The sequence below is a fragment of the Pinus tabuliformis genome, chromosome 8 (genome assembly GCF_031772625.1).
Source record: "Pinus tabuliformis cultivar Carrire ecotype Pingquan chromosome 8, CPIR1, whole genome shotgun sequence".
NCBI classification, from domain to species: Eukaryota; Viridiplantae; Streptophyta; class Pinopsida; order Pinales; family Pinaceae; genus Pinus; species Pinus tabuliformis.
The window spans coordinates 1,511,012,307-1,511,084,395 of record NC_142294.1 but is presented as its reverse complement, the minus strand read 5'-3'; the positions used below and the strand labels follow the sequence as shown (position 1 = coordinate 1,511,084,395).

Below are 72,089 nucleotides of genomic sequence, written 5' to 3'. Positions count from 1 at the left end.
TTTCTTTAGGTTTGGGTATCGGTAATGAGACAAACGAAGTACCGGGGTTAACGGAAATATGTGTATCCGTGGAGGAGACCCATTCACATTTCTTTGTGAAACGTTGATTTCATCACCTTACCTGGTGAATATTTCTTTAAAGAAAGGTAAAAGTATACCCAGTTTTATTAAAAAAAAAAGTAGTTCCAGTTGACTTTGGAACCCTTTTTAGCGAGAAAAACATTGGTTGTCCCATTCTGTAGCTACAGAGTTCTATCAATTATTTCTTTTCCAGCTATGATTGTTGTCATTAACATTATCCACCGAGTGCTTTTTAAACTAAAGCATGTACCTCAAATCTCTCAGGACGGCGAAATAAATTTAAAAGAATTGTCATATTACATACATTTTTATTCATAACCTCAGAAAAAAACATCATATTTGGATGACTCCATTGTCGATCTGTGAGAATTTGATTTTTCCCCGCTCGATAACAAACCCTTCTTAAACTAAAACATGTACCTCAAATCTTTCAGGATGGCTAAATAACTTTAAAAAAACTATCATGTTTCAGATCACTATATACGTTTTTATCCATAACCTTTTTATTCATAACCTCCGAAACAAAACAAAATAAATCGTATTTGAATGACTCCTTTCTCGATCCGTGAGAATTTGATTTTTCCCCGATCCATGATAAACTAAAGCATGTAACTCAAATCTTCCACGATGGCTAAATAACTTTAAAAAAATTGTCATCTCTCAGATCACTGCATACTAACCGAAAAAAATCATATTTGAATGACTCCATTCTCGATCCGTGAGAACTCGATTTTTCACCGCTAACCCTTCTTTTGCGAAGTCATCGGCTAACTGATTGTGTTTCAGATCATTACATACTAACCAAAAAAGAATCATATTTGAATGACTCCATTCTCGATCCGTGAGAACTGGATTTTTCACCGCTCTATGATAAACCCTTTTTTTTGCGAAGTCATCGGCTAACTGATTGTGTTCTCTATATAGGTGAGAGAAAGAGATTCACTTGAATGCCATGATCATCAACATGATCTTGATATTTGATCTTTTCATCAAATTGGATGCTCCTCTGAAGATATGATTTCTTCTATTTTGGACCACTTGCTGCAAAAGCTGACTCCCACACAACCAGGAGCTCTTCTCCATTATTAATACCAACTCCACTATACCTTTTGAAGACTATCCCATTACCAATACCCAAATTTAAAGACAACTCTGCACTGCAATCTTAATCAATAAGTTTGGGGTTGGTAATGGTAATTGTTAATCTTTTTCGTCAAAGTTTAAATAGAGTGGAAATGGACTGAAGAATTTTTAAATCCATTTGAAAGATGAGATGGATTCAATATTTAATAATGATTATAATTATTGGTCTATATCCATTTTAATTCTGGGTCTACCAAGGGCATAGAGGGATCAAATATTATTGGTCTATATCCATTTTAATTCTGGGTCTACCAAGGGCATAGAGGGATCAAATATCTTCATCCATTGGAAAGAGATTTGATGAGTGTGGCCCTTGGTTGATCGAGAGTAAGATGGATCTAGATTGGTTTAATTTCACCCTTTAAACCATTAATAATACCATATTAACCTAGCTTTTATTATTATTTTAATTTTAATTTTGTAGTAAAAATATTATGAGTTGGTGTTATTTTTATTTTTAGGGTTTTATATTGATCTTTAACTTTAGATCTATCAAGGGTTAAAAGGATCATATTCTTTTTCACTTTAAAAGAGGTTTTGAGCCCTTAATAGATATAAATATTAATTTAATATTTTTACTTGAATAATAGAAATAAAATATTAAAGAATCTCAAGTGATATCTTATTTTTTTAATGTCTTATAGACCATATTAGTTTTATTGGACATTAATCACCATCTTCATTTATTTTTACTCCTTTACTTTTATTTTATTTTTATGTAATTTGACCTAACCAAATTTTTGTTTTGGTTGAGCTCGGCAGGAAGCCGTCCTTAATGATCACAAATATACAAATATTTTGTGGACATAGTTATTTTGGACCATAAACCACATAGAAAAATCATATCAACCCTACTGAGCTAGACAATACCTCTCCCCACAATTAATGACTATTAAAATAATAAAAATTAACGTTGAAAAACAATGTAGTTGGTCGGTGCCATTTTATGGTGGTGACTTCACGATTAATGACTATTAAAATAATAAAAATTAACGTTGAAAAACAATGTAGTTGGTCGGTGCCATTTTATGGTGGTGACTTCACGAGTTACATTGGCCAAGAAACACAAATTTTGCATTGTTATTAAACCAAAAAAAAATTGAGGCCTAAAACTAAAACAAATTCTATATGCTATTTTTTTACAAAGTCTTTTACAAATTTTCCAATTTCCCACTTGAACATTTAGCATTTATGTTCAAGACACACGGTAATAATGTGGATTTAAATAACTAGACTAGATCTATTTTAATTCTTGACCTACGGAGATGAGGGTGATCAAATTTCTATAGATACAAAAATATTTTAAATTGGAAAGTGATTTAATCCCATGCTTAGTGGATCATGAGTTAAGATAGATTTAAGTTGGTTTGGTTATTGATTATAGTTAGCTTTAATTCTATATCATTTGACTGAGTCAAAATATGTTTTATTGATAGTTATCATTATTATTTTATTTTATTTTATTTTTGTTTTTGTTTTTATTTTCATTTTATTTTAAGGAAATCAAAATGTTTATAGGACATTACAATACATTACAGTGTATCTATCATACTAAGCTAGAAAGCACATCCCATCACAAAAAAAACTTTTTTGAGAAGGATAAGGTCTAATAAATCTATTCAATTTTTATTAGTTTTTAAAAAATATATATATATATATATATTATTATTATTATTATTATTATTATTATAAAATTTTATGTATTAATTTATTATTTTAAATATATTTGTATTTATGTCTAGGTGGTCTTAGATATGTTAAAGCACTCCTTGATGTGAAGTCACCCCTTCGGTGATATATTAGACGTGATGAAGATGTAGTATTGTCAAGCTTTTTTATATATATATATATATCTTATTTATATTTTTGTTTGCTAGGTTATGTGAATCACTGGATTGTTAACACACCTAGCTTGTGACTTGAGTAGTGGTCACTGAGGGCGACCTCTAAGCCAGTGACCATGTCTAGGCCAAATCAATCCTTAACATGGTTAGTTTTTTTATCATTTCGAACACATGACCTTTTCACCACATAGTACCCTAAGGGACATGTTGTCAACATTTGATATAGGCGGTAAAGGAAATTTTTAATATATTATTATGATGGTATTAGTTATTAATTTTTAATAAAATTAATGTTGTGTTAATACGTAGAGCTTGGGCGTAAATCACATAAAGAGAGACATTTGTCGACGCATTTCGAACCAACAAGTGTGGCTCATCAGGACAAGATGAAGAAACAGATCCAACTTTGCATGTTAAATAGTCTGAGCAGGGCCTGCAGGGCCTCCAACAACTATCTAGATCAACGGCTAGTTTTGACTAAGGGACAGTCAAAAAGACAAATTGATTATTTAGAGGAAGATAGTTAATGACCATACCTATAAATATATAATTATATAGAAGAAATAATATTAGAAGGGGTTTACACTATTAATTAGTTAGAAATGTATAATTTAATAATTAAAAATTTTATTAAATGGGAATTAGTTATATAGGAGACCTAACTTTTATATACCTAAGGTAAATGTAAGTTGATAGTTAAATAAAATAAGCAATTAAATAAATAATAATAATATATGTTAGTAGATAAATAAATAGATTAAATATATATAAATAATAAAAAACATAAATAAAATGATAATAATACTAATATATATTCGTTAATATATAAATTGTAAAATAACAACAATAACAATATATAAAAATTAGCTACGAGAAAATAGATAATAATAATAATAATATTAATTCGTTAATAAATAAATTAAAATATATAATAATCATAATATATAAATTGGTTACCAAAGAAATAGTAAAATACATAAAAATGATATATTCGTTAATAACTATATAAAATAATAACAATATATAAAGATTAGTTATTATATATTTTAATTTATTTATTTAATTGCTTATTTTATTTAACTATCAACTTACATTTACCTTAGGTATATAAAAGTTAGGTCTCCTATATAACTAATTCCCATTTAATAAAAATTTTAATTATTAAATTATACATTTCTAACTAATTAATAGTGTAAACCCCTTCTAATATTATTTCTTCTATATAATTATATATTTATAGGTATGGTCATTAACTATCTTCCTCTAAATAATCAATTTGTCTTTTTGACTGTCCCTTAGTCAAAACTAGTCGTTGATCTAGATAGTTGTTGGAGGCCCTGCTCAGACTATTTAACATGCAAAGCTGGATCTGTTTCTTCAACTTGTCCTGACGATGAGCCACACTTGCTGGTTCGAAACGCGTCGACAAATGTCTCTCTTTATGTGATTTACGCCGAAGCTCTACGTATTAATATTATGGATCACAGAAGTCTCAATTCAACTAATGTTGTGTTATTACATTATTAATCTCATAATATAGTTTTGACCAACATTATGATTCCTTGTTATTTGAAAATGCACATTTAAATGCATAAATGGATTAAACAACCTAAAAAGTCGTATAACACTCCAAATTTACCTATTAAATAATTTAAACATATAATTATTGAAAATATTTAGCAAATTTATGGAAAATTTGACCCCAAAATTGAGTAGTAAAAATGCTTAAGAAGGGACAATTTAGTCTGTTTATTAGACTAACTAAGCTATTAAATTTTAAGAAAAATAAGAAACAATTTAATTTATTTTAAAATTTAATTATTAGGTTTAAAAAAATTAAATGAAGTGTTGTTAAAACATTATAATTGATAACTTTAACCACTAAGAAGGCTACCATTTTAACACAATTTAAAATTAAGATTTAATATTGATTTTCTCTCCACACTAATTTAATTTAAAATAATCTTAGTTTTTTAAATCGACATTAATAATTTTAATGAATATTTTAGTTATGTTTTATTATTTAATTTTTTAAAGAAATACAATTTACCTTTAAATTTAAATAAACAATATTTTTAATATTATCCTAGTTTGTCGCAAGTGGGAAACTCAATTTAGCTTTAAGATTATATAAGTTAATAAAAGTGTTTCAATTTACATGACATTTTACCAAAATTCTCTAAAGATGTTGCATCCAAAACTTCATAACCATATAAAATGATACAAATAATGAGTCTCAAAGAAGAGTTTCCTTTTCTTCCATAGTCAAATGTCTGCATATATTCAAATTGTTTCAATGCAAAGTAAACTTTCCTCCGTACATTTATCCTTTTCTTAGTGATATATTTCTAGTTAATCTTATGATCTACATTAACTTTTGATATTTGTATCATGTCGCTTCCTCTAAAGTCTTGTTATGATTTAGAAAATTTAAATAAATACTTATAAGATGTATCGACCAAAAAAATTTGAAATTAAAAATATAACCCTATCAAAGAATTGTATTCAAATTATTTACAAGTGGGCCACTGTATCAACTCTAGGTACATATATATTTACGCAATATTTGATTGGTGGCATAGTTAATTATCACTTCAATACAACAATTCAGTTTATTAACTATTCTATGCGTTGTTCAAGTCAGAAAAGACATCAAATTGGTTGATCATTGGTATACACAGTCTTTCTTTTATGCTCGTGAAGTTGACCCCGATCTGACCTTCATCTGGGTGCAACTTGGATGAAATTCAATGGCTCTTTAGGGTGGTTATTTAAATTGTATTACCCTTACATTGTCACATTGTTATAGGTCATACTCCTTCATTAACAATTGTAATTCACCTACAGGGGTCCCAACATTTGGTTTTTTCAACTTCTAATGGATTATATGATAGTCATGCTACCAATGCTAATGGCATGGCTCACCACCACCTTCATGTCAAATCCCTTAACAGTTGTCACCTCTGCAATAAATTTGACATGTCCTTGTAATGCATTGACAATGGTTGCTGTAAAATTTATCTGATATGGTGAATGAACTGACACTGTCAGACATTCATCCCACCATGCTATAGTTTTTACTATTTAAACAACTGGCGAAATATTAATTGTCAAGGGTTAGGGTATTGATTGAACGATTCAGATTTGGGCCAAGAGGTTAGGGTAATCGCCTCCATGCCAAAGCCATTGGCGGCATTCTCACATTGCTCGATTACCAAAGCGTCTGTACAACCATCTCTTAAGGTTCCATTTACAGGTTAACTATTCACAAAAATGTTTGTTTGTTGGTTTTCTATAGGTTTTCTGCAAGGCACCAAAGTTGCCACGAGGTCATTGATGGGATTTTCTATTGCTTGCAACAGACCATGTGCGAGGGTTGTGTTCAGTCTTTGGAAAATGATAAAATTTCCATTGTGGCACCATGCACACATAGGTAAAGTATTTCACCGTCTTTGGTAGGAATTCATAAGATTTTCAGTGGCTAAGGTTACCCTATTTTCAATATTACAGGGTTTATGCTAACCATACTTTTTTTTTCTACCAGTCTCCTTCTCTTGGAGAAAAATCTCTGCCTATTCCCCTAGGTATGTCATTAATCAAACCATAGTACATATTTCATTGGTTTATTGTTCATGAAATTGTAACTCTTAAATTTTATTATGGCTGCAGGTGAAATCGCTCGACTCTTGTTAGGGTTTGTTTACTTCCTAATTGGAATTGTTTGGTGACTGACTTTGGGGTTCTTCTTGGTATAGTTTTTTCATGATCTCTTGAACCCAAAATATACTTTCCTCTTATGCATGGCCATAAATCCCTATCTGTGGAATATTATATATATGTTTTTTTTCTTCAGTTCTTCTTAGAGATACCAAGAGGTTAACTCTCTTCAAATACTCGAAAGATTTTTTATGAAGATTTTTGTTTATATATGTATTTAACAGTCTGATGGTAATTCAGATTCACATTGTTGACACCTTGTGAATTGTCATATATATATTTTGTGATATTAACAAGACTTGTTACTCTAGCTCAGTTCTGTCATGGAATGGTTTTATGTTTAATGGATTTTGATAGTTGTTTCTAATTGATACAAAGTAATGTTTAATTTCTTCACTATATAGTTCTTCGAAAAGTGGATGAATAATGTTTTTAGGCCTATGCATTTATTGGCTTTATCTATTTACTGTCTACAATGCTTAAATAAAAATAGGGTTTTTTGAGGCTGAAAATTTATTTCCTGTCATTACTCTTTTCTTTACACTTACATATATGAAAGTTGAGTTTATTGGTAAGGTTATTTTGGTAAGATTTATTTCAATACCCACATAGATTATGGATTTTGTTTCTCGACAAAGCTTAATCCCGATTCTGTCTTGACTGATACACAACCAAACTTGATCACCAACTTGGAAGCTATGCTCCATCCGATGCTTGTCATGCCTTGCCTTGTACTTGGCTTGGCTTTTTTCCAGCTATTCCTACACTGGCTAGTGAATTTCTTGGATCTGTTCAATGAACTTGGTTGCTTTGTGTAGATCGCTATGTCCATGAACTGCTATGTCTTTTCCAAAGACAAAATCCAAGGGAGACCTTGGTATAAAAGCAAAACAAATCTCAAAATGAGATCTTTGCATAGAAGAATGCTTCGCGCGATTGTAAGCATGTTGCACATAACATAAATGTTCATCCCAAAACTCGGGATGCTTGCTGCAATAACCCCTGACCAACTGGATCGTTGTTCTGTTAACCACTTCTGTTTGGCCATCTATTTGTGGATGAAAGGCTGTGCTCTTCTTCAGTCTGGTGTCCATCAATTCCCACAAACTTGACCAAAACTTCCCAACAAATTTGTAGTCTCGATCAAATACTATGGAAGTGGGTAACCCAAAATGCACCCAGACATGCTAAAAGAACAACTCCGTTGTTTGTTCAGCCGTAATCTGCTTGTTACAAGGTATTAAAATACACATTTTGCTGAACGTGTCCATAATAACATATAAATATTCATGACCTTTCCTAGATTTAGGTAATCCCCAACAAAGTCCATGGAAACACTTTCCCAAGGATGAGAAGGAACTGGTAGTGGGATGTACAAGCCTAGTTTTCTATTGCTGGGCTTGCTTTTAGCACACATGGTACACCCTTTAATATATCTAGAAAGTATTTCATGCATTTTTGGCCAAGAGCAGAATCTTTGCATCTGTGCAACTATTTTGCTCACACCAAAATGACCTGATATCAAAGAAGTATGTGCTTCCCAAGTTATGTTAACTCTTTCAGTTTTTGGAATGCATAGCTTTCCCAAATGATACAAGAGTTGGTCCTTACCATAATAATCCAATTCTTCTACTTTTTTTCCATGACATAAAGTTGCATATACATCTTTAAAATCTATATCTTGAGCATATTGTTCAACGTAGCTTTCATGCATTTCCCAGTTATGCTTAAGTATAGTAGATGCATTTATGATTGGTCTAGACAACATATCTACAAATTTATTGTGTATTCCATTCTTATATATGATGACTAGATGAAACTACTACAGGAAACCCATCCACCTATAGTGTCTTGATTGCTTCAATTTAGTTTGTGCGTGAAAATACTAAAGTGGATGATGATCAGTATGTATAACTATTTCTTTTCCCATTAAGTAATGTTTCCACTTTTTTACACTCTGTACTAATGCATACAATTCTTTATCATATGTGGGATAATTAACTAATGTAGAATTAAATGTCTTAGAATGGTAGCATATGGGTTTACCATGTTGCATCAACACTGGTCCCATGGAAAAGTCACTGGCATCTGTTTCGATCTCAAATGGTCTTTGAAGATCTGCTAATGCTAGTACTGGTGTTGTACTAATTTTTCTTTCAAGGTGTCAAAGATTTTCTGTTGTTTGCCTCCCCACTGAAACACCCTGTTCAATCCTCTTAAAGCATGTAAGGGAGTTGCAATTAAGGAAAAGTTAGCAATAAACTTTCTCCAATACTATGCTGCTCCTAGGAAGCTTCTAACTTTTGTAGCAGAATTGGGTTGAGGCCATTTTACAATGACTTCAACCTTAGAGGGATCTATCTTCAATTCACCACCCCCTACAATATGACCCAAATAATTCAAAGATATTTTTCAAAATTCACACTTTGATAATTTAACATAGAGATTTTCTTTTTTCAAAACATCTAGAGTCTGTTTTACATGCTTATAATGTTCTTCCCATGTTTTACTGAAAACAAGAATGTCATCCAAATAAACAATTACAAAATCATCAATAAAAGGTCGGAGTACATCATTCATAACTCTCATGAAAGTGGCAGGATCAGTAATCAAGCCAAAAGGCATAACTAACCATTCATACAACCCTTGCTTTGTTTTGAAAGTAGACTTCCATGCATCTTGCTCTGCTACTCTGACCGGATGGTAACCAGTACACAAGTCCAACTTGGAAAAGTAAATAGATTAATTCAAATGATTCAATAGATCATCAAAGTGAGGAAGGGGATAACGATTCTTGATCGCTATTTTATTCAGTGCTTTGTAATCAATGCACATCCTCCATGAACCATCTTTCTTCCTAACCAACATGATTGGAGATCTGCATGGTGATGTGCTTGGTCTTACGAACCCTTTCTTGAACAACTCCTGTACCTGCTTCTTGATCTTTACATTCTCTAAAGCAGATAATATGTACATTTCGATGTTAGGCAATGGAGCATCTTGCTGCAAATGAATATCATGTACAATTTCCATTTTGGGTGGCAGACCTTTAGGTTCTTGGAATAAGATATCATATTCTGAAACATCATTTTCTAAATTAGCTTTCCGTTTAGCATCAAAACCCTCAAATACATTGGTTTTATCGGGTTTCTTTTCCTTTACAACCATCAGTAAAAATTGCTTGCATGAGTTTACAATTATTTTCATCTGCCTTTAGTTTATGAGATTATAATTATTCTTGAGTTGATGAGCTCTTACAATATATCCTATTCCATCTTTAACGAGATGATACTTATTTTTAGCTCTATAGAAAATGGATTTTCTATCATACAAGTAAGGACATCCTAAAACAATTCCACATATATCCAAGGGAACAATATCTAACTCAACCTCATCTACAAATGCTGACCCAAAAGAAAACCTAAGTTTACATTATCTAGTCACTTGTAGCTTTTCTTTATCACATACCCAACCTAATGGATACGACTTCTTGTGAGGTGTGGTTAGTAATCCCAACTTCTTTACAATTGCTTTAGAAATTAAGTTTACTTGTGAGCCACTATCAAAGAAAGTATCAATCTTTTGATGCTTGGAAATAACTCTAATATGAAAAAGTTGATGTCTTTTCCTCTCATTTCCTTCATTATCAATAGTTTGTGCAGAATTACTAGTAGATGCTTCAGAATTTTTATCTTTTATACTTGTAGCTACGATTGTTGTTTCATCACCTGAGTTTGAATCCAAATCCTTCTATATAGAAGTAGCAACCTTCTTCTTCTTGCCATCGAACTTCTTAGGTTTCAGCTCTAGATGCAAAAACCAACAACGTTCATCATCATGTCCATCCTTCTTGCAGTGAGTGCATGAAGGTTTGGCCTTTTGTATAGCATTTGCCTTCCTCTCTTTCCGTTTCCACTTCGTCTTTTACTTGTTCTTGCTTGCAGTGGGTTTTGATCATCCCCCAATCTCTAGGTTCACATTCTTGCCTCTAGCCTCTAGATGTGTAGCCTGAATAGATACCTCATCTATGCTAGTAGGGTCAAAACAGTTGAAAAATGTGCAACAAGAAATGTTAAATTTAGAATGTGCTAAAAATAGACCTACTAAAAATAGCGTGTCTAAAAATAGTAGTTTGGCCAGTGTGGTCATTAGCCACCTTGGGTGAGACGCGAAACTGCTAAAAATAGAATCTTATAAAAATAGCATTTCTGGGACCCTTCCTATTTATAGCAGTCCCTAGTCTATCTATAGGAAGTAAAATTAATTTTGGTCTTAACAGCGGTTGGAGATGTTAATCAATTAATTCAGTTCAGTTAATTAGTTAAGGAAATGCGAATTTGAAGTATTTGTGAGCATGCACATGAGTTGTCCCACTGATTGAGGAACTTATGCTTAATTTCTTCCACTGATTGAGGGAATATGTATCAGTTCTATAATGAGAGAATCAGTTGAATTAGTTCTAACGAGTCAAGTTCAGTTAGATTATTTTAACAAGTTGTAAAAATAATAAAATATAGTTTGTTAATACTTGCATGCATGTGACAACTATTATTTTAGATTACTAAGGATTCACTCATGGATAAATGTTGCATGTTAGTTATGTCAAAGACCCAGTTGAGATTAGATGTGGGACAATGTACTATCAGATGCTTGACTATTTATAGTATGTAGTTTTTGCATGATTGAGGAACTAGTGTCCTAAAATATTGCGTAGTTGGACCATAGGTTGACTTGGTACGTTTGGAATTTATTGCATATGTTTTTGCTATTATTTCCTAAGCAAACTGCATAAGGAAATAGGGATTGGACCACAGGTAAAGCCTTTATATATATGGCTTGGTTGGTTCATGAGACATATCTTCATATCTTCATAGTTCATTAAGAACTGAATAGCTTGAGAGCTAATTCTTTTTGTATTGTGAAGAGGATTTCCACTTGATTGATAATACATAGTTAGGGTTTTATGATGGTGCTTTCCCCTAGATATATCTTGTGTTATGTGTGACTATTTCTCTTGATCAATTATGCATGTTTCTACTTGATGTTTCTCATGAATTCGATTATGCTTCCGCTTAATGTTTTGTAGAAGTAGATCATGTGTTTTGCTTTAGTAAATTACATTACTAGTTTGATCTATAGGTGAAATTTTCTACATGGTATCAGAGATAGCTGATTTGTAGAAACATTTCTACATGGTATCGGAGCATAGGTGAACAAGCAAGAACAATATACTAGCAGGAGAAATTCAAAGTTTATTATTCGAGATATAGATCTCAAGTTCCTATCACATCTATTTCATCGATGGTGTTCTATGGTTTGAGGCTTGAGTATGCCCTTGATGGTAGCTCAAACTATATAGCTTGGAAGGATCACATGGAGGCAGTTTTGGAAGATAATGGCCTTAAGGATTTCATTGATGAGGAAATTCCTAAACCTTCTGACAAGACTGAGCAGGTGGAATGGAGGAAGTGTGTGGCTAGAGCTAGGAGAATTCTCTTGGAGGGAGTGCGAGATCACATTGTTTTGAGCCTCCATGGGAAGGAGACTCTGTATGCAATGTGGAAAACATTGAAATATTTATATCAGAATAACAGTGATCAGACGAAGCTGGCACTGAAGGAAAAACTTTGAAAGATCAAGTGTTAAAGTGATGAGACAATCTCTATGTATCTGACCAAGCTCATCACATGCAGGGATGAGCTTGCAAGTATAGGGGTCGTGAAATTGGATGAGGATATGGCCAGTCTAGCACTTCTTGGCCTTCCTAAGAGCTGGAATAGCTACCAGGACTCCGTGAATGGAAGGGAGAAATTGCTAGATTGGGAATGACTATGGTCGGATTTCATGCAAGAGGATATCAGACGGAGCACCAGAGATAGTTCTTCATCCATGCATGATGAGGAGAACTATGCCTTAGCGAGTAAGGGGAAGAAGGGGAAGGAGAAGGTTTCTCTTTCCGAATCCAGTTATTCCAATGATGGGAAGAAGGTTGACAAATCGAAAGTGCAATGGTTTCATTGTCATGAGGTGGTCCATTATGGTGCAAATTGTCCACGGAGGAAATCCAAGAAGGGATCTGGGGAAGGATCCAAAGGCGAGGCACTTGCTTCACAATTTGAGTTGGATTTCACACTCTTTGCATGCATGGCTTCATCCATGATGGGAAGTGGTTGGTTTCTTGACAGTGGAGCTTATTTCCACATGACCGGCGACAAGAGTTTGTTGAATAGTTTGGAGGAGAAAGATCTCCAGATACTCATAGCAATGGGTAATGATGAGCAATATAGTGTCTCAAGTGTAGGCACGGTTATTTTTCAGTGGGAGCATGGAGCTTGCCTTACCTTCACTGATGTTAAGTATGTACTAGGACTGAAGAGAAACTTGGTGTCGATCATGATGCTGGAAGATAGAGGCTATGATGTAGTCTTCAGTAAGGGAAATGTTTTCCTTAGACACATCATCACTAGACAGGTGAAGCAGATTGGTTCATGGGTCAAGAACATGTATGCTCTTGAGTTTCAAGATGCATGCAAAGCCTTGAGCAGTAAGGCAACAGATGGAGACTTGGTGGTTGAGAGGGAGGGTAGAGACATCTATTCATGTAGATACCTCCAGTAGGGGGAACTTCGAGCCAGTTGGCCTGAGGGATCACATGCAACTATACCTCCAGGTAGGAGGTGGGGCGATATAGAGTGATCATCCCATGGAGAAGGGGCGGGAACCTTGAGGTTCCCAACCTCTTGGATGAGACCTTGCTATGGGAGCCCTGATGAGGAGTAGCAGGAACTGACTGATTGGGTAGAGACAGATGTGGATGGAGTGACAGAGAGAGCGATAGTGCAAGGAATCCCAGGACAGCGCATATCTAGTAGGCTGCAGCAATGCGAGAGGCACAAGTGCTTTGCAAAGTGCCAGGTGGCATAAAGAGGTGTGCAATGGTGCGAGATGTATGGATATGTTGCAGTAGTGAAGATGTTAGAGATGGAGCACTTGTTAGCACCAGGTAGAGCTTCAGCATCAGAGTATGTTCCTAGCCCAACAGAGTGGTCAGTTGGGAGTGTTTTTGTTCCAAGTGTTGTTGGATCAAGTAGACCGGGTAAATGTGTTTCATGCAGAACATTCTAGAGTTACAGGATCGGGTTTGATAGAAAGAATTTCTTGTTGAAAGGGAGTTTTGAAAAATGTGAAGCAAGAAATATGAAATTTAGAATGTGCTAAAAATAGACCTGCTAAAAATAGCATGTCTAAAAATAGCAATTTGGCTAGTGAGGTCATTAGCCACCTTGGGTGAGAGGTGAAACTGCTAAAAATAAAATCTTCTAAAAATAGCATTTCTGGGTCCCTTCCTATTTATAGCAGTCCCTAGTCTATCTATAGGAAGTAAAATTAATTTTGGTCTTAACAGCAGTTGAAAATATTAATTAATTAAATCAGTTGAGTTAATTAGTTAAGGAAATTCGAATTTGAAGTCTTTGTGAGCATGCACATGAGTTGTCCCACTAATTGAGGAATTTATCCTTAATTTCCTCCACGGATTGAGGGAATAAGTATCAGTTCTATAATGAGAGAATCAATTTACTTAGTTCTAACTAGTCAATTCCAGTTAGATTATTTTAACAAGTTGTTAAAATAATAAAATATAGTTTGTTAATGCTTGCATGCATGTGACAACTATTATTTTAGATAACTGAGGATTCACTCATGGACAACTGTTACATGTCAATTCTATCAGAGACCTAGTTGAGATCAAATGTGGGATAGTGTACTATCAGATGTCTCACTATTTATAGTAAGTAGTTTTTGCATGATTGAGGAACTATTGTCCTCAAAGATTGTGTAAATGGACCATAGGTTGACTTGGTATGTTTGGAATTAATTGCATATGCTTTTGCTATTATTTCCTAAGAAAACTGCACAAGGAAATAGGGATTGGACCATAGGTAAAGCCTTTATATATAGGGCTTGGTTGGTTCATGAGATATATCTTCATATCTTCATAGTTCATTGAGAACTGAATAGCTTGAGAGCTAATTCTTTTTGTATTTTTAAAAGGATTTCCACTTGATTGATAATACATGGTTGGGGTTCTATGTTGGTTCTTTCCCCTGGATATATCTTGTGTTATGTGTGATTATTTCTCTTGATGAGTTATGCATGTTTCTACTTGATGTTGCTCATGAATTCGATTATGCTTCCACTTAATGTTTTGTAGAAGTATATCATGTGTTTTGCTTTAGTACATTGCATTACTAGTTTGATCTACAGGTGAAATTTTCTACATGGTATCCGAGCTAGCTGATTTGTAGAAAAAATTCTACATAAACATGAGAATGGTGTGCCTCAAATAGTTCTATAGACCACCTATATACTTCAACAATTTTTCAGGTGAGTTTAAAGGAATACCTAGAATTAAAGCTATTTTTCTAAATTCCTGGGTATAGCTTTGTACACTTTGCCCTTTTAAATGGCGAAGAGTTTTCCAACTCATCATATCTTGCTGCATATAAGTTAGTGGATAGAACTATTTTTTAATGGCAGAAAAAAATTCACTAGAGACAAAAAGAATTTTACCATGCTTCTTCAAGTGAGCTTGTGTCCTAACTTCCCACCATACCAAGGAAATTCCTCCAAGGCGTAGTCTGGCCAGCTAAATTTTACTCATGTCTGAATCAATATTCTACACCCTGCAATACACATCAATTTGTCTAATCCAGTTATCTAGCTTCTCTTCATTTAATTCTCCATCATATATTGGCAAATCAAATTTAACATCTAATTTAGTCAAAGATGTTTTCTTCTTTTATTTTCAGCGCTATCAAGAGGTGTTGTTAGAGGAGGCTCTTTTCCTTTCCCTTTGCCTTCAGAATGGCCATCTAGAAGAGATTCCTCTGTCCCTTTGTTTTGTTTGGAGGTTGAAGAATCTTCACATCGACCTTTCTTAAATTCATAATACATCTCTTCTACCATGGCTCTCATGGTCATGAAACTATCCATGAACTGAGAGTCTGATTCCAAGGGATTTTCTTCTGCCATTTTCCTCCTCCTAATTTGAACTTTGACCTAGTTAGCATTCAACAATACAGCACAAGATTCTCTAACCTTAGAAACCTACTGCTCTGATACCACTTGATCTGATAATAAGATCTAAGAAAATTATTAAGGTATTACAAACTCATGTGCATGGATTTGCCTATGTTATTTTATGCAATGGATCGTTAAGATTGCGAAATACACATACAATGAAGCAGTAAAGAAGCATAATAGACAACACACATAAACACAACGAATTTAATAATGAGTTCACCCAATACTCCTGGGCTACATCTCCTGGTCCAGCGTTCAGTGGTGACTTCTCTATTATGTCTTTAGATAGATTTTTACAACAGTATGAACTCAATTTGAGACTCAACACACAACGGATACAACAACAAGAGTTTGCTTGGACCTATCAAGCCTCTTTGAGTACACAGACTCTCTCAATCACTCTCTGTCTTTGTCTTTGCTCTCTGTCTTGGCACTGCCTGTAGTACTGCTTGCTTCTGTTTGTTCTCTATCTGTGGCTTTAAAGCCAATTTGTGCTACCTGTTCATTTCTCCTTCTTGACATTTTGTCTCCCAACCTCTGTTTGCTCGAATCCCTCTTCTATCGTTACACAATCATTGCATAATGCATTAAGGGGAGGTGGCCACCTATTCTACAACGTAAGAGTGCCTCAGGCCTTTAGAACCCATGAAATAGTTTCTTTTTGTTAACATAGAGAAATGTATTCGAAACTGTGAAAGTCCACTACAACACAGTCTTTCAGACTTCAAAATTCCTTAAATCCAGTCTATTCTCCTATCAGGTCCATCCTCAATCGCCATCACAAGTCGCTTCGGCCTTGTTCCAAGGTTTCCCTTTGCATTTTGGAAATATGTAAAAACACTAAAAATGACATAAAAATGGCTTCCTCCAAACTTGAAACTATATACATGTTCATTTCCAAACCCCTTCAAGTCTGGGTTTCTTTGCATCGACGTTGTTTCTTTCTATTTTGTTAAATAGCAAAATATGCAAAAATACATTAAAAAATGCCTTTCCGTGGATCTCAAATCTTATGCAACAATTTTTATATAGCCATCGGGTCCGGCTAATCGCATCGCACATATACATGCCTATAAGTCCCACTCCATTGTGTTTATCTGATTGCGATATCGCGATGCGATTAATTGCAATCGCATATCGCTCATGCCCCAGGCCATTGTAAGAGCTATTTGTATTTTCCAATAGCTATCCAGCGATGCAAGGTGGGCCGTCGATCCGTGTGCTTGATCGACCATCCCTGTTGACCCTGTCGATCGCTATCGCAACATTTGTATAGTCTCCGCCGATATCTGTCAATTTCCACTACCGATTGCGATTCGCCAATCAGATCTGGACAGTTGATCGGTCAAATTTGATGGCTACTGTGCATTCCCTGTTCAAGCCTCCACTACTCTGTTTTTCAACATTTTCCTTGTTTATTTGGCTCCCGATAGCATTTTCTATTTTTTTTTTAAGTTTTGATTATGCGATACTTTAGAGGATTTTTGAAGACATAGAGAGTAAATTGATCCATTTTGGATCACGTAAGCTATAGTTTAATATGAACCATGTGTGCATAGGTAACCTTAATAAATGAAATATATATTAGCGTCAGCACAATTTCCATCATATGTTGTTCTGCATATAACCTTTTTTTCGTTAAAATAAGCATATTCGTATAACCTAATCATGAGAAGTTAAGTATCTAGAGAATCATACTATATATGTTATTTTCATATTTAATTCTAGAAAACTCTTTATTTTTCTATAACTTGATTTCTCCCTTTGCATATTTTTTGCCTCCTTCCATCTATTATAATTACACATGTGATAATAGTTTGTCTCACTAGCTCGAATATATCAACATATTCTTTTTTATTCCAAGACAATATCAAATTGTTGGAGTCCCAGATTGTTAATTTAACAATACCAGAATTAAAGAATCTATATAATCAAGTGAATAGGTACAGGCATAGGGAAATTCACTGTACTCTGGATTTAATCTAGCTAGCTCACAAATAGAAACGCTTGTTTACTTTAAAGATACTATTATATAATTTAGAGTCTACAACTTCTATACTAAATAACTAGAGTATCTAATTTGTCCCACTACTTTAACAATTTTCCCTTTCATGCATGCAGGCATTTACTTTTGTGTATAGTTTTTTTTTTCTTTCCATATACTTATTTTCTGATATGAACTACGTTGATAAAAAAAATTCCTTACTTACAATTTCCCATGGCAAGGATTATCTTCCACTTATATAGTTATAGTTTGGTACCCAGTTAACTATAAATTTTAAAAGAATAGATAAACCCTACACACAAAGATATAATATGTATAGACAAATCACATATATGCTACATTTCCTCAAATATATCATTACATATCATAAATGATTCATGATTCAATATATAAGTTACACAAAATTCCATCTAAGTGTATTTGTTGCTTGGGAAATGTTTAGGAACGAAGCCTGTTCCACCCAACTATGAACTGCCTCTTCCAGTTGCCCTCGAGTTAAGATCTTCTTTCTCTCTCGAATACACTCTGCATTTTTATTCTTAGGTGGTTCCTTTTTATAGATTTTCTTCAAAACAGCTTTTAGCAGCGTCCTACTTTAAGGTCTCACGACATTTTTTCCTAGGGCTTTTTGTTTTAGTTTTTCTGAACAAAGATACTTTTCATTTTAATTTAAAGCACATTTTTATCTCTCGTAGTTCTTTATTCCATGCCACTTAGTATTTATCTCCAACTAAGTGATTAAAATAATCGTTCTCTCCCATTATGTTAATTTAATTTCTTTTATTTTTCTCCCATGGAATTTTAGGAGACTTTTAGGGAAGGTCTGTCATGTGGACTTGACCACCACAACTTTTTCTAAGTTGGAAAGAAGTCTTCTACACTCTAGTGCTCTTTCTTGAATATTTCAATAAATTTATTTATTAGCTCAATGCAATTACATCATGAAACGATTCCCGTTATGGCTTCCTTCAGCATTAAATCCAATAATATTTCAATGTCTAAAAATAGTAACTACCTAAAAAAACATAATCATAGGGGCGTTACAGTGGAAGCGAGCTATCACCGAGGTTAAAGTGAAATGGAAGCACTTTAGCCCAAAGGAAGCTATCTGGGAGGATGATTGATTTATGCATGAAGCATATCCCAACTTGCATCATAGGCTAGAAAACACCAAGGACAATGCCTCACTCAAGGGGGAGGGAGATGTAATACCCTTCGGTAAATGTGATAATCTTGGGTTACTCTATTTTACTATGGTTGTGATAAAGTAGACTTGAATTGAACGAATTATGAATGTGATTGTGAATGCTTAAATTTAATTGCAAAAGTATTCTTTTATTTATTATTTTATTTTTGCTAAGGTTCAATTAGAAGTTATGGGGAAAGTGATGTAAAAGTAAATTTAATATTCATAAATAGTTGAACACAGTTATGGGCTGAAGCAGTTTCCTTCCCAACCTCTCTCCCTGGAGACAAATGCCTCAGAGAAGCAGAAAAGAGTATACCAATAGTGTATGACGGACCTGAGGTATTCTGAGAGGAAGAATATTGCTATAGAAATGAACCTATGAAAGGACACTATAGAGGGAGGTATGACATTGCGAAGTATTTAGTTGCAAAGTTGATTGCCCACTGGAACTTATTTTGAGTAATCCTAGATTGAAGTTGGTTGAGACCAGGTGGTCTTGGGATAAACCTGTTAAGGTTTCGAATATGAAACTCTTTTGAATATGACATTTTCTCAAGGTGAGTACCAACGGTGCTAATGGTTCTCATATGTTGGGAGGAACATTTCTTTCCCTGTGGAGTTGTGGCTAAATGTAGCAAGGAAAAACATGTAAGTTTCAAAGAACTTGTTTTTATGTAATAGTATGGAGCTATTCTTCTAAAGCAGATATTTGTATGTGTGAAAGGCTACAAATTGTGTTGTATGTTTTCTTTTATTTTATATGTCATCTCAGCAAGAGACTGTGGATTGAAATGTAAGGTAAGGATATTTGTAATTTGGTTTTGTTGTGGGATTTCTTAAAGGAACGTGGTAGCAGTTTGTATGAAGCCTCAAAGAATGTGACAATAGATTCTTGCTCTAATGTAAATGAGAAAACTAAGGCATATGATGGGGTCTAAAGTAGTACCTAGGCCAAGCAAGGTCACCAAAAACCCATGGACAATCCTATAGACTTCCTAGATAGCAAGGAAATAAAAGAATTAGAGAAGAAACAATGAAAACAAATTAAGAATTGCTAGTCCCTTTTCTTTAATATTCCAACAAATGGGAGAGAGTAAAAATAGATAAGAAAAAAATATTTATACACATCACACTAAAAGGTACACAAAGAAGAATAAAATGTCAAATCCAAATTTGAAATAGTTTGAAAAAAATAAAAATGAATAATATGAGTATTTTGACCTATTCTTATTTTTATAATCAAATAAAATTCCATTCAACACATATTTTATTGAATTACTAGTACTCAAGACCAAGTCCCAATCTTCTTTTAGTAATTGGAAGAACCCAAAAGAAATAAAAATAATGTCATTGCTACATCCATTGGAATAGAAACCAAACTTACACAACCACCCTATAGATAAATATGGTCATCAAAGGGTTTGCAGACTACGGCCATAGTTAAATACAAAATAGAACAATAAAATGTGTAATGATTAAATAAGCGAATGAGGGTTTTGTGTTAGCCTCGCTCTCTTAAAAATCAATAATAAATCAAGTTATTAAATTAAATAGATAAAATCACAAGAATTCCTCAAATCAAGGATTCTAGTTTTGGATGAGAGATTCTCTCCAACTAGCTCTCCTAAATTAGTGTGTAAGTTGAGAAAATGCCTTAACAAAGTGAGTCTAAGATAGATGCACTATCTTAAGACCACTTGCTTATGTATTTAAATGTATTATTAAATTATTTGAATAAGAGAGAATTACATGAGCATGAAAGACCACATGATGGCTCTCGGCCTTTTCCGCTAGTTTAATTTTTGTGTGTTAATTTGCTGTGCATATGGTTATATGGCTTTGTGATTTCTCTTCATGTGGTATCAAAGCCTGGTTGAAAGTGGCATGAGACCAATCAAGCTGTTGAGGGAGTTGTTGAGGGAGTAATGGCAGGAAAATACATCTATTTGTGCATCGATTGCCTTCAATAATATGAAATCAAAGCAGTGGAAGGTCTGCTAAAAAAAATATCGGTGAATTAGTTTCAGTTTGAGGGAAAGAAAGATTTTAAGTGTTATTTTGATTGCTTTGATGGCTATTTAATGAGAGTTGTGTGTATATGATCCCTTGAGGATTATTCATTTGGAGAGGGCTGAATCAGCGGATTTACTAGCACTTCGATTTACCAACACTTGAGTGCAGAGAAAATCTACCATTTCTGGAGGTCTGAGTTAATTTGTTGAATTGAGACCATTTCTGGTCTTCAAAACTGCTTATCGATTTATTTTACTGTCTTCTGAATTGATCAAAACCTGAAGAAGACACCTTCAACAGAGTAGAATTTGTGGTTACTCCTAAAATCTTGCTTCGATGTGATCCATTTTTTCAACTTGCTTCTGGATGATATGGAAGCAGCAGCTTCAATAGAAATTTAATGCAAACGGCTGAATCTAGCAAATGTTCATCTTGACCATCACTTGCAAGAACATAAAATAGAGTTGTTGCTGCTAGAGCTGTAGGAGGGTCATCAGTAGAAAGAGCTACAATAGCATCAATCACCAGTTTGGCCATCCCTTGAGTTCTGAGGAGGCGCCTCTACTACGTAGTACTAAAAATCAAAAGCAGAGAAACAAGGCTTGCACGCTGAATCCTCAGGGGTTGTCCCGGCTTTAAACCGTCCAAGGAAAAATTGGCTTCGTCTACGTGCTTCATCATCTCACAGAAATCCTGGGCCTCCATGAGAGTGGAAGTGTAGAGACCAATTGGGGGTTTCGTCCTCTGCTTGGGTTCCCATGAGGTGGAATCATTTGACGAAGACCCTAAGGAGAATCCCGATAACACCAATGCTGAATCGCCTGATCTCGGTTGGGTTAATGAGCTGGTCAAGTAGTAAAATTAACATAATCTTCAAGTTTTTTTTTGGTGTATCTGTAGAAAACCATATCTGTATAGTTTGGGGGATTAGGGCTAGGTGGAAATTTACCCCTTGATCATTAAGTAGTCTATGCTTTACAATTTATTTTTGGGGATTTTGGACCTATTTGAGACAACCAATTCTTTATCCGACAAGAAAAATGTATGCAGCTATAGCTTCTTGATTTTTTTTGGTTTTTATATATACAGCTCGTGAAAGGATTAAAGGATTGTTTTTGCATGCAGTAAACAATTTTGACAACAATATATGTATTTTTGTGGGGGTCTAATCTGGGAGACCCAGGTTTGGTTCTCTACTTCTTCAAACAAATTTCAAGTAGTAACAACAGCTTCAGCTAGCTTGCATGGTGTAAACCATTGAACAGTAACAATAGAGTGGTATAACGTCATTGCAAGTATATATATAACTCTACATTTTATTGGAGTGATAATATTGTGGAGTAATAAGTGCCTTCGGAAGGAGTGATTGGTAATATGGAATGATGAGTGATTTTTTTTAAAAGGGCAGCTTATTGTAGAAATCCAAAAATAGTATTTTATTTTGAGGTAGCTTAAATTCATTTCAAAGTCAAAGTAAAAGTTAAATTGTAATTGAGAAGTCCCAATGACAAGTGAGAAAAGTGAGGGTTGATGTGAAAGAGAGGTAAAACAGATATTAAAGTTAACTTTGACACTAGAGCTTGGCATTATCATTATTTTAGAGTTAGTTTTTTAAGACAATTTGACGCCAAGGAGTTCTTAGTCTATGCTTGAGATGCCTCACTGAAGACATTGTCATGATGATGTATCTTGAAGGTTAATAAAAACATCTCTTTTTTTGGTGATCATATTCTAGATTTTCCTGAAATTGAATAAGGGTATCATAAACAATGTAAACTTTGAAATGGGAACTATAAACTCAAAACGGGAACTCTGGCCAAAAAACCCTGAAAAAACATCAAAAACAGTGCTAAATGTGAAAAGTGTTGATGCTGGAATAACACCTTTTCTTTTCTTGGGTAAATTTTCAACATGTTTTAAAGATGGCGGTGAAAACCAATTTTTTGCGCAAAAATTATCCAAAAAACACCCTCAAAATGAAAAGGGTTTATTCTGGAAGAAGACTTTTTTTTTCAAAAGTTAAATTTCAACATCTCGAAATAATGGCATGAAATATTTTATCATGACCCCGAAAAAACATTAAATTTAAAAAAATAATGAAAACATAAAATTAAAAAAAAAATAAAAAAAATTAAAACAATGAAAAAACACAAAAAAATAAAAACCAAAAAAACAAAACATAGATTAAAATATCTTTTAAAAGAAAAATATAAAACAAAAAAAAAAAAATGAAAAAAAAAATCAATCATAAAATGTAAAAAGAACGAAATTAATGATAAGAACTAAAAAACTAAAAAAAAAAAAAATTATAAACAATTAAATAGTAAAAAAAATATTTTAAAAAAATGGGGAAAAAAATGAGTAATCTTGTAAACCAAAAAAAATTGGCAAAATAATATCTATATATATATATGGAGAAAAAAAAAAAAAAACATTTAAAAGAAACAAAAAATTAAGTGGGTGAAAATAGAAAAATAAAAAAAAAAATTAAAACAAGAAAACAAAAAAATTAAAAATTAAAATTAAAAACAAACTAAATTTCGAAAAAAAATTAGAAAGTTAAAAAAAAAAATTAAAAGCTACTAAAATTGAGATAAAAATGTTGATTACTTAAAAAGCAAATATAAAAATATATATAAAAGACAAAAATTAAAAAACAAAAAATGTTAAAAAAATTATCTCACAAACCATAAAAGAATTTGGAAGCCTAAAAAACAAAATTATAATATATATATATATATATATATATATATATATATATATATATATATAAAGTAAGTAAAAATAGAGAAATTAAAAAAAACATTAGAAAAAAAGAAAAAATATATATATATAAAGTAAGTAAAAATAGAGAAATTAAAAAAAACATTAGAAAAAAAGAAAAAAAAAAATTAAAAACAAACTAGTTAAAAAGAAAAAAAATAGAAATTAATGAAAGAAATTTAAAAACTAATAAAATTAATTTTAAAAAAAAAAAAAAAAAAAAAAAATCAAATTATAAAAAAAAAAAAAAAAACAAAAAAAAAAGTGTATTTTTTATTAAAAAAAAATGTAATTAATTTTTATTAAACATAGATATTTTGTTTAAAAAGAAATCAATTTTTTTTTTTAAACGTTTTTTATTATTAAAAACAAATTTTACTTTTATTTCTATTTTTTATTTAAAAATAAAATTATTCAACATCTTTTATATTTAAAAAAAAATAAACCTATATTTTATATTTAAAAAAAAAAAAAAAATTAAACAATGTTTAAAAAATAAACAAAAATGAATTTTTTTTTTTTTTTTAACAATTATTTTTTTAAACCATTTTTTTTTGTTATAATTAAGAATAGTTTTTTTTTAAACCATTTTAATTTTTTTTATTTAAAATTTTAAAAATTATTAAAAAAAAATTAAAAATTTTAGAAATGAAATCGGTTTTTTTTTTTTTAAATTAAAAATTTTAAATTTTAAAAATTTTAAATTTTAAAAATTAAATAAAATTTTAAAAATTAAAAATTTTAAAAAATTAATATCGTTTTTTTTTTTATTTTTTAAATTAAAAATTTTAAAATTTAAAATTTTAAAAATTAAATGTTTTTTTTACTAATTAAAAAAAAAAAAATTGGCGCCCCCGACCGCCCGTGGTTGCGCTGTGGGGGGCGGAGGGCGCAGGCCCCTCCGCCCCCGGCAGCGCCACCACGGGCGACCGAGGGGTGGGCCCTATAATTATTAATGTATATGTTTGATATCAATAAAAATTAAGTTACATTCTTTTTAATTTTCTTAGGCATCCCATCTTGCTTAAAAAATGTTGTTCCAAGAATTAAAGGTACAAGAGTTAGGTCTCCTTAATCTTGGTCATGGGATGAGGTAGGGGAAACAAATCCATGGCCCATCTAAAAACACTTGCAAAATATTTTGTTAGAAGCAAAAAGAACAAAGTAAATTTTTTTGAGAGATATAGATCATTAGCATCAACAACACTTTAATAATCATTTTAAAAACAAAGGAATGAGGAATTGGTAATGCTATAAATTGAACCAATAAAAACAATATTCTCATTATTATAATCATAATTTTAGATTTTATGATGCTAACAAAGTTAATTTTCTGCTAGTTCATATCATAACTTAATCAAGAATAAAGGTGTCACAAAATTTGACCGCTCTTAATAAAACTTTTATTTCCTAACATAATCCTTTAATAATTTTATGTGAAATAAAGACCTATACATAATCTTTACAAATACATGGACCAAATATATATAAACTGGTGGATTATTTAGAGATAGACCAAACATCTATAAACTCATAGATTATTTAGAAATTTATATTCATTCTTAATGTTTTTTTTTCCATTATTTATTTTCTGAGTGGAAATGCTATAAATCAAGCATTAAGTGATTAACAAATGGATCCACATGCTGAAATAATCACAGTATTAAATAGCAAAACTCTAATCATATCTTGAATTTTAATAAGAAAATACATAACATCATAAATATAACAAGGAAATACATAACATCATAAATACAATATGATAAACTATAAATCGAGATGTTATGTAATGGAAGGCCAAATTTGTGTTGGTTCAAAAACAAATATAATAAAGTAGCATTATGGTGTCTATCAAGTTTAAAAACATAAATAAAATTTCAGAACATAAAGTATGTAAACTAAATGAGATGTTATTTTCTATATTAACAAAATTAATAATATTCATTTATAATTGATAATATTCCTAATATATATAATATTCATTTATAATCGATAATATTCTTAATATATATAATATTCATTTATAATCGATAATATTCTTAATATATATAATATTCATTTATAATCGATAATATTCTTAATATATATAATATTCATTTATAATCGATAATATTCTTAATATATAAATTTGAGTTTTAACAGAAAAAGGTGTAAAATAATTTATTTATTTTAATATTTTATTAAATAAGACATCAGAACAATATCATCAATATTGCAAAAAAATACAATAGTCACATCGAGGAAGAAATATATATATATATATCCACCAACTCGACATGGTTTATTTATTTAACATAGCTATATGACTAATTTAATATTATAAAAAAAATACAATGCATCATGGCACTGAAGGAATAGATATGTACCCACCACCTCGACATGATTTTAATTTTCAGAGCCCAATAGTAGTTGATATCAGATTCGGCCTTCTTGGTTCCGAACGCAAAAAGGCCATTCGACTCGTTTGTAAGACAGTTTTGTTTTCTATTATCAAAGTCCTCACATTTCAAGAAATATTAAAACTTTTCACTATGAGTTCGAATATCGGCGAATCATGGTACCGTGGCAGTGCAGATTAATGGGAACCAACCATAACCAACTCGGCTTTGGAGTTACAGGTTACAGAATATTTCTATGAGTTGTGGCCTAGACGGGCCGAGGATGAAGAGGATTCCCGTCTGCAAGTAGAGGAAAGGAGATGTTGTTATCGAAGGAACGGATGCGCGCGGTCTATCTTCTGGAGTTTCAAGAATTTAACGGGAATTTAGGATTTCTTTCCAAATGCATTATAGTTTTTCACATGGTTTTTTTTTTGCTGGAGCAGTTCTGAGGTCTACATGATCTTGCCCAGGAGACCGGTAAGACCAACCTCTCCCCATAGTCTTGCCACAAGACCCGTAAGAACCAACCTCCCCGCCTAACTCTTCAGTTAACCATGTTATCAATAAAACACCGGAAATAATATCAAGAGCCGAAAATGGAGGCGATGTGCTGGATTCCCAGAATCGAGGGCCCGCCCCCCGGCCGCCCGTGGTGGCGCTGCCGGGGGCGGAGGGCCTGCGCGCAGGCCCCTCCACCCCGGGCAGCGCCACCACGGGCGGCCAGGGGCGCCAATTTTTTATTTTAATTAATAAAAAAAAACATTTAATTTAAAAAATTTAAAATTTTAAAATTTTTAATTTTAAAAAAATAAAAAAAAAACGATATTAATTTTTTAAAATTTTGTTTAATTTTTAAAATTTTAAATTTTTTAAATTTTAATTTTTTTAAATTTTTAATTTAAAAAAAAAAGTGATTTCATTTTTAAAATTTTTATTTTTGTGAATACTTTTGAAAATTTTAAATTAAAAAAAAATTTAAATGGTTTAAAAAAAAAAAACTATTCTTGATTAAAAAAAATGGTTTAAAAAAAATTAATGGTTAAAAAAGAAAATTAATTTTCATTTTTTTTATTTAAAAACATTGTTTAAAAAAAAGTTTAATGTAAATTTTTTTCTTAAATATAAAATATAGGTTTTTTTTTTTTTTTTAAATATAAAAGATTGGTTGGATAATTTTATTTTTCAATAAAAAATAGAAATAAAAGTAAAATTTGTTTTTAATAATAAAAAAGATTGTTTAAAAAAAAAAATTGATTTTTTTTAAACAAAATATCTATGTTTAATAAGAAATAATTACATTTTATTTTTTTTTAATAAAAAATACACATTTTTCTGGATTTTTTTTTTTATAATTTGAATTTTTTTTTTTTAATATTAATTTTATTAGTTTTTAAGTTTTTTTCATTAATTTCTATTTTTTTTTAAACTAGTTTGTTTTTAATTTTTTTTTCCTGGTTTTTTCTAATGTTTTTTTTTTTATTTCTCTATTTTTACTTACTTAATATATATATATATATATATATATATATATATATATATTTTAATTTTTTGTTTTTTTCGTTTTCCAAATCCTTTTATGGTTTGTGAGATAATTTTTTTAACATTTTTTTTTCAAATATTAATTTTACTATTTTTATAATTTTTTTTATTAATTTTTTTTTTTTTAATTAGTTTTTTTTTTTTTTTTTCCCTAGTTTTTGCTCGTGTTTTTTTTTTCCCTCAATCTTTACTGACTTATATATATCTATATTAATTATTTTTTTTTATTTCCAAATTGTTTTATGGTTTATAAGATATTTTTTTTAACATTTTTTATTTTTTATTTTTGTCTTTTTTTATATATAATTTTTATTTGTTTTTTTAGAGAGAATTATTTCATTTGGATTGAAAATTTAATTAACGATGTATAAATATGTAAAATATCGAAAATGAAAAATATCGACCTTCTTCTTCAAATATGCAAATCAATAAAAACCTCACTACAAAAAAAATAAAAATAAAATTAAAAACAAAAAACTATGAAGAGGAAGACCACTTCCAAAATTATTAAATTTACAAAATAATTATTTACATTTCGTACATTAGAAAAGTTAAAGTCAAGAAAACAGGCTTTTTAAAAAAAGGGTCTGATGCAGAATAACCACTTTTTTAAATCGGCATGAAAATCACTATCATTCTAAAACGCAATTTACATAACAAGAATTTAAAAAAATTAAAGTGGCAAAAACTATGCTCTAAAAAAAACATGTGTGTTATGCATCACCCCTTTTCAAAATCGGGTCACTTTTTTGCTATCTCTACAAAACGGGTAACAGTATCAGTTCCTGTTTCAAAGTTTACATTGTTCATAGGTACACTCTGTGTCGTGAATGTGTTTACATGGTTTGTGTCGCATTCATTAAATGCTTTCTTTGTCATCCGTTTACACAAACTAAATGGACATAAGAAACGCTCAAGTATAAGCATGCTCGATCAAGCTCCTGAAATCAACACTCTTGTAATCAATTAAGTTCATAAGCACAAAGCGTCACATCATCGACTTGATAAAAGCTACTACAATATTTCACAACAGCTAAATCACACCATCAAGTTAAGGATGCTACACACTCAAGCATTTCAAAGTACAATCGCCATCAACATTTTTAACACTTTCTGTATCACTTGTAATGTTTTAACTGAATTGTCCGGGTGCATTTTCGATTGTAACAGACACCCACATTTGATCTATTAAAGTGCATCATTAAGTCAAGTCAATTGTTACTTGAACATTGAATTTATCATTTGTCATTTTGGTGCATTTTCGACAATGTTCGACACCCATCATTTTTCAGCACATTCAGTGCATCCCTAAGTGCAGTAATCACCCAAGAGTTCAAGACAATAGGTGTTTAAAGCAAGTACAACAATCATCAACAAGTAAGCATGTCATTAAAAACAATCAAACAAATAAGTATTTCAAGTCAAAATAATCAAGCAAGTGAGCGTGTTCATAAAATAATCAAGCAAGCAATCATCATCAAATGAGCATGACTTCTAATCTTCAAGTAAGCATAAAAAAAAGCATGTGTCTACAGCAAGTGCATTAGGATCAAGTGAGCATGTTAAGTAACCAAATCAAGTGCAACAGTTTAATGCACAACAAGTGAGCATGTGTAAAGTTCATCACAACATTCATAAAGTTCCTTTCAATCAAAGTGATCATCATCAAGCCATTTTCAAGTAAACAATTCAAGCAAGTGATTAAAGCATCAACAATCAACAAAAAATACAAGCGAGCCTGACATTTCAGTGATCAACTCAAGTGCACAATTTTCAAGCACAACTTCTACACCAAGCAAGCATGACTTCAAAGTAAGCAAGGCAACATGGTGACACACATTCAGTTGTACCAAATTATTAACAATTTAATATTATCATCAGTCGGTGACATGGTGCACATCAGCAAAACCACTCTTGCTAACATTCAAGTGCATATTCAACATGCACATGAAACGATTGAGTTCCTTCAACTAGAGTTGCAACTATAGAGATACGAGTTGCAAGAGAAGTGTGTTGCTTCCAAGTCTTTGACCAATCCAGAGACAGCTGATTATTCGATTTCATTCATCCAACCAGCTTGAAGTGTTGAAGTTGTTTGAGTTCAACTTTCTTCCAAACCCATCATCAAGCCATGTGAAGAAATTCAAAGTAATCGAAATCAACGCAGATTAGGATATGACAAAGATGAAAACAACTTGCATATCCTCGATTATTCAAAGCTCATTCAGTTCTTCAGTGCTAGATTCCTTGAACATATCACCTCAGCAAGTTCTCCACAACTTGCAGACAGACATCAATGCACACAAACTAAAAGTTCAAAAAAATAGAAATGCATGCAAACTCAAGTTGCAGACAACCAAAATGTTCTCATTGTCAAAGAACCAGTCATCTGGAAGATTAGTGTTTTGATCTCCATCCTTGTAGCCATTGTGGCAAGTCCAATCATATATTAGAGAAATGCTGCAACCAACGACAGTCAGCCAGATTGAAGGTAAATTATTCATGGATTGATCCGTGGGAATGGTCATCCACAGCCAGAATATTGTACAAGTTTTAAAATCGGATTCACTCACACATATTGTAGCCAATAGTCAAATGAAGATGGTACTCTCATGTCCTTGAATGGGGGAGTACACTAGTGAAACACTCCTTCACCTACAAGGGGGAGTTTAGATGTATTTTGTAGAAGATTGCCTCTCCTTTTAGTTGAAAAAGGGGGGAAAATGTCAATGAGTTTGACAAGTGGTTGTTAGCCTGAAAGTCTCAACAACATCAGCGAAGCAACCAGTGGGCATCTTCATCAACCAATGGGCTAACATCATCAGTAAATACGCCCGTCGGCGTTCATCAAACTGTGTCAATGGACACTGGATGTTGTTTTCAAGCAAAGGATAGTTGGATCCTTTTGCAGCTTGACACGTGATGGAGTTGTCAAGCGACATTCGAAGATGAATCAAACATGTAGCTGATTCATGTTCTCTTCATATTTGAGTTTCTTTTCAAAATCCAGCTTTGGCGGTTTTTTAGGCAAATTATTTTTGATGATCAACCTGAGAACATGGAAGATGGTTCCTTGTTCATTTTGGATTTATCATTGAGGAGGGGAATGTGAGCCTCACTCTCTTAAAAATCAATAATAAATCCAATTATTAAATTAAATAAATAAAATCATGAGAATTCCTTAAACCGAGGATTCTAGTTTTGGATGAGAGATTCCCTCCTACTAGCTCTCCTAAATTAGTATGTAAGTTGAGAAAATGTCTCAACCAAGTGCGTCTAAGATAGACGCACTATATTAAGACCACTTTCTCATGTATTTAGATGTATTATTTAATTTTTGTTTGTTAATTTGTTGTGCATATGGTTATATGGCTTTGTGATTCTTCTTCATTTTGCCTCAAAGGCATATGTTGAACACTCACACTAGTTGAAACTCTCAAAATTAAAATACATAGTATAACAACAAACGACAATTAGGAAATTCTCTTAAGTGGAAGTTTGAAATATCTTAACCAAGATTGAATAACAAGAAAAATAGATAAATACATGTATCAATTGCTATGCCAAATAGTAACTCCAACAAACCTTTTCAATGTTTGTTACCATTAGTAAACCAACAAGGGTATGGGGTCTTAGGAAAAAAAAAAGAGAACCCATAAGGAAAAGGACATAGTAACACACCTACAAGATGGCTCTCTTCTCTTCTAGGATTGCGCCTATGATGTAATAAAAATAATAACATGTGGAGGAACGATGATTGTAATGGTTACCCCATGTATAAGAGTGTAACAAATAAACTAATACCAGTGAAAAAAAAAGTAAGGAGACCATAAGAACTTACCATCTAGGCTCGAAACCTGACAAAGTCCACCTCGATGACCAAAATGTGAATAGTAAAAATAGGAACTCATAGCTGAGAAGCCTAGAGATCCTAAAATCCTAGATCCGATAACTTATTTTAATTGAGTGTTGGGAGTCAGTCAAGAGACCAACCAGGGATCGTTAACCAACGGAATCCCATAATACAGTCTAAGTTGAAAGTCCGGAAGCTGGAAGTCTGAAATCTTGGAATCTCGAAATCATGTAATTTATTCTAATTAGCATGAGGACTAAGGAACTGAGACTATCAAGTGATGATGAAGGAAATATTTTTTTTTGTTTCCCTAGATCTGTTAAGTGATAGGAATGAGTCTGGTGGATCATACCCGGAATTTTGGAATCCTGTAACGAATTTTAGCTTCATTTTAAAAAAGTTCCAGGGACTCGAGGTCGTGAGATTTGAGCAAAACAAAGACAACACTTGAAAGAAGTTTTGTGCATACTTCCTTTATAATTCTCTCTCTCTATTTAAGCTTCTACTACAAATTTACTAGTGATTCAGTCCCGTTGGTTTAAGGGAGCGCCTAAAAAAATAAAATGAAACCAACTCCTAGAGGGGACGATTTAAGAAAATCTCTATTGAGGTTTGCATCAAGTGGTATTAGAGCAGACCTTCCATCTACTTTAGGAACAAGAGAAGAAATCATGCTACGCAGCGTTGAGATATGCATTGGATGAGGCGTAAGAAGACAATCATAGAGACTAGTTGCTAACAAAGAGGTATTTCCAACGACGCAATGGTTGGAGGAGAGAATGGAAGCAATGGAGAGTGGTCAACATAGAGAACCACAAGATGGAGATGAGAGTGCGAGGAGGAGGAGGAAGTAGAAGAACCAATAGAGGCTAAGGTTCTGATGGCATTCTTGGATTTTGTCATGAAACGAAAACTCGATTTATCCTCTTATACAGGTAGTATGAATCCAGAGGAGTTTATTGATTAGATCAAAGAGATGGACACATTCTTCAACTATAGGGAAATGGATGAAGAGAAGAAGGTCATTTTTGCAGTGACAAGATTGAAAATGGACTCAAATTAGATATCCATGATGAAATAAGTGTAGCGTTAGCTATAATAGTGGAGGATGCCTACCAATTGGCTTTGAAAATAGAGGACAAGATTGGAAGGAAACAAGCAGGGAGAGGAAGAGGTGTTGCAAGAGGAAGAGGGCAGCAACAAAGTAGAGGAATATCTACTACACCAAAAGATGGAGCTAGTAGCTCTAGTCCATAATGAAAGAAAAAGGTAGAGTCTAGAGGTTGAAGATCCTTTTCCAGAGGACAAGGAAGAGGTAGAAGAGAAGTTCATTGCTATAGGCATGGAAATATTAGACACGTGCCATATGATTGTTCAGAGAATAGAGAACTAGGCCAAAGGAATGTTGTTGTGTCTCCAATAGAAGAGGTTGAGGCAGAGGTGTAGGAAGAAAATAATGTCCTAGAGATAGGAGAAGTCCTATTGATGAAGAAAGTGTTGATCAAGCAAGGGAAGGACATTGTTGAGACAAGTCAAAGGAAAGCCTTGTTCTGGACCATTTGCAAGATTAAAGGTAAGTGTTGTAAATTTTTGATTGATGGTGGTAATATAGACAACCTAGTGTCCAAAAAGGTTAGAGAGAAGATGAAGTCGAAGAAACAGAAGCACCCAACACCATATAAAGTGTCTTGGTTGTAGAAGGGACATCATATTTTGGTTAATGAACAATGTGAGGTTGAGCTATAAATTGGTAGCTACACAAACAAGATTTTGTGTGATGTGATGTCGATGGATGTGCGTCACATTTTTCTTGGAAGACTATGAAAAGCATGTTAATGTGTCTCATTATATGGCAAAAGCAAAAAAGTACTCAAATAAAAAAAGATAAAAAAAATAATATAAAAATATCAATTAAATGAGTTGAGTTTCATACTTGTTAATTATAAAAAATAAATGCTAAATTTGTAACAAAGCTAACTCACAATAAATTTTGGTAAAAGCTATAGTGAACCTATTTAATGGGTTTAGAAAATATAAATAATGTTATAAAAAGTAAATACTAAATTTGCAAATAAGTCAACTGATAGTAAATATTGGTAAAAGCTATGGTTAATCACTCACAAAATATAAATAACTTGATGTAAAGTTAAATGAAATGCTAAAACTCTTTAAATATATATAAATAAAAGTAGAATTTCTAAACAAATAATTTTATATATTATATTTTGAATAATATAAAATACGTTATCATAATCATAATTAAAAATTTTATTATAAAAAATATAAAATATATTTTAAAAAATTTCAAAAAATAATTTTAACATTTTGTTATATGTTATTTTCAAATTTCTATTAAAAAAAAATGATTTTATAAACTTGAAAGGGTAGTTTCTTGGGTCGCGGTTTTATATATACGAAAATATGATCATTTTTACTAGTATTTTAATAATAATTAAAAAATATGCTTACTTTTTATTTTTAAATTTGTTTAGCAATCTTTAGAATGTTTACAACACATATCTTAAAGAAATTGGAATTAGAAAACATAAATCAATAGATAAATGGGGGGTCGCGGTTTTGTCACCACTTAAAAATTTATGTGAAATATAAATGATACCTTTTAAAGAAAATGAATAAATTAGATAAAAATTATATATTAAATTTTAGAAAAAATATGACATGAAATTGAATTTAAATTGACATGTTTTATCTTCTTTTACCACGACCTAGTTTTTGATGATTTTGTGAATTTAAGAGTAAACATTCCAACTCCATTTATTTTTATAAAACTTCTTTGCCACAAAAAGGGAAAAAGTGATACACATACACATTATGATAATAGGAACACTTATGAGTTCCAGAAGGATGGAATCAACCAAACTTTGTTGCCATTACAAGAGGAAGGACCTTCTAAACTTAGTGACTCAAATGCATTGTTGATGAGTGACAATGAGTTTTTGTAGCAGTCAGTAAGATAAGAGGTAAAATATTCCATTGTTTGTAAGCCTAGATTAGTTCTCACTTCTAGTACTATCTCTAATTTTCCTCTAGAAATTAAAAAGATACTAGAAGAATATTGTGGCATTGTGGTGGATTATTTTCCAAGTGAATTACCACCAGTAAGGAGTATCAGTCATCATATTGGATTGATACTAAGAGCTAGTTTTCCTAGTCAAGTTGCTTATCACAAGACATATAAGGAGAATTAAGAAGTCAAAAAGAAAGTGCATGAACTATTAGATAAGGGACTGATTAGAGAGAGTCATAGTCCATGTGTAGTACCTACAATTTTAACTCCAAATAAGGATGGAGGATGATGCATGTGTACAAACTCTAGAGCCCTAAAAAAAATTCAATAAGGCATCATTTTCCCTACCAAGAATTGATTATTTATTGGATTTTGTTGAGTGGTTCCTGTTGGTTCTCTAAAATTGATCTAAAGAGTGGATACAATTAAATCATAATTAGAGAGGGTGACGAGTGGAAGGCAACATTTAAGAATAGTGAGGGCTTATATGAATGGATGGTCATGCCATTTGGTTTGTCCAATGCACCTAGGACTTTCATGAGGTTGATGAATGAAGTGTTGAAACAATTTATAGGGAAGTTTGTGTTTGTTTACCTGGATGACATTTTAGTGTACTATCATTCAAAGGAGGAGTGTTTGAGACATTTGAAGCATGTGTTAGAAAAGTTGTAGCAAGAGAAGTTGTTTGTGAATTTGAAGAAATGTTCCTTTTCTAGGAATTTACAGGGTAAGTTCCTCAGACAGAACACCAAAGGACACCGCTCACAAATAGATCACAGATCAATACACCAGTACTTTTTACGTGGTTAAAACACTCAAAGAGGGAAACAGTCCACGGCTTGAGCCAACACGGCAACTTCAGGCAATTTATTAATAAAAGAATGAAAATTTACATAAGCTTCTCTCATGCACAGTTAACCTACAAATGACCCTCCTTGCTCTTTAAATAGAGATCATGGACCAATCGGGTGTTAAGTCACGGATCAAGTGTCGGTAATACCGATGAGAGAATGAACCGTCGGATCACTGCATATCGTGACCGTTGGATTTTAAGTTACAAAATGTACATAGTAAAGAAACACACTTTACCTAACTCTAGACTAGACCAAGTTGTACTTAACTATTTCCTATGTGTCGAAATATCCTAACATCCCCCCTTACAAACAACTTGGGAAATGATTGAAGGATTTACAAATATGACACAATAGGAGAAGGAAGGAGGCACTAGAGCCTATCCCCCCTTACTGACAACTTCCAGAAATCCAACCATAAATTGAATTTTAGTGAACTTCGCCTCTGTGAGAGCCTTTGTAAAGATGCCTGCAACTTGATCATCTGTCGAACAATATTGCACTTCAAGAACATGGTCATGAATGAGATTTCTGATGAAGTGCATGTGCAGTTCAATGTGTTTACTGCGCTGATGTTGGATTGGATCTTTGCATAGTTGAATGGCACTTTGATTATCACACCAAAGTGTAGTCGGATGCCGCTGCTGAAATCCAAACTCTGACAGGATCTAACGAAGCCACAAGGCTTCCTTACTAGCTTCTACGACACCACGATACTCTGCTTCTGCTGAAGAAATAGAAATGGCACCTTGTTTCTTGCAATCCCATGTAATAGGTCCTGAACCAAGAGTGAACATATAACCTGCAGTAGACTTCTGATCATCAGGGTCACCAGCCCAATCGGAATCAATGAAACCAACCAATAGAGGAGCTGCTTCGGCATTGTAATGAATCCCAAACTGAACTGTACCTCGAATATAATGAAGTATTATTTTAGCTGCTTTCCAATGACTTTCACATGGGTTTTGCATAAACTGAGAAACAAGGCCAACAACAAAGGAAAGGTCAGGACGAGTATGGGTTAGATACAAAATTTTTCCTACAAGTTGACGGTATAAGGTAGCATCAACTTCAGGAGAATTACAAGTGACTGAAAGTTTGACTCCAGACTGAAAGGGAGAAGGGGCTAGCTTACAGTCTTCCATGTGAAAATGGCGTAGAATATCACAAGCATACTTGGATTGGGAAAGGGAAATACCTTCCTTGGATTGCAAGACTTGAAGACCAAGAAAATAATGTAAGTGCCCTCAGTCTATCATTTCAAACTTCCTTTTAAGGCTAGACTTCACATGGTTTATAAGGTTGGGATCACTACCAGTTAGGATAAGATCATCAACATAAAGAACAAGAATGATAAGAGACTTGCCCACTTTCTTGGTGTAGACAATATTGTCAGAATGACACCTAGAAAAGCCATTTTCTAAAAGAAAGTTATCCATTTTGGCATACCAAGCTCGAGGAGCTTGCTTGAGACCATAAAGAGATTTCTTAAGCTGACATACAAGGCTGGAGTTTGTTTGTATAAAGCCAATAGGTTGTTCCATATAGATTTCTTCATGCAAGTCCCCATGCAAGAAGGCGGATTTAACATCCATCTGATGGACTTCCCATTTGAAATAGGCAGCAAGGGAAAGAACAAGGTGGATAGAGTTCATTTTGGCAACAGGGGAGAAGGTTTCAGTATAGTCAATGCCTTCAACTGGTGAAAAACCCTTAGCAACAAGACGAGCTTTATGTTTATCAACTTTCCCATCTGGTCCATACTTGGTTCTGTAAACCCATTTGCACCTAACAAGTTTTCGTCCCTTTGGTAGAGGAACAAGATCCCATGTATCATTTGCCAATAATGCATGATATTCTTCATTAATAGCTGCTTCCCAATCTGGATGGCCTGAAGCTTCTGCAATGGTGTCAAGATCATAATTCACTGAAGCTTGAGCCAGTAAAGAAGAGGCTCTCTCGAACTGAGAACGTGTACATCGTTGATCTGTAGGATCACCGGCAAGATCACTTGCGGCATCTCGAGTAGCGCAAACCCATTTTGGAAGCTGAGGAGATGAAGGGGGATCCTGAGAAGGTGGGGGAGGATTTCCATCCTCACTTTCATCATCTGAAGAAGAAATGTTTTTAAAAGTAGAAGAGATAGGGAGAGGTGGCACATCCACTGAACTAGGCTCGCAGGCCGATATATTTTCAGCAAACTTTACATCTCTTCTAATGATAAAATTTTTGGACTTAAGTGGAATAAGTCTATATCCTTTGACATCTTTAGAATATCCAACAAAAATACATTTTTCACTCTTAGGTTCTAAAGCTTTATGTTTCTCATTTAGAATATGGGCCCATGCTTCACTTCCAAAAACGCGAAAGTGACTTACATCTGGTTTGATTGAGCTCCATGCTTCTTCTGGAGTGATATTCTTTAAAACCTTAGTAGGAGTGCAATTTATTATGTAATTTGCATAGTTAATTGCTTCTACCCAATAATTAAGACTAAGTCCTTTAGATTGAAGCATACAATTAGCCATTTCCTTTAAGGTGCGATTCTTCCTTTCACCTACACCATTTTGTTGTTTAGTATATGGAATAGTATGTTGCATTTGAATTCCATGCTCAGTGCAAAAGTTGATGAAGTTGTTTTTAACATATTCTCCGCCATTATCAGATCTTAGCTTAAGAATTTGATGTCCAGATTGTTTTTCAACAAAGGCCTTAAAGGCCAAGAACATGTTAAATACTTCACTCTTGAGTTTTAAGAAGTATACCCAAGTGCGTCTGGAGAAATGATCAATGAAAGTTAAGAAATGCTTGTAGCGAGAGAAGGAAACAACTGGAAGTGGACCACATAAATCACTATGCACAAGCTGTAAAGGGGCTGAGGCGTGCCAAGAGGCACGGTTTTGAAAACTGTCCCGATGATGTTTTCCGAGTACACATCCGGAACAAACACCATCTCTGCAAGATACCATAGGAAGACCTGTCACCATATTTTCTTTACATAGATTCTGAAGAGAGTGATAGTTTAAGTGATCAAATCGCTCATGCCAAAGTTTGCTCACTTCATCATTATGAGCAACAAATACTGAGGGAAGATTTGATGACCCAAAGTTGTGAAACTTATACAACCTTGTAGAATCATCAGCAATGGCAGCAGTTAAAATCTGTCTAGGATCTCTTAGGTCCTTAATTGCAACATCGTGAGGTGAAAATTCAACGATTCTACCTTCACATGAATGAGTTATCTGATATATAGATAGAAGGTTGTAGGATAAGGTTGGAACACATAATACATTATTAAACTGACCATTTTCTATATGAACAGTTCCAGTCCCTACAACACTAAGAGATCTATCATCACCAACATCTATATTTTTGGTGTTACAATCATTTAAAGAAGAAAACATGGGTTTTTTTTGGCCATGTGATAAGAAGCTCCAGAATCAATGACCCACTAATGAGAATGAGAAGAAGAAGATACATTTAATGCATAGCCAGACTGAGATGCTTGACAACCACATGCAGAAAGTGTCATTCCTGAAGATGAAGTTGAAGTTGAAGAGTGCTCCAAATGGATGTTATGCTTCTTCATTGCTGCTTCCAAGGCTTCCATCTTCTTAAAGCATTTGGATTCTAAGTGGCCATCTCGATTACAAAAGTTGCAATGTCTATCAGTCTTCTTCCCTTTGTTTTTATTTGTCTTATCATTTTGTTGAAATGATTTTTCATTTTGAGGCTGAAATTGCTTAGGACCCTTGTTTGGTTTAGGACCATTCTTTTTAGGATACAACTTCTTTGGATTCTTTGGATTTGGTTGTTGTTGGGCGGCTAATGCTTTCTTAGAAGAGTTTCCAAGATTAGGAAGACCAAGGTGTAAGAGTTTTTCTTGTTCTCTTATTAAAGAATCATAAAAAGAATCAAAGGAAGGGGACGTGTAGTCTTGTCATTGAGAAATGAAGGCTTCTCTTGTAGAATGGAAGGTGGAGACAAAAACAGAGTAGGCTGGTCCCAATTTAGTAAGAATGGAATAGATAAGGTTACTATCTTCTTTCCTAACCTTAACACCTTCCAAGAGAAGTCTAAGGGTCTTGAACTTGGACAAAAAATCTTCAATGCAAGAAAAATTATTGAGGTCCAATGTAAGAAACTCATTTTCAAGTTGATGGGCTCTAAGTTAATTTTTAATTCCAAAGACTTTAGTTATCTGTTTCATTGCTTCATCAGGAGCATCAAGTTCTGCAATATGGAATCTAAGATCTGGAGAAATAGACATCCCTATCAACCCACGTGCTTGATCTTGCCTATTTTCCCATTTAGCTACCTTATCTTCATCTTTCGGTTTGGTTTCTTGGCCTGTGGCTATTCTGTAGAGACCTTTAATTCTAAGTAAATCCACAATGTAGGACCACCATTGGAAGTAGTTGGTGCTATCAAGGATAACTTGGCATGGACTTTCCATTTTAACAGAAACTGAAGCTATAAATACTGAAACTAAGTGTTGCATGGAAGGATCTTGAAAAATTAGGTTGTTTAAAAAAAAACGGTTCTGAAAACAGCTTCCGGATGAAGAAGTTATGGCTTTTTGAAGAAAATTTGATGAAGTCACCGACGAAGTGCGGGAATGTGCGGAAATGAAAAATCGCCCCCACAAAATGGAGACTTGAACCCAAGACCTCTACTCTCATAAATTAGTTTTGGAGCAAGTGAGCTATACAAAAAGTTTGAGAGAGAGAGAGAGGGGGGAGTTGAAGCTTTGGGTTGTGTGCTTGCTTTGAGAAAGCTCTTTTTCCCTAGAAAACAAAAAACACAAAACCCAACATGGAAATACAAAAAAATATGAACCTTACGGCTCGAAGTTATCTTTAGCCGGAAACTAAATATTTTCAAAAACGAACCTTGCGGCTCGAAGTTGGCTTTAGCCGAAAACTAAATATTTTCCTCAATGTTTCTGATTTTCTGAGATCACACTAAGGCGCAGCGGAAAAGAGCATACGCATGAGAAAAATCCTTCCTTTCTGTTTCTGATTTGCCCATATCGCACAGAGTCGTAGGGCAAAGAGCATATGCAGAAATGAAAGGTATAGATCCAGTAATAAAAAAAACTAAATAAACTGAAACAGAAATAAACAGAGAGAAAATAACTGTAAACTGCAAATAAACACTGTATACCTCCAGATCTTAAAAATGACGCAGCTAGGGCTACCGGAAACCTTTTCGCGTGAAACGAAAGGGGTTCCTCACTGGAACAGATGCTCCCAACACAACAAAGCCCAAAGTTATTTAGTGACGAACCCCGCAACAGAGTTCTTAGCTTTGAAGCCCAGAAAGCCCGAAATCCCAGATCTCATTTTAATTGAGCATCAAGAGTTGAGTTATTCAAGAGAGAGGCCATGGAACGTTAGCCGATGGAATCCCATAACAAAGTATAAGTTGAAAGCTAGGATGCCGAAAGCTAAGAATCCCGTAAGTTATCCTAATTGGCATCACAACCGGGGAACCAAGACCATCAAGTGATGGCGATGAAAATATTTTTCCTTTTCCCAGATCTGTAAGTGACAACACTAATTCCAATGGGCCATACCCAAAATGTTAAAATCTTGTAAGGAATTTTAATTGAATTTTAAAAGAGTTTCGGTGACCCACGGTCACGGGATTTGTACAGAACAAAGACAACAACCGGAGGCAGTTTCACGCATATTTCATTTGTAATTATCCCGTTGTGTTTAAGCTTCCTACTACAAGTTTAGTCCCTTTGGTGGAAGGAAACACTTAAGAATAAGGGATCCAACTCCTGGAGGGGCAGATTTAGGCAAATCTCTATTGAGGTTTGCATCACGACGCGAGGGAGGAATGTACTCAGAAACATAAACCCTAGTTGAGACCTTAATGAAGTTATAGAGGAGCAACAGAGGCAACTGAGAGGAGGGTAGTTTCCCTCTAACTCCCTCTAACCCACCAGCGTCGTTGATTTGGAACCAACCTCCGATCCGCTCCCAAATCTAGAGAATTGAAGGTGTAAGATGGGGAGTGATAAGTCACGCTTTAAATGTTTCTGTATTGACATTAAAGCATCACATAGTCTAATGGGTAGAGAAAATTTGGCAAATTTTTTTGTAAATCCAAGTTATAATCGTTAAACTTCAAAATTTTAGGTGTTTTAGAGGTTTTTGATAGTGCTAAATACATTTCCATCAACAAAAACACAATTCAAACACTGCCTTTACAAGAATTTTTTGAATTTTTTTTTCCTAATTCCGACCACTTTTGATAACCAAAAATACCACTTACATTGAAGATTAAGTTTAATTAACCCGGAGTAAAAGCCAAATATCGCACCTAAGACTTTGCCTTATAACTGCACCTCGTTAGTCACTTATGTAATAGGAAAATAAACTCATAACCTATTTGACGAAACAATTTAATGACAATCAAGCTTTACCGGTATAAGTATAAGATATGGTTAGTTAACTTTTATTATTATTACGTTGTATTAAGTAAAACAATTTTTTTTTCATAGGAGGATATGTTACCGATTATGAAGGATGAATTTGGAATATTTTTATAAATTTCGATTTATAATATATATTATCTATATATACGATAGATATAACTTTATATAATAAATATGACTTTATATTGTGGAAAGTGTTAATATTAATATTTATGATTAATTCATTTTTCCATTATGCAATTTAGTTTAATTAATAATCTTGAACATTTTTTAACATATTTAGTTTATATATATAATTTTTAATATTTTTAAAATTTAAACATATAAAATTTATATTATAATGAAAATAAAATAATATTTTTAAATAATCATATTTATTTAATTATTTTGTATATGAAGTATTTATTATTATTCTAATGATGATTCACGTTCAATAAAATCTATATAATTTACAGATTTTTGAGAAAATACAAAATCGATAAAATTTTATTTTATAAAAAAAATAATAATAAATAAAAATATTCATAAATCTTTACTAATTTAAAAATAAAAAAGATTGATAATGTTAGATGTAAGACTGTTTTATTTATAATGTAGAGAACAATCTTTCGGCATTAATCATATTGGAAGGATTGGGTCCATGTTTTGAACCAGCTAATGTGGTTTATCGTGAGGACAAGGTGAGAAATCATTCCATCTGAGAGAATAAATAGCAGGGATGCATCATTGTTCAGGGTAAGGCGTTCAAAATTCGTCGTGTGAAATAAAATTATGTAGGAATATGTGTGTTTATTAAACTAACCAGTATTTAGTTAGAAAATAGCTGATATGTAATATTTAATTAATTTATACTGAAATTGTAAATTATTAATCAATTTAAATAATAAAATGATCTAAGAATAACCTATTTACACAATATTATTAGTTAGGGTTGACCTATTCAATGTGAATTAGGTGGAAAGCTAGTCGTTATCATAGTATACTCAATTATTTAATAATAAAATAATTAATATAATTAAGAATAATAATATTATCTAATCATAATTTATTAATATTAAAAGTTAGGGTAGACTTATTCAATGTGAATAAAGAGGAAAACTACCATTATGATAAATTATTTAATACTATTATTAAAAATTAATTTATATAATAATATTTGGTTGAAAATAAGTTGTTAGGTAATAAAATAGTAAAAAATAATATTAAAAATAATTCATTTATCAATTCAAATAATAATAAAATCTAGGAATAATATATAAATATAATATTATTAGTCATGTTTGACTAATAATATTATTAAAAATAACTAAATAATAATAATTAGTTGTTATGAAATTAATTATCAATTTATATAATACTATGTCTTAAAATAATTATTCAAGATTCTATTAGTTGGGTTGATCCAAATCAGATCCATAGACGATTGTCATAGAACCATGACTACATCGGGACGAAACAAATCCTTGAAGAAACCAAAACAGTAATCGAAAACACCCTGAACCAGTGGCCATGGCAGCCGACGTGGAACGACGAGGACCTCGGTCAAAGCGCGCTAACCGAGGCCCATGGAGACTGCGAAGGAGGTCGATGTAGGCCCTGGGAGCCCCGGAATGGGAAAAGGAGCTGATTTTCGATGTGTGATTAGCGCCTATCACGCATCACTCGGCGAACAAGGCTGAAATGGTAGAGACTTAAGCACTCGGTCACATTGGGAACCAGAGGACCATGGGTAGAGAAACGAAAAGCGTCGACGTATGAAGGTGGGACCCACAACCTGGAAACCGGCAGTTTGATGGAGGCGCCCTTGAACGGTAAGAGGTTTTGGAGAAAGTGGTGCGATCACACTCAACGATTGACGCGTGGCAGCGGAGGTGAGAGAAAAACCGCCGTGATCGCACGTTATTGGTCAAGCAAGTCAACCGTGCTCGATGTGCGAATGACGTTGGATCTGGAGGAGCCTAGATCAGACGACTGAGATTGCGTTCGATAGACAGAGTGGAATTGACAGGGAATTAAGTCGCGATTTAAGGGGATTTGGAATCCGCTGACCACCACGATGGAGAAATAAACAAATCGATGAACAGGCTGGCGCTGTTCCGATGGAGACACATGGCTACTTCTCGAGCGTTTATGCTGACACCGAAGAGGGAACTCCAAACACACAGGCGGAAGGCGAATCGACGTAGGCGAGAGAGGAACCGAATAGGTATGGAGGTCGAATGGCTAAAGCCATGAACAGAGACATTTGAACGGAGATTCAGAACGAAGAGTCAAAGCGACCAACAAAGACAGTGAACAGTGAACCCTAAGAGGAGGACTGAGCATAGAGAGCAGTAAAGCCAAGCAGAGAAGATAGAGGACCAAGCTGACCACAGGCAACATCGAGCACCAGAGAGCTTGAAGAATCAATCCTTCCCATAGAGGAATCTGTCTGGATTGAGCATCACAGTTCGCTCTTTCCACTATAGACCAAGGGTCACAGAGCTGGTAGGAAGAACAAAAGTCTGTGTACTCCAAGTGGCTTGGGGAATCCAAGAACCACTCTACCAAGCAAAATATTCTTCAGGAGAACTCATATTGAGTCCCTGCATTGTAATTTCTCTGCTGAAAGACACAATAAAATAAGGCCACCACTGAAGCTGGACCAGAGACGTAGCCCTAGAGAATAGGGTGAACTCCTTATTAAAAATTGTTTGTGTCTTTGTGTTTCTTACTGTATTTCTCTACTGTCTTTCCATTTATTTTCTGTGTATTGGCAATCTGATCGATCCGTTGTTTCAATAACACAGAACACACACACCAGCACATGGGTCTGTAATACCTTTTGTCTAATAAATCTTCAACTAAGGTCACTCATAGGTTGATTTTTAGATCAAGTGGTATTAGAGCTCTAGGCTATAAGGTTAGACAAGATTATGTTGGTTTAGCTGTGAATGCTCATTAGATCAAAGCTCAAATTAGGAGAAGGAGAGTTGGTAGAAACTAATCCTGAAATTGGGAGAGTCTATTCTCGAAAGACAATGTTAGAAGAAGGTTCTATAGGGCCAGACTCTCAATTCATATAAATTTTCCTAGCTATAAAGTCTATGGTAGAAGAAATGTATAAGGACTTTAGAAAGCATAAGGGTGAAGATTCATCAGGCTCTAAGCAAGATAAAGAAGAAGATGAGTCTCATTCCCATGACACTCCAAAGGAAAAGGGAAAGAAGAAAGCTTCCCTACACCTCCTAGTAGCATTGTGCATAATAAGAAAGCATCTTTGATTAAGTTAGATGTTAAATTTGATTTGCCTATATATGATGGAGAGGTAAATGTTGAAAAGTTGGAAAACTGGATAAGACAAATTGATGTGTATTGCAGAGTACAAAATATAGACTCAGACAAGAGCAAGATTCAGCTTGCAAGCCTTTGCCTAGGGGGCACTACCTTGGTTTGGTGGGAAGGCAAGACCCAAGCTGATATGAGGAAGCATGGCAAGACCATCTCTGTCTAGAGTGAATTTGTTACCACAATCAAAAAGTAGTTCTATCCATTGGCATACATGCAACAAGCCATGATGAGTTGGCAAACTCTCTGACAGTTGAAAGGGTAAAGGGTACAAGGATATACTCAAGAGTTCAGAAAGAGAGCATTGATGTTGGGTATTTCATTAGACTCACCAGAAACTCTTTTGAAGTACATTGGTGGTCTACACAGCTACATGATGCATACCATCCTCATGTTTAATCCTACTAGTATAGATGAGGTATCTACACAAGCTACTCATCTAGAAGCTAGAAGAAATAATGGAAATCCAGAAGTTAGGGGACCATCCCAACCCACTATAAGCAAGAGAAAGGAGAAAAGAAAGCAGAAGTGGAAAGCAAGGAAGGTTAACATTGCATAGAAAGGCAAAGTTTCATGCACTCAGTGTAAAAAGGAGGGGCATGATGATGAGCATTGTTGGATTCTGCATCCAGAGCTGAGACTTAAGAAGTTCTAGGTCAAGAAGAAGAAGACTGTTGCAGCTATTTAGAAAGATTTGGGGTCAGACTCGGGAGATGAAACAATCATTGCAGCCACAGGTATAAAAGGTTATCTGATTTAGAGAATGCTGAAATCAAGAAGCAGGTGCAGGAGTTGCTCGAGAAAGGGTTCATCAAGCCTAGCACATCACCATGTGGGTCACCAATTGTTTTGGTGACAAAGAAAGATGGCTCATGGAGAATGTGCATTGATTATTGAGCTCTGAATAAGATAACAATCAAAATTTGTTATCCCCTTCCTTGCATAGATGATCTTTTAGATCAATTGAAGGAAGCTGTCTATTTCACCAAGCTGGATTTGTACAATGGATACCATCAGGTCAGAGTTGTAGAGCAAGATGCATGGAAGACTGCTTTCAAAACAAAGCATGGATTGTATGAATGGCTGGTTATGCCTTTTGGCTTGACCAATGCCCCTGCTACTTTCATGAGATTAATGAATGATGTACTCAGACCTTTTCTTGATGATTTTGTTATTTTGTATCTGGATGAAATTCTGATTTTTAGTAAAACGTGGGAAGAACATTTAAAGCATGTTAAGCAGACATTAGATGTTTTGAAAAGAGACAAACTTTATGTTAAACTCTCCAAATGTGAATTTTGCAAAACCTCTCTAAATTAGTTGGGTCATATAGTAGGGGGAGGTGAATCTAAAATAGATCCCTCTAAAGTGGCAGTCATTGTGAATTGGCCTTAACCCAAGTCTGCTACAGAAGTGAGAAGCTTCTTAGGAGCATCACTGTATTAGTGGAAGTTCATTTCAAATTTTTCCTCAATTGCAGCTCCCTTACATACTTTGATAGGATTGAAAAAGGTGTTTCAGTGGGGAGGCAAATAGCAGAAAGCCTTCGACACATTGAAAGAAAAAATTAGTACAACACCTATACTAGCACTGCCAGATCTACAGAGACCATTTGAGATCCAAACTGATGCCAGTGACTATGCCATGGGAGCAGTGTTGACACAACAAGGTAAACCCATATGTTATCATTCTGGGACTTTTAATCCTGCAGTAGTCAACTATCCTACCTATGATAAAGAATTGTATGCATCAGTGCAGAGTGTGAAAAAGTGGAAACATTACTTAATGGGAAAAGAAATAGTAATACATACTGATCATCAACAACTTCAATATCTACACTCTCAAACTAAGTTGCAACAATCAAGACATTATAGATGGGTGGGTTTTCTACAACTATTTCACTTAGTCATCAGATATAAAAAGGGCATGCATAACAAGGTTGCAGACACATTATCTAGACCAATTATAAATTCATCTACCATACTTAAGCATAACATTGTGCTGCATGAAAGTTACATAGAACAGTATGCTGAGGATATGGACTTTAAAGATGTATATGCAACTTTGTGTCAAGGAAAAAGAGTAGAAGAATTGGACTATCATGTAAAGGACCGACTCTTATATATCATTGTGTGAAACTCTGCATTCCACAAACTGAGAGAGCAAAGAAACTTAGGGAAGCACACACTTCTCTGATATTAGGTCACTTTGGGGTAAGTAAAACAGTTGCACAGCTGCAAAGGTTCTGCTATTGGCCAAGAATGTGTGAGACAGTTTCTAGATATGTAAAGGGTTGTGCTATGTGTGCTAAAATCAAGACCAACAACAGAAAACTAGGCTTGTACACTCCATTTCTAGTTCCTTCTCAACCTTGGGAAAGCATTTCCATGGATTTTGTTGGAGGACTACCTAAATCTAGGAAGGGTCATGGCTATCTATATGTTGTTGTGGATATGCTCAGCAAAATGTGTATTTTGATACCCTGTAGTAAACAGATTACAGCTGAACAAACTGCAAAATTATTCCTTGAACATGTATGGGTTCATTTTGGTTTACCCACTTCTATTATATTTGATCGAGACACCCGATTTGTGGGGAAGTTTTGGTCCAGTATGTGGGAAATAATGGACACCAAATTAAAGAAAAGCACAACTTTTCATCCACAAACAGATGGCCAGACAGAAGTAGTTAACAGGATAGTGATCCAATTACTGAGAGGATATCGCAACAAACACCCTAAGCTTTGGGATGAACACTTGTGTTATGTGCAGCATGCTTACAAAAGAGCCAAACACTATTCTACCGAGATATCTCCTTTTGAGACCTGCTTTGGTTTCATACCAAGGTCTCCCTTGGATTTTGTCTTTGGTAAAGATACCATGGTTGATGGACACAGTGATGTGGACAGGGCAACTAGGTTCATTGAACAGATCCAGGAGATCCACTAGGCAGTACAAGAACAGCTGGAAAAGAGCCAGGCCAAGTACAAGGCTAGACATGATAAGCATTGGATGGAGCATAGTTTCAAGTTGGAGACCAAGTCTAGCTGTATATCAGCAAGGACAGGATGCAAGGTGAACGTAAGAAGCTAAAACCTATCAGGTATGGACACTTCAGGATACTTGAGAAGATTGGTGAGAATGATTTTCGCCTTGATCTACTAGCATACATGCACATCTACTCAGTCGTGAACGCAGATTGCTTGAGGTTGTTTGAACCTTCAATGATTGAGGACCCTGAAGAGTAGAGTCAAGTGCCTTCTGTTGATGGCCTGATACCTAAATATCTTAATGAGTTGTAGGAAGATACAGTGTTGGATATGAAGGTAAGGATGACATGCAGTGGACAGGTGGAATACCTCAGGATTGGGTTTAAATGTTCAAAGCCGAGTAGTGCGAAGTGGATTGAGATTGGACAAGTGAGACAACAATTTCCTCACTTAGTCGATGCTTGAAGAAAACCAACTTTTGGTGGTCCAAAAGCTTTTCAGTTGGGAGGCCGTGATCCAAATCGGATCCATAAACAACTGTCACAAAACCATGACTATATCAGGATGAAACAAATCCTTGAAGAATTGAAAACAACAATCAAAAACACCTTGAACCAGTGGCCATGGCAGCTAGCGTGGAACAACGAGGACCACGGTCAAAGCATGCTGACCGAGCCCATGGAGACTACACAGGAGGTCAATGTAGCCCGTGGGAGCCCCAGAATGGGAAAATGAGCTGATTTTCGATACGCCTAGCGCTAATCACGCATCGCTGGGCGAACAAGGACAAAATGGTAGAGCCTTAAGCATTCGGTCACATTGGGAGCTAGAGGACTGTGGGTGGAGAAACGAAAAGCGCCATCGTATGAAGGTGGACCCACAACCTGGAAATTAGCGGTTTGATCAGGGCACCCTTAAACGGTAAGAGGTTTTGGAGAAAGCGAAGCAATCACACTCAGCGATCGATGCGTGGTAGTGGAGGTGAGAGAAAAACCACCGTGATTGCGCATTATCAGTCGAGCAAGTCAACCGCGCTCGACGTTCGAATGACGTTGGATCTAGAGGACCTCAGATCGGATGGCTGAGATTGAGCCCGATAGACAGAGTGGGATTGATAGGGAATTAAGCCGCGATTTAAGGGGATTTGGAATTCGTTGACTGCCATAGTGGAGAAAGAAACAAATCGACGAACAGGTTGGCGCTATTCTAATGGAGACGCATGGGTACTTCTCGAGCGTTTATGTTGACGCCGAACAGGGAACTCCAAACACACAGGCGGAAGGCGAATCAACGTAGATGGGAGAGGAACTGAACAGGTATGGAGGTCGAATGGCTAAAGCCATGAACAGAGACAATTGAATGGAGATTCAGAATGAAGAGTCCAAGGGACCGACAAAGACAGTGAACAGTGAACCCTGAGAGGAGACTGAGCACAGAGAGCAGTAAAGCCAAGCAGAGGAGACAGAGGGTCGAGCTGACCACAAGCAGCATCGAGCACCAGAGAGCTTGAAGAATCAAGCATTCCCATAGAGGAATCTGTCCAAATTTAGCATCACAGTTGGCTCTTTCCACTGTAGACCAAGGGTCACAAATTTGGTAGGAAGAACACGAGTCTGTGTACTCCAAGTGGCTTGGGGAATCCAAGAACCACCCTTCCAAGAAAAATTTGCCTCAGTAGAACTCATATTGAGTCCCTGGATTGTAATTTCTCTGTTGAAAGACACAATAAAACAAGGCCACCACTGAAGCTGGACCGAAGACGTAGCCCTAGAGAATAGGGTGAACTCCTTGTTAAAAATTGTTTGTGTCTTTATGTTGCTTACTGTATTTCTCTGTTGTCTTTCCATTTATTTTCTGTGTATTGGCAATCTGATTAATCTGTTGTTTCAATAACACAGAACACACACACCAACACATGAGTCTGTAATACCTTTTGTTTAATAAATCTTCAACTGAGGTTAGTCATAGGGTGATTTTCAGATCATTTGTTGACTTAATTAAAGTATATTTGGGTGAAACCTTATTGTTAGGAATGATTCAGAATATATTTTATTTCATTATTTTAAAGAATCTTTTATTAAAAAAAATTATTAAGCATTTTACCTAACAACTTATTCTCAACCAAATATTATTATATAAATTAATTTTAATAATATTACTAACTAATTTATCTTAACTACTAGTTTTCCTCCTTACTCGCATTGAATAAGTCTACCCTAAATTTTAATATTAATAAATTATGCTTAGATAATATTATTATTTTTAATTATATTAATTATTTTATTATTAGATAATTTAGTATATCATGATAACAGCTAGCTTTCTACCTAATTCACATTGAATAGGTTAACCCTAACTAATAATATTATGTAAATAAGTTATTCTTAGATCATTTTGTTATTTAAATTGATTAATAATTTACAATTTCAATATAAAATAATTAAATATTATATAACAACTATTTTCTAACTAAATACTAGTTAATTTGATAAACATCTCCTCATCATATATCCCTAAATAATTATATTTCACCAATGGCTAATTTTGAACGACTTACCTTGTTATTTATTCTCTCGGATCGAATGGTTTCTCACCTTATCCTAATTATGAACCATGTTAGCTGGTTCGAAACATTGACCCAATCCTTACAATGTGATTAATCCGAAAAATTTTTCTCTACATAAGATTGATAATGTGAAAAATAATAAAGAATTTTAAATCATGCACCCTTCATTGGATAATTGTTCATAATCATCGGTAGTAGCTTCAATTCTCAGAAGGGAGCTATGAAGAGGCGAGGTGGTAACATGGTGGTTTATCCTATACACACTTTGTAACACTCTCTTGGTGGACATGCTTCATACATGTGGTAGTGCACTCTCCATACGGCCTGGCATGAACACGGGTGCTCTTGTCCTCTTTTGTTTGTTCTATTTTTGTTTATGGTTGTTGTTGCACATCTCCTATTTGTTGGTCTCCAATAATATAGGAGTGTGGACATCTTTGTCTTCTTATGTCATTGCACTGCGTAAGTGCTCTCTATATCTCACCAGAAGCCCTACATTTCATCTTTTTTCTTTTTCCATCCTTATAAGCCTGTTACTCTGGGGCTTACTAGTAGCTTTTCTCTGACTGCTTCATGGTGGTGGCTCCTCATTTGGTTGTACTTGGTGGATTTCTCTACATGTCATTACTGATGGACATCCTTGTTCTTTATGTGCGCTCTCGCTGCAAGATCCTTCTTGGGTCACAAGCTTTCTCTGTGGGGATCTAATTGTTGTGGTTTATTTCATGGGCATTACTGTGGTTAATCTCATGGGCATGTTCCTAGCTTATATGTTAGAAGTAATCCACATCAATATGTCTTCTTCTCTGCACCATCTACTTGTTGGTCATAATATGGTTTGAACAATCTTGTCCAACTCGTAGGAGGTCCAATGTAAGATTGGACAGACTCTCTTAAGGGTGATATTTGTGGAGATAATACTAGGGACCTTGAACAACAAGAACCGAACCACTTCATCTTGGACAACTATGAACCTAATGTATTAACTATTTTAGCATTTCACGGTCGTTCAAAGATATCAGTTTCAAATGTTGTCACTTATGATGGAAGTTCTTAGGATGTTGTTATTGTTGATGTTGTGAATGAACCAGGTTGGGTGGGTAGTGGCGCTAGTTCATGGTGTACCATGTATACACCAGTTTGGATGTGCGATGGTGCTAATGCACGACTTTGATGGTGCTAGGGTGGTGGACTTTTCCATCACCGTTTTCATAATTTCCAAGCTCTACTTTCCTATCTAACAGTGCAGTTAGGTGACTCCCATTTATTTTTTTCTATGTTTTTCTATCGATTAGTTCGAATCATCATGTAGATGCATGTTCATGGATGCACTTAGGAGTTGGGAAAATCTTCCCATTAACATTTGTTTTGGTATCCATGCACTTTTGATTAGATGACCCTGCCTACATGCAATTTTGGTATCCATGCACTTTTTGATCGGATGGCCCTACCTACATGAAGGAATATCAGCATAGTCCCTTATCTTGTGTCAAGCTCGTTAAAAAATGAAATAAGGAATATGAGGATAGTTCTTTTACTGGGTAAACCTCATTAAAAAATGAAACAGGGTCCCCTAGAGCAAAGTTCTAATTCGAGTTCTCATTGTCGTTAAACTCGTTAAAACATCAAATAGCAACAAACTTGTCCATCATGATAAGACTGAGTTTCACCTTTGCTAGACTCGTTGAAACATCACATAGCGATGGATTCACTCAAAGGGTGGAATTATACTACAAGCATATGTTATCCTCCTCAAGCTTGTTAAAAAATAAAGAGGTACTGGTCAGCAATGACTGGGGAATGGGAAAAGGGATAAATCACTTTATGATAGAAAGTCACTCTTGAACATGAGACTTTCACTTCATCTCTGTGACTATTTGGGTTGAGTTATCTGCTTGATGGTTATCATACCTATGGTCTATCACACCATCCATCACTTTGGTTTTGGGTCAATGTTGTTAATTCATTCAATGTCGCCGACATGTTCAAGAGAAGTCACTCAATAAACTTCATCCTTTGTAACACTCATAAACCTTCATTTTCATGATCGCCATTATTGAACCTTGTGTCGTCAATCAAATTTTGTCTTGAAAATCATTACATTGATTTCATGTCGTTGATGGGGGATACATCAAGGCCTTATTGGGACAAGTCGCTTCTTGTTGACATCAGCACATTATCTACGAAGTTGACTTAGAAACAACTATCTAGTACCTTCAGGATTGCCTACGTCAATGGCAAGTTTCTCGCTTCCGGTGACAGGTTGACATCGTTGGCCTTCAACTGAAAGACTTTGTATGGTGTTCGACATCAAAACATCTATTCACACCATGCAAAATGTACTGTAGTACCTTGATGATCATTATCATTATCAGTGATCTCTCTCGCATATGTTAACATCTTATATCATTGGCTAATAACTAGAGGTGTCTTCCCACGTTCGACTTCAGATCACATTTTCACATGGTTAGACTCATACTTGAGGGAATGATTGGACGAGATAGAAGACCCCGGATCTATGTTCATCCATCTGGGTTGTGATTTCAGGAGAGTACTAAATCATGTGTATGATGGATTTACATAGATGGTCATCCTATCAACGGTCTATATCTGTAGACGACTATCTGTTTTATGTACATGTAATGAAAAGTTATATGCCGAGTATGGGTATACTATTCCCTTAGCAGTTTATGAATAGTATGTATTGTAATCGATGCAGGTCACCATCTGCTTTAGATCCTCCTCAACACATCATAAAGCATATCACTCAAAATTATCATTTTCAACTTCATGATTTAGGGGGCCACTATTACAGGTCTATTTGGGCACATCACTCCCGACATTCGAATCAGTATAATTAAGGCTCATCAAACCCTAATTCAGTTGTTACATGCCCTAGACAAGTCTTCACATTGAATCCTTCCATCCATGAAAGTTTCCTAGCCTAAAACCTTGCTAAAATGCCTGCTTAGGAAACCAACGCAGCCTTGGTCAGGAGTAACTATGCTACATAGCAAGTAGGCCCATTCAGGCCTACACTTCAATGCACTTAGGCCCACTTACACCTGCATTTGGTGAGAATGAGCAAAATTTTCATAGGGTTCTAGGAATATTCCTTGATTCTCGATCATTCTAGAAGGATCCCAACTCTTATCTCATCATGTGAGCTTGAATTTGGATAGGCTATGGAGCAATTAACCTCATATCCTCTCATCCCTTGCTCCATGGAAACTAACTCCAATTTTTGAAGGCCATTCAATACCCAATTCATGACATAACCACCTCCATTTCCCTATAAATTGACCACTCATCATAGTGATGAGGGGGTTAGAATTTGAATATTGTAGAGAAATACTATTGGTTTGAGATTTGAGTTCATGTCAAGTAATGGTATGCTACTGGATTGGTGTGATTTTGGTGTGACGAGGGCTAGAATGAAGCTGGATGAGTGACACAGGATCAAACTGCATTGGGTGAAACTCTTCCTTCTACATTAATAAAGTTGTTATTCCTTTTCTCATATTCTTGTTCATATCTATGCTGAATATGCGTTTTAATGTTGTCGATTCCATTGGTTTATAGTAAATAGATCATGTATTCTTTGATCATTGTCGTTTTGGTTTTTCTTGACACAGGTACCAATTGAGCGGATTTAGTTCAAGTGAGAGCGATGAGGGCAATTCAAAGGAGATCAAGGAAGCAAAAGACTACAAGTAAGTTGCTTCATCTCATCTATATACTATAGGAAAATGTTAAACTACTTTCTTTCTGTTGTTCTAAGTGTTGCTACCCTCTTAGGGAAAATGTGTTTATCCATAGATACAAATTCCATATAACATGGCAAGAACATCTCGAGCTCTGCTCTCCATGGGTATTTTATTCACATTCTCTAACATTTTCCTGATACGGTTATCTTGATAGTTTAACTTTTCTTGATCCTCCATATTCCTCACATGCAAGTGGATTTTCCTTTTTTAGTTTGGTCCCATTTTGGAATTTTTTTTATTTCTATACAATTAAGGACCCTTGATCCTGGTGACCTCCAAGGGTGTTGGCGACTAGTGTTGATTGACCTGCCTGGGATGGTGACTAGGATTTATTCTAGTTGCATGGAGGGATTTCTAGCATCTTTTGTGCCACTTTAGAGGTGGAGCGCGCATGGGGTGGGGCCTCTCGACCTCCATTGGATGCCACACAGGATGCACATACACGGACCACATGGCCCTTAGACACGCATCCACATCTGGTCTTCACGCATGCATCAAACGTGTCGGCTTCATATGGTGATCCACTTTTCCATCTCCCACGGCCTCATGGGAGACATCAACATAGGAACATAAAAATAGTCAAGGTGCCTAAACTGCTCAGTTTCAAGTATGATGTGCTCTTGTACCTATTCTAGAGCCTATAAGGTTTGGGTTCTTGTTGGAGGGTGGGTCTTTTCCTGGGCTCAACAGTTGGATATGGAGGCATGGGTACTAGCACAATGGAAGCCCTTTTCGGCTCCACTCCTATGGTTAGTCGTCTTTTGAACCAGTGGTATAACTTTCACTTCTTGCACCATGCGGATGCGAAGAAGATCATGGGGAATCCATGGGTGTGGGGTAGATTTTTCTTACAAATTAATTGGTGATCTGTCAAATTTAACCACGTCCGAGATATCCCTTAGAACAAATACATCTCGATGAAGCTTCCTAGTCTACTGTTGGAGTTCTGGACCAGACCGACCTAGGAAGCAATCATAAACATTGTGGGTAAATTTATATACATGGATCTGAGGGTGTTAAGGGCTTGGTAACTTGATGGTGAAGATGATCTTGGAATGGGGACCTCTACATTTTATACAACGTGTTGACTATTGGTGTGTCCCATTCCAGTGATTATTATGTCACATGATGGGCTATCCTCTGGAGAAATGCTCTCGATTTCACCTGCAATTCTGGGACAAACAGAGGGACAGTCATTGCAACATTGGTGAGATGAAATTGGAGGGCTCCATGCCTGAGATGGGATCGGACCAAGGTACCTCATCTGATGCTCCTTCTTAATATTTGAAAATTTTGACATCAACCTCTTCTTGGTCTTATTAATCTTCTTGTCATGAGGAATTAATTTCTCCCCATGGCCTTTACTCTACCTCGTTGCATTTGAATCGTTCCTCTACTAGTTATGTCCTCTCCTCTACATCTCTCACTCCGAACAATGTTTTTATTCTGCCTCCTTCTGATTGTTATGAGGATTTTCTAAAACCATCACAGACTCTTGTTCTTGACTCAACTCCTATCCCATCCTCGCTGGACCATCTCTCCTCTCCTCCACTACCATTTCCTCCTCCTTCTCCACATAATTCAGTGGAAAATTTCCTTGAATTTCTTAAAGCTAATCTGGCCATGGACCTTTTAGGTCTCACTATTCACAAAGGCTCATCTCTAATTCTACCGCGTTTGGTCAGCCCTGTGTTTGCTAAAAATATGACTGCTCACTGTACGGATAATGGTAGGGGAAACAAACACAAGTGGGGAGGGTCTAAAAGAAATAAAACCTTGATTACGATGGTTTGCATGACATTCCTATCCTTGGTACTTCTCTCGGGGCACTTAGAGACACTATGCCCCCCATGGCTGGTCCTCCATGACTCTCCTATCACTCAATATGCGTTGCCTGGGGAACATCACAAAAAGACTCTCTTTGCCACCTTTTCCACACTACTCGTCCATCTGAAATTCTTCTCCCTGGGAGCATGGTTGACTCTGTTAGGTCTCTTGAATATTTTCAGTTTATCTATCCTCACTGGTGCATAGTGCTCGCAAAATATTTTGTTTTATCATGGGTTTTTGTGGCAGTATGGGATCCGTACTAGGGCGATTGTTGTGCCAATAGATTTTTTGCAGGCATTTTATTGTCTCAAAGTATTAGGAGTTCTATGGAGCAAGTCCACATTTTGAATATATATTCCCCTTATGCTGAGAGGCATGTTTTTTGGGCGTGGGGTCATACTTTTAATATTCTAAATATTGGGTCATTAATAATTGCAAGAGATTTTAGCATGATATTTTCTAGGAATGAAGTTTGGGGATCCAATGCACAGATAGATCCACTATCGGATTTTCTCTATACCCTTTTTGATGAGAATTATATGATTGATATATGTATGACTCCATTGGTTCCAAAATGGCACAACGGTAGGGGAGGGATGGAATATATTGGTAAACGTTCAGATTGATTAATGGTCCATCAGATCCTGGTCGAGTCTCTCATAAATATTTAGTCACAGGTGGTGAATTCCTTCATTGTAGAACATTACCCTATTGTCTTACAGTGGCAGTGGTGATGGGAGGATAAACACCAGGGGATCCCTTTTATGTCCAACAGGATATGGTTGGAGGATGCATACTTCGTAAATGTGGTAAGGGAGACACGGTCCTCTAGTTGTAGGTCTCCAGGACAATCGACGATGGAGTTCATTTCTACACAACTGTCCACTCTGAAGAGTTGGGTCAGAATTTGGGAGCGTAGGAAAAAGGCCATCCTACGTGTCGAACTCAAATTCATTGTTGTAGAGAATCAAATCCTATCTATTTGTTTTCCAGGGGGACAACCTTCTCGGGAATCAATTAATACAATTCGACAACCATAGCAGAGGAGGAAACATATTTTATTGATTTAGGAACAATTGTGGTGATTAAAGAGCTGCGCCATATGGATACAGTCTGGTGATCAAAATAAAAATATTCCATAAATTTGAAAACCGGAGATGTACTATTAATGCAATATGGGGTATCAAGGGAGAGGATGGCACTTATAAATTTTCAGATGGTGATATACGAAAAAAAGCGGTGAGATTTTTTGGTGGACTTTGTATGGCTAACTCAAATGCTCATATTGAGGACCAGTTGTGGGCACTTGAAGATTTCCCGGTTATGTTCGATCAAGCTTCTAACAAACATCTATATCGACCTGTCGCTTTGGATGCGATTATCACTCTATTAAAATCCCGCGCAGAGGATAAATGATCGGGTCTAGACGTTGGACCGTGGAACTCTTCATATACGTTTTTGACCTCATGGGGTTGCTATTCTGCACTTGATGGAAGAATCTCGGATGGAGCGCCACATATTGGGCGCTATAAAATCCACTTTCATTGCCCTCATCCCGAAGGTTAGTGTCCCTAAGTCTTTTTCGGACTTCAAACCTATATCTCTATGTAATTATATATATAAGATTATTTCGAATGTCATAGCAGAAAGAATCAAATGCACACTCTTTGCCTTTATATTGGATGGGAAATTCAGCTTCCTTCATGGTAGATCCATTGATGATGCCACTGAAAATCCCCAGGATTGTATACACACAATTCAGACAAAGAAGACAAAAGCTATTGTGATGAAGATAGATCTAAAAAAAGCATATGATTATGTTGTGAGAATAATGCTAATGCAGAAATGGTTAGTTATGAAGCAGTTGAAATAGAAGTAGTTATGAGCAGTTGAACAGGAATCGGTTGTGAGTAGTTAGGAATTAGTTAGGTGTTATTCCTATATAACCATGATGTAATTGAGTAAAGAGATGAATGAAATTTGTGGGTTTTCTGTTTTTAAGTTGGTATCAGAGGTCAGGGTTTGAGCTGGGGTGAGAGCGCAGGAGGTGAGGAAGGCCGAGCGGTGTCTGCGCCTCTCTTCTTTTCGTGGGCAGTAAGACTCTGCCATTAGAGTGTGCGTGAAGACTGCTGCGTGGGGTGCTGTCTGTTAGAGTGTGCAGACTATTGAGGGAACTGCTTGCTGGTGGACGCAGACGGAGCAGTGGTGCATCCAGAAGAAGACGGAGCATATCGCCGTGAACTGGGCAGTGTGCCGAGGAATGCTGTGTAAGTTTGTTGTTTTATACCCGTGTTGTGTTAACGGAACTCAGCGTTGGTAGTTTCTGAGGAGCATGCATATGCATTGCCTTCCATTATCGTGGCCATGGGCATTTGAATTGCTCGCTTGAAGATCGAAAGATCGGTGGAGTTACAGTTGTGATTTGTTGTGTTTACTGGCCGGCCATCCTTCTGAGCAATTTTCAGGCAAACTTGGACACGGCCCAGCCGGTATCGTGGAATTTGCAGGAAGGACAGTTCACAAGGCGAAGGGCGGTATTTTGTCGTGCTACGTAATCTTTGAATTTAATGAGATTTGCTGTGGGTTTGTTGAACTCGTTAAGTCAGTAGAAAAGGCATCAAGTTTCAGTATAAATCATTAAAATTTTGTAGTAGGGGTTTGTTGAGCTTTTGCACAGTATCTGGCATAGAACACTTGTTTAAGAGATATTCGTGCTTGCGGGAAGTCTTATAAAACGTTTCCGTGACAGTAACAATGGCGCCCTCTAAGCGTCTTAGCATTCTTGAGAAGCGGTTTTGTGAACCTTATTTCGTTGCTGTTTGAAGTCAAACGGAAATCTGAGCAGTCGTGAAGCGCTGCCAGAAGTGAAAGACGTGTTGTGTGAAGACCAGCGAGAGTCCGTTGTGCAGAGAGAGTGTGTTTTTTTTTTTGTGTGAGGTTTATGTTTTGCTGATGTGAGAACCCTGTGCTGTCGAAGACTGGTGCTGTCGAAGACCAAGGAGAGCAGAGAGAAGCAGTAGAAAAGGCGTTTTGTTTGAAGTGTGATAAAGCTGTTTGAAGTGTGATAAAGCTAACTGATATGCCTATTTTTTTTCGATTTTTTTCACAATGATCCTTTTAATGATCATTTTTTCATGAACCCATTTGGGATTAGCAGTGTTTTTGAGTCCATTGACAAAGAGTTTCATGTTGTTGAAGATCATGTTCCTGAAGAAATCACTCATGTTGTTGAGGATCACGCTGTTGAAGAAATCACTGAGATTAAAGCTGTTGAAGAAATCACTGAGATTAAAACTTGCCCGGTTGTTAGAAGTTTTATTGGATCTACTTTCAAAGATGACTGCATTTTGGTGACTCCTTCGTTGGTTTCTCATGGAAAGTGGGGAGAACATGAATTAAATTACCTCGTTCGAGATCTTGCATTACCTCTCAATCTAAAAGAGGTTGTTGACGTTAAGTATGTAAGCAAGGAGCAAAGGAATTTCATCATGAAATCCAAAAAGGTGAAGATGAAACTGCACCAGCAATGGAAAAGGAACAAGCATGGACCTTTTAATAAGAAGACAAAAATGAAATGTTTTGTTGTAAGCCTAGCTGAGACTTAGACCAGCAGGCAAGTTAAAGGTTAAGTCGTCATCATTAAGAATATATAGTTTGTTATATAGTTGGAATTAAGGGGGAGTGGTAGAAAGGTATTAATCCCAACTACCCTCTGTTAATGCAGTAGTTAGAGCAGTTCAAAGTACAAGTTCTAGAAGTCAGTTAGGTATGGTAGAAAATCCATTTCTCCATTAAGGGAGGATGTGAGAATAATGCTAATGCAGAAATGGTTAGTTATGAAGCAGTTGAAATAGAAGTAGTTATGAGCAGTTGAACAGGAATCGGTTGTGAGTAGTTAGGAATTAGTTAGGTGTTATTCCTATATAACCATGATGTAATTGAGTAAAGAGATGAATGAAATTTGTGGGTTTTCTGTTTTTAAGTTATGTAGGTTGGGTGTTGCTTCAGATCATTTTGACTAAGATTGGCTTGGAGATTTGGAATGTTGAGTGGATCATGGCGTGTGTTTCAAACATTTGGATCTCTGTCATTATAAATGGATGTCCCACTAAATTTTTCCGAGCTCAGAGGGGTCTTTGTCAGGGATGCTATTTATCTCTCTTAATTTCCATTCTGGTAATCGATGGTTTTAGTAGGAAGATAACTTTGGCCACTGACTTGGGCACATTTCAGGGTTTGAGGATGACTCCTCAGGTTACTATCATGCAACTATTCTTTGTTGGCAATACCCTGACTTTTGGCATGATAATCAGGATCAATGGGAGACCCTTCACCGTATTATCCAAAGATATGGATGGGCATCAGGCCTCTTCCTCATTGGTATGAAATCCGGCATATATTTTTCGAATCATAATCCCACTGACATTACACATAACATATTTGGCATGGACACAAGACTATTACAGGCTCGCTTTACATACTTGGGTTTTAGACCGAAACCAACCCGCTACAAAAGGTAGGACTCGATGTGGGTGCTCTCGAAATTTGACAAAAAACTGGGGGTTTGGACGAATCACTACTGATAGCTGGGAGGTAAGTGCACACTTGTGCAATCTATTTCACAACAACTTGCAATTTACTAGATGCATCTCTTTGTTTTTCCTACTCACATTTTCTCTTCGATTAAATCTTGACTTGCCCATTTCATGTGGTTGGGACCTAGCTCAGATAGTAAAAATCATCTCACTGCATGAGATTCCATCACTATAACCAAATACGCTGATGGATGGGGTATATTAGACACTAAGGTGTTTGGCTACTCACTACTCATGAAGTCTTTTTGGTGAGCCCTTTTCAGTGGTAGTATCTGGGGTAGCATCATTGTTGGAAAATCCCTGAGACACAAAAATATCACATTTTGGATAAAACTTCAGTAGATTAGTACCAAGCAGAGGTCCTACATCTGGACAAGCTTCCAACAAATATTACCATGGTCTCTATTGTGGGTGCAATGGACTTTTGTTAGGGGAAACAAGATTTTTATTGGTTTTGATAAGATTGTTGGTTTACATGCATCCACACAACTATCACATGTCATAGTGGTGGTCCTTCAACACAGGGGCTTCTTTCATCTCGAACAGACTATACACAGCTGGAAAGATAATATCCCTACTTGGAAGTCAACATCTTAGATTGGATTTGAGGGAGTCATTTTCGAACGATTGAACCAATACATTCAAAACCTCATGCAAGTGGGATTATGTGGGAATCCAGAGGGCGAATACATTACATGGGATGGCATCACTCAAAATGAATCGATTGTGGTTGCAGATAACAATGATTTTATCACTTGACGTCAATTGGGGCCGTTACAAAATCATGGTTTGAGGATACCTAGCGCAATAAATTGACCTTTAAGATCAATCTTTTTGCATGGCTTGCCTGGAAAACCAAAAGCTTGACCTGGTACAACCTCTGCAAAAGTGGTTATGAGGGCCCTGGTAGATGTTCTCTTTGTGGTCTTGATATTGAAAATGTGTGCCATCTATTTTTTCTCTACAGGTTTGCATCTCAGGTATGGTCTCATATCCTCACACTTTATGGGATTCTAGTACACAACTTCACATCCATAGAAAGTTGTTTGAAATGGGGACTATAGGGAAGGGGAATAAGATCCTACATCCTTCTACAGGTGATTTGGGAGATCTCAAAATATCGAAACCATGTTATTTTTCATGGTAGGTTTGACAACACTCACTTGGCCATATCCAAGATATTGGCATGGTTTGACTTCATGGCACATTCCCCATCCAAAGAACAGGATTTGTCGAGACGACTCATTCGTAATCAGATCTTTTTGTCAGCCGAATTCTTTTATGGGGTGGAGAAGAATTGGAGATGTGATTGTGGAGTTGTTTTATACATTGATGTAGTGGTTTCCTATAGGATACACTAGTACAGGGGTATGGGCATCAAGACCCATGCCGAATAGGTGGCTCTTTAGGGATTCCTCTGTTTCGTCGCAGAGAAACAAGTTTCAGTCATTCACATCTACGGGGATTCGAAATCCATTGTTGATGGGTTTTTTGGCATATCGTATTTCAACCCTCCTGACTTAAGACACTGGAGAACACACACTAGTGAGCCACGTAGAATATTCCAACATTGTAACATACAACACATATTCCACGAATCAAAATCTATGGTTGATCTCTTAGTTTCTTCTTTTCATGATGCTGAACACATGAGGACAAGTTTTCTCTTCCTTAAATGAAAATGTTGTCTATGCTCAACTCATACTATCATCTTCTCGCTTCTTTCCTTTTTGGTACTATTGGGTGACTTTTGGTTGTTAAAAAGTTTCTGGTATATCTTTTGATATCTACGTCTTTTTGTGGTATACTTTTGGACTCACTATGCCTGATTTTATGGAGATGATGATATACACTGAATTATAAGCTTTTGAATATATGATACACAATGTAAATTATATTATTTCTAATAAAATTCAGTTTTGTTTTTTTCTTTTAAAAAACTATATGTAATCGTTATTTCATCAAGTCAACGTTAAAAAGCCAATTTTAACATGTCACAAACAACGAATAACCTTGGACTGCTGGAAAATGTCACTTTATTTGGTTTTAGATTTCAGCATATAAAAAACTATGTTGATGAAAGAAAATAATATTAGAAGTATATATTAAATATTGATGTCAAAGAATAATGTACAGAATATACATATAAAAAAACAGTTGATTAATTTCAGAGTTTTTAAGATTCTAATAACTATTTCCCATAACACAAACTTAATCTCGAAAATTATTTGTCTGACAATTGATATTAACAAAGAAGACAAAATAAACTAAACAGACTAATGCAACATTTTGCGATGTTTACCATATAAAATTATACACTTTCCAATCACCGACGAGAGAATTCATAGATGTTTATACATTACACATCATCCGCACAAGAGAACCGCTTAACATTTTTTTTTTTAAATTGTGAGAACGGGTAATGAAAGTGTGGAAACCGGCGAATTTGACTGACCGCCTTGGTTGTAAATTCCAACCCTGTTTGCCGCTAATCCTTGCGCATCATCAGGCCATCACGGATCCTGCATGATCCCGGAGAAACCATACCTTATATGTTCATTCCCTATTTGTAGTTTGTCATTCAGTAGTTTCTGCCTGAGTAGTGCTTCTGCTGATGAGAGCCCACCAGAGGCGATCACCATTAAGAATTCAAGTGAGATCGATCTGCCGGAGTTGCCAGAGAGCTGTATATCCTCCATTCTCTCCTTCACTACTCCACGCGACGCCTGCAGACTCTCAGCTGTCTCCAGACTCTTCACATCTGCGGCTGATAGCGACTCCCTTTGGCACAAATTCATTCCTCAAGAAAGCTACCAGATCCTCCACAGGGCCGTCACTCCCGTTGCATTTGCTTCATTGAAAGAGCTATATTTTCGTCTCTGCAATTCTATTCTGATAGACAGGGGCACCCAGGTTCCTAAACATTGATTTTCGTTGCCAAATTCGGCTGACAAATTGCCAGCCATCCATTCATTCATTTGTTAGTATTCTGGTGGACCAAACAAACAGATTTTGGCTGGAACAATGCACAGCGAAGATCGGTTACATGTTATCTGCGACGGAATTATCCATGAAATGGGGCAGTGACTAACGCTATTGGAGTTGGGTTTCCAGAGGCGACTAAGTGGATAAGTTTGTGAATTTCAAATTAAATTTTTCGTAATTTTAATTTAATTTTTGAGTGGATAATGGAAAATTAAATTGAGCATTCTCATACTAATTTGTCAGAAAGACAAAAAGGCAAAACATAAATTTAACATATTAGTTCAGGCTATTGATCAGTAAACTTGATTATTACAATAAACCAGGTAAAAAATATTTATACCTTTAGCTATTAACCCGAAATAAATGCACATTTACCAGGACTTTAAATTTAACTTTTCTCCAGAATATAATTTCACTTTACTTGACTCGACTCACTTTCCTAAATTTAACTCTACTCTCACATGACATGCTGGAGTAAGTACAATTTCTAACATATGTGGAATGTATTTTCGGATAAATCTTGTAGAGTGGCTCTAATTAGAAATATAATTAAATGGTATGTTTAATCTTGGCGATCAATGGTGACATGAAAGCTGTTCATGTTTTTGTTGTGGGTTCAGATTCAGGGTGCTTGCAGAGTTAATAATGATTTGGTGGTTCGATGTCTCTGGCCAATTCGACTGCAGGCTTCTGTCTGTGGATACCCAAGACAAAGTGGTGTTTATGCTTAAATTTGCAGAGCATTCCTATGGCTGGAGTGCACTACCAATTATGTTTTCAGTTACAGGGCCGGACGGACAAGAAAGGGAATCCAGCCGCGTGAAAAGCAAAAAGGCTCATAAAGACCCAAATGAAGATTAATCGGAAAGTTCTGATGATAATTATGATGATGATGTTGATTATATTTTTTTATGATGATGGTGAATGGATAGAAATAGTGGCAGGAGAATTCATGGTGAAAATAAGTGAATGAGAAGATGGTCCTTCTGAGTTCCGCGCGTAAATTTTTTTCCCAGTATCAAAAAAGCTATAAAAAGATATACATGTGCCATAATTCATCAGATGCCATTTTGGGCAAACAAAATACAGATACCATGGTTTTTAAGAGTCTGTTGTGACTAGGAAATAAATAGTCAAAATCCATATACATCATGACAAGACAAATAGCATAATATCCTTGATACAGTTCCTGCAATGATAGAAAATGCATATTTCAGTAGCAGTATCTGTGGTATGGACCAGCATCAGTTAGTTCTGTATTATTGTCTTGTATAGATATTGATGTAGATTGTACCCAGCGGGAGAAACCTGTAGCATCCGAAAGACCTGTAGCATTTGAGACCAAAAAATCAACGGGATCGTGTAAATTTAGCATGAGAGAAGTGGAGTCGAACGATCAGAAATCTGGGCTGTTTTTAGATGGAGTCAGGATTGAACCAGTAAGTAGTAGTGTTGGTGTTTAATGCCAGAATTTGTGTTTCTTTAGTTTTGTTAACTTAGAGTGTTAATGACAAATTCTTTTTGGCCATGATGGCCTCAAAACCATCAGGTTTGCTGAGATCTCTGTCAGGTCAATTTGATTTTTCATTTGATGGCATTTAGACATAAAACAATAAATTATTATAACCTCTTTTCGATCATGTAGTCTGACAAATGCTGGCTATATTTGATCAACAACTTGGAAAAATAGATGGTAATTTTTAACATTAGAATTCCTCGTATTCATTAAACCATACTGAATGGATACCGTTTTGGATACTAATTTAATATTGGAATGACACTCAAAATAAAACGCGCCAACAAATCCAATGACACCACCAAATGACAGCTCGGGACACCAATGAACAAAAAACCAACGAACTATGTACTATGGTTTTATTAATAACATACCTAGGGGCATAGGAAGAGATTTTTCCCCAAGAGAAGGAGACTGGTAGAAAAAAAAAGTGTGGTTAGCATAAACCTTTGTAATATCGAAAATAAAAAAGTGTGGTTAGCATAAACCTTTGTAATATCGAAAATAGGGTAATCTTAGCCACCAAAAATCTTATGAATTCCAACCAAAGACAGTGAAAGACTTCACTTGTGCGTGCATGGTGCCACAATGGAAATTTGATCATTTTCCAAAGACCGAACACAAACCTCGCACCTGGACTGGTGCGAGCAACAGAAAAGCCCATCAATGACCTGGTGGCAACTTTGGTGCCTTGCGGAAAAACTATAGAAAACCAACAAACAAATGTTTTTGTGAATAGTTAGCCTGCATATGGAACCCTTAGCGACGGTTGCAGAGACGCTTTGATAACAGAGTAGTGTGAGAATTCCGCTAGTGGGTTTGGGATTGTTAGACCCACGATTCGAACGTGCCAAGCAGGCACGTTTAACCAACAGGTTGTTGGGAGTTGGCACGGGCGCACGACGGGCAAACGATGAGCTGGGCGGTTGAACGACTAGTTGAGGGCGTGTGCGAATGGTGTGACAAGCCGATCGAATGAAGGAAACGTGCGGCGTGAAAGTCATCTTGTGAAAATGACTAAGTGTTGGGCAGTGGAAAGTTTATATGTGGGGGCGGTCCCGCACATGGGCACCCACACCATGGGCCGACATGAAGTAGGGGCGAGTTGAATGAAACGGTGGATCGGCTTGGTGAGTCAACGCCCCAAACGATGGGCCAATCACCATATAAGTAAAGCATTGGAATGGTAACAAAAGGAATCAACTGAAGTTTCCAAGTGTTCATGTGAGCTAGAGGGCGAGATAACTTGGAGAGGATTGAAATTTGGCAAAGCACAAGTGGAGACTTGGGCCGAAGCACTGAGCTGGGGCAATTGAAGAAAACAGAGCCACAAGTCGTGCCAGGGTGTAAGAGGGCGTCGGGCCGAACGACCAGGTGAGGGCATCTGAGGGTGTTTGTCTGAACAACCGTTTGGGGTAAGGCGTTCAAGCAAGGATGTCGGGCCAAATGGCCGAACAGGTGAAGTCGTTAGAAGGTGTTTGGGCGAAGTTAGGTGAGGGCGTGTGAGGACGCCGCGCTGAACGACCGAATGGAAAAAGTCGTTTGAGGAAGTTCGAGCATAGTCATCCAGAGGCGTTCGGGTGAGGGCATCGTGCTGAACGAACGAATGGGCAAGTGCGTGCGAGGGCGCTGGGATGAACAAGGGAATGGGTGAAGGCGTGCAAGGGTGCTAGGGCGAATGAGCGAACGGGCGAGGGCGTGCGAGGGTGTGTTGAGGGCCCCGAAATTGTAGGAATTTACAGGGTAAGTTCCTCAGAAAGAATACCAAAAGGACACCGCTCACAACCAGATCTCAAATCAATACACCAGTATTTTTGACGTGGTTAAAACACTCAAAGTGCAAGGAGGGAAACAGTCCACGGCCCGTCCCAACGTGGGTACTACAGGCAATTTATTAATCAATGAATGAAAATTTACATAAGCTTCTCTCATGCATGGATTACCCGAACAATGACCCTCCATGCGGTTTAAATAGAACTCATGGACCAATTGGGTCTCAAGCCACAGATCAAGTGTCGGTAATACCGAGGTGAGAGTGAACCGTCGGATCACTACATATCGTGACCGTCGGATTGTAAGTTACAAAATGTACAACGGTAAAGAAACACACTTTACCTAACTCTAACCTAACTCTATACCAGACCAAGTTGAACTTAACTATATCCTATGTGTCGGAATATCCTAACATCCCCCCTTAAGAACAACTTGGGATAGGATTGAAGGATTTACAAATATGACACAATAGGAGAAGGAAGGAGGCACTAGAGCCTATCCCCCCTTAGTGACAACTTCCTGAACTCCAAGCATATATCGAAGTTTAGTGAACTTCGCCTCTGTGAGAGCCTTTGTGAAGATGTCTGCAACCTGATCATCTGTTGGACAATATTGCACTTCAAGAACATGGTCATGAATGAGCTTTCTGATGAAGTGCATGTGTAGTTCAATGTGTTTGCTGCGCTGATGCTGGACTGGATCTTTGCATAGCTGAATGGCACTTTGATTATCACACCAAAGTGTGGTTGGATGTTGCTGCTCAAAGCCAAACTCTGATAGGATCTGACGAAGCCACAAGGCTTCCTTACTAGCTTCCACGGCACCACGATACTCTGCTTCTACTGACGAAAGAGAAATGGCAGCTTGTTTCTTACAAGCCCATGTAATAGGTCCTAAACCAAGAGTGAAGACATAACCGGCAGTAGACTTCCAATCATCAGGGTCACCAGCCCAATCAGAATCAGTGAAACCAACTAACAGAGGAGCTGCTTTGGCACTGTAATGAATCCCAAACTGTACTGTACCTCGAACATAACGAAGTATTCTTTTAGTTGCTTTCCAATGACTTTCATGGGGGTTTTGCATAAAACGAGCAACAAGGCCAACAGCAAAGGAAAGATCAGGACGAGTATGGGTTAAATACAAGAGTTTTCCGACAAGTTGACGGTATAAGGTAGCATCAACTTCAGGAGAAGTACAAGAGACTGAAAGTTTGACTCCAGACTGAAAGGATTGATAATGGCATGCAGAAAGTGCCATTCCGGAAGTTGAAGTTGAAGTAGGCTCCACATGGATGTTATGTTTCTTCATTGCGGCTTCCAAGGCTTCCATCTTCTTAAAGCATTTAGATTCTAAGTGGCCATCTCGATTACAAAAGTTACAATGTCTATCAGACTTCTTCCATTTGTTTTTATTGGTCTTATCATTTTGCTGAAATGATCTTTCATTTTGAGGCTGAGATGGTTTAGGACCATTCTTTTGAGGATATGACTTCTTAGGATTCTTTGAATTTGGTTGCTGCTGGGCGGCTAACGCTTTCGTGGAAGAGTTTCCAAGATTAAGAAGACCAAGGTGTAAGAGTTTTTCTTGTTCTCTTATTAAGGAATCACAAAAGGAGTCAAAGGAAGGGGCCTTGTATTCTTGTCCTTGACAAATGAAAGCTTCCCTTGTAGAATGGAAAGTGGAAACAAATACAGAGTAGGCTGGTCCCAACTTAGTAAGGATGGAATAAATAAGGTTACCATCTTCTTTCTTAACTTTAACACCTTCCAAGAGATATCTAAGGGTCTTGAATTTGGACAAGAAATCTTCAACGCAAGAAAAATTATTAGGATCCAAAGTAAGCAGCTCATTTTCAAGTTGATGGGCTCTAATTTCATTTTTAATTCCAAAAACTTTAGCAAGTTTTTCTAATGCTTCATGAGGAGTCTCAAGTTCTGCAATGTGGAATCTAAGATCAGGAGAAACAGACATCCCTATCAAACCACGTGCTTGATCTTGTCTATTTTCCCCTTTTGCCTCCTTGTCTTCATCTTTTGGTTTCTTCTCTTGGTCTGTGGCTATTCTGTAGAGACCTTTACTTCTAAGTAAATCTCCCATGTAGGCTACCCATTGGATGTAGTTAGTGCTGTCAAGAATGACTTGGCATGGACTTTCCATTTTTTTTTTTTTAAACTGAAGCTGAATATGCTGAAAGTAAGTGTTCCAATGGATAGATCTCGAAAAAATAGGTGGTTTTAAAAAAAACGACCCTGAAAAAGGCTTCCGGATGAAGAAGTTATGACTTTTTGAAAAAACAAATTGTTGACGTTGCCGGCAAAGTGCACGAATGTGCGGGAATGAAAAAATCCGCCCCCACAAAATGGAGACTTGAACCCAAGACCTCTACTCTCTTAAAATAGCTTTGAACCAATTGATCTATACAAAAAAGTTGAGAGAGAGAGAGAGAGAGAGGGGGGGGGGCCTTGGTTTGCGTGCTTGCCTTGAGAAAGCTCTTTTTCCCTACAAAACACAAAACACAAAACCCAACACGAATATGCAAAGAAAAACGAACCTTACGGCCCGAAGTTAGCTTTAGCCAAAAAACTAGAAATTTAAAAAAAAAATCTCAAAGTTAGCTTTAGCCGAAAAACTAAATATTTTTCTCAATGTTTCTGATGTTCCGAGATCACACTAAGGTGCAGGGAAAAGAGCATACGCATGAGAAAAATCCTTCCTTTCTGTTTCTGATTTGCCTAGATCGCATAGAGTCACAGGGCAAAGAGCATACACAGAAATGAAAGGTATAGATCCGGTTAAAAAAAAAGGCTAAGTAAACTGAGACCGAAATAAGCAGAGAGAAGATAACAGTAAACTTCAAAAAAAACACTGTATACCTCCCGATCTGAAAAATGACGCAGCTAGGGCTACCGGAAACCTTTTCGCGTGAAACGAAAGGGGTTCCTCACTGGAACAGATGCTCCGAACGCAACAGAGCAGTCCTCTCGGCCCGAAAGCAGCCAGAAACAACAAATCTAGGAAACGACGGCCGCATGCAGTTCTACCGGCTTCAGATTTGGATCACCAATGGACGCGGCCCTCAAATAGCTCTGATACCATGTAGGAATTTACAGGGTAAGTTCCTCAGAAAGAATACCAAAAGGACACCGCTCACAACTAGATCTCAAATCAATACACCAGTATTTTTGACGTGGTTAAAACCCTCAAAGTGCAAGGAGGGAAACAGTCCACGGCCCGTCCCAACGTGGGTACTACAGGCAATTTATTAATCAAAGAATGAAAATTTACATAAGCTTCTCTCATGCACGGATTACCCGAACAATGACCCTCCATGCACTTTAAATAGAACTCATGGACCAATCGGGTGTCAAGCCACGGATCAAGTGTCGGTAATACCGAGGTGAGAGTGAACCGTCAGATCACTACATATCGTGACCGTCGGATTGTAAGTTACAAAATGTACAACGGTAAAGAAACACACTTTACCTAACTCTAACCTAACTCTATACTAGACCAAGTTGAACTTAACTATATCCTATGTGTCGGAATATCCTAACAGAAATCGGGTCGACAACAAGGGGGATACCCACCCGGTCCAAAACCTGGTGGGCGCCTCCTTGCCCGTTTGGAGTAGCGGGTCCGACTGGGGGTAATGGGACCAGTTTCCCAATGTGAAGGGTGTGCGTGTGTGTGTAGAGTTTGATGGTATTGATTTAAAGGTTTTTCTGAACTAGTCTTAATTCTAACTACTAAACTAACTCTATACTAATATAATCTAATGAAGAAAAACAATACATCCAATCTACGCTAACCCGGGGTGTTTTCTTTTGTTATGCGATCTAGAAAGATTTCAAACAACAGCTGGTAATAAAGATCATTCAGCTATTATTAGAATATAAATCAATAAAGATAAACCACTCTGCATAAGAAGTTAAGCAGAACAGTTGTGAACAACATATCACATAATTAGTTATTCATATGTCAAGCATAAATAAATGACTCCACCGTACAGAAGTGCCAAATGGTAATACACACATTCATACAGTAACATATAAAGAACTCAGCTGCATATCACTTTAGGAATACTAGCAGAATTTAGTCAAGAGATAAAAGTACCATTTATGACTGACTTCACTAATAAACTTCAAGCAATAATGATTTATTTCTACTTGTTCTAATATCTGCTAAGAGTACAGAAGTGCAACATCAGTAACAGACATTAAAATGCAAACATAAATAAATCTCGATCCATCCATTCATCAAAAACCTCCTCCGAGGGTGCAAAAGTGCATGTTCTGAGGACAAGTTTTTTGACAGATTTCCGGACCCTTCTCCAAATGCCATGAGAAGGGTTAAATACTACTAACTAATTAATCTTAATTACACGAATTTAGGGAAACGGCTTCAAATCACCGCCCCTTACTAAAAGCAAATTTATTTCTAAAACTAAAATCTAATTTCTGACCGTTTCTGTATATTCTCCTTAGTGCTGTAAACAGTGCAACGTTTGCCTAGGAAGAGTCGGCTGGTTGCCTTCTTCTTTCGCTCGGGAGATAAAAGTGGAAATAACAAGAGCTGGCACCTCCTTCTGACAGACCAGAAGATATTTTCGAAAACCTTTCTCTAGCTGGGTGTATTCGCTGCGTATATACTTAGCACAACCCAGGTTCTTCTCGAACTGATTTTGCTGTTGCTATTTTGGTTTCTGGTTGTGCGAATGACTGAGTGAGTTAGGAGTCGTGCTGTATGGACAATTCCCTGTGTCGAGAATTTCTTCCGTTCTTTGTTCCATGTTTTTCTGG

At 35.7% G+C, this 72,089-nt stretch overlaps 1 pseudogene; it reads left to right on the top strand.

Moving 5' to 3' along the window:
- The first annotated feature begins 44,038 nt into the window (after positions 1 to 44,038).
- LOC149241615 (F-box protein PP2-B11-like) lies at positions 44,039 to 65,461 on the top strand (annotated as a pseudogene).
- The last annotated feature ends 6,628 nt before the right edge of the window (positions 65,462 to 72,089 follow it).